Source organism: Nelumbo nucifera, chromosome 2, assembly GCF_055504915.1.
Source record: "Nelumbo nucifera cultivar China Antique chromosome 2, China Antique-T2T, whole genome shotgun sequence".
Taxonomy (NCBI): domain Eukaryota; kingdom Viridiplantae; phylum Streptophyta; class Magnoliopsida; order Proteales; family Nelumbonaceae; genus Nelumbo; species Nelumbo nucifera.
The window spans coordinates 97,539,779-97,603,721 of NC_142650.1; the positions used below are offsets into that span (position 1 = coordinate 97,539,779).

Below are 63,943 nucleotides of genomic sequence, written 5' to 3' on the forward strand. Positions count from 1 at the left end.
GAGGAATTAAGGAAGGATGAGCCGATAGCCATGCTTGTTGAAGCTGGAAAATCTGGCAAGACGAGGAAGGCAAAGAGAAAGCCTAAGAAGAAGACCACCAAATCTAAGAAACAAAAGAAAGACAAGGCATCCGATGCTTGTCACTTCTGCAAGCAGGCCGGCCACTGGAAGAGGAATTGTCCTGCCTACCTTGAATCTAAGAAAGGTATTTTTGAAACTTGTGTCATGGAAACTAATTTATTAGTAACTTTTGTGTCCTAGTGTGTAGACTCTGGGGCTTCAACTCATGTGTGTAATTCACTGCAGAGGTTCAAAGTAAGCAAAAGGCTGAGTGAAGGAGAGGTGACACTTTACTTGGGGACTTTTGCAAGTGTTGCAGCTACTGCGATAGGAACCGTAGAATTAAATTTTAGAGAAGGGATTCTTGTACTGAAAGACTGACTTTATGTACAAAATCTAAGAAGAAATTTGATTTTTGTTTCTAAACTGTGTGTGGATGGATATACTGTCTCTTTTAATAATATGATTACTATCAAAAGGAACAACAAATTCATCACATGCAGGGAACTGGAGAACGGTCTCTATGTTCTACATACTTCTCTAGAAACTAATCTAACCGAAACTACATCGGTCAAAATCCCCAAGAAAAGGACTCGTGACATGGTTAATCCCACGTGCCTGTGGCATTACCGACTTGGCCACATCGGTATTGACCGAATCACAAGATTGGTAAAGGATTATCCTTTGGGTTTTCTAACCGTAGAAAACCTTCCCACTTGTGAGCCTTGCCTTAGAGGTAAGATGAAAAAGTGACCATTTAACGGTATGCCTGAAAGATGTACAAGCACACTTGACCTTATACATAGTGATGTATGAGGTCCCTTGAGTATTTGGACCCGCAACCAATACGTGTATTTCATCACCTTTACCGATGATTTCTCACGATATGGTTACGTGTACCTAATGAGACAAAAATCTGAATCCTTTGAAAAGTTCAAGGAATTTAGATAAGAAGTTGAGAAACAATTAGGGAGAGAAATTAAGGCCCTTCGATCAGATCGAGGTGGCGAGTATCTCTCTAACGAATTCAGGGACTACTTGAAGGCCAATGGGATTATCTCACAGTTAGCTCCTCCTGCAACACCCTAGCTTAATGGTGTTTCAGAGAGGAGGAATAGGACATTGCTAGACATGGTCCAGTCACTTCTCACACGCTCAGAATTGCCCACATCCTTTTAGGGATATGCGTTAGAGACCGCAATGCACGTGCTGAATCGGGTTCCAACCAAATCGGTTCCGAAAACTCCATACAAACTATGGACCGGAAAGAAACTAAGTGTCTAACACTTGAAGATTTGGGGTTGTCCTGTGCACGTTAAAAGAATGAGTGCAGACAAGTTGGAATCCAAGACCAGCCATTGCCTATTTGCAGGCTACCCAAAGGATTCAGCGGCTTATCATTTCTATGATCCAAGTGAGCAGAAAGTGTTCTGCAGTCAAAATGCCATGTTCTTAGAGACGGATTATATCTTGGACCCTCATCGTCAGGAAATAGTTCTTGATGAAGGGAGCTCAGGATCAGTGGGAGATGCCCTGTAGGTTCCAGGTAGTGACCAACCTAGAAGATCCACCCAGGTATCCAGGTCACCAGTCCGTTATGGTTATAACTAGGATAGTTACCTGGTGAAAGCCTTGACTAGTGAGGAGGATCCCGTGACTTACATGGAAGCTATGTTGGACATAGATTCCCAGAAGTGGGTGGAGACCATGAGAGCTGAGATGGACTCGATGGAGGCCAATGGAGTTTGGACTCTACTAGATCCGCCCTCTGGGGTAAAAGCAATTGGTTGCAAATGGATTTATAATAGGAAGAAGAGCCCCAATGGCAGGATTAAGACCTGCAAAGCTCGTTTGGTGGCGAAAGGGTATACTCAAAAAGATGGTATCGACTATGAGGAAACCTTTTCGCCCGTGGCCATGCTTAAATCCATTAGAATCCTGCTAGCTGTAGCAGCATTCAATGACTACGAGATTTGAAAAATGGATGCCAAAACCGCGTTCCTGAATGGAGATCTTAGTGAATATATCTACATGCAGCAACCGCAAAGTTCCATATATGGACTTAAGCAGGCTTGTAGGAGTTGGAACATCCATTTTGACTCTGTCGTCAAATCGTTTGACTTTGAGCAGAATCTGGATGAGCCCTGTGTTTACAGGAACTCCAGTGGAGATAAGGTCACCTTTTTGGTGTTATATGTGGACGATATCCTTCTCAGTGGGAATGATGTAGGAATATTGACTTTGGTCAAGGTGTGGCTTTCACAGCAGTTCTCCAAGAAAGATCTTGGAGATGCTTCCTATATACTAGGACTTCGACTCTATAGAGATAGATCAAAGCGGATAATTGGATTATCCCAGGCTGCTTATATTGACAAAATTGTTAAAAGGTACAACATGGAGAACTCCAAGAAAGAAAACGTTCCTTTCAGGCACGGAGTCACTCTCTCCAAAAAGATGTCTCCCATGACTTCCGAGGAGATTGAAGGCATGAAAGACGTTCCCTATGCCTAAGCCGTAGGGAGCATCATGTATGCCATGCTATGCACTCGCCCTGACATTGCTCAGGCGGTGAGTGTCGTAAACAGGTTCCAGGCCAACTCAGGGCAGGAGCATTAGACTACTATGAAGAACATACTCAAATACCTTCGAAGGACAAAAGAGTTTTGTCTGGTATTCGATGGCAGTTCATTACAAATTCTGGGGTATACTGATGCCGATTTCCAGTCGGATCCAGATGATAGAAAGTCTACATCTGGGTATGATTTCATGATAGGATCGTGTGCTGTTTGTTGGAAAAGCAGCAAACAGGGGTCCATGGTAGACTCCACAACCGAAGCCGAGTACATTGCCGCAAGTGAAACTGCTATGGAAGCCGTGTGGATAAAGAAGTTCGTTTATAAATTAGGAGCAGTTCCGTCCAGCACATCACCCATCCCGTTGTTGTGTGACAACAATGGAGAGATCGCCTAGGCTAAGGAGCCTCAGGCCCACTCAAAGTCAAGGCACATCAAGAGAAAGTACCATGTATTGCGGGAGAACGTTGGTAGAGGGGACGTCCTGATTTAGAAGGTAGCATCAGTAGATAATGTGGCAGACCCATTAACTAAGCCTCTCACACAAAAGGTGTTTGAGAAACACGTGGAAAGTATGGGACTCCGGCTTGTGATAGATTGGACCTAAGTGCAAGTGGGAGTTGTTGGACAGTTTTTGTATGCCCTTAGCTTCAATCAGTTTTGATGTACTTTTGATATTAAATGAAAATAAATAAAGTACATGTTTTAGTCATGTTGTGTGGTATAATTCTGTGTGTAAGACCCTAAAACTGGACACTTAATGAGGCTTGTGTTGGTTTTAAATGTTCACAGTCGTTGGGTAAGTCTAGGCAGATTTATCCTACCAAGGTTGACGCTGGTATGCTGCCAACAATTGGGGTGGGTTGTCTCAGCCGCCAGGGTGAGACCCAAGGCACATGTAGTGTAGGATTACTTGAACCCTTGAACCGGACCCGATTTCCAATATTGCCCTGGACCTTGGAGATTGATGGGCAAAATTGGAAAGTTACACCTGACCCCTAGACCCGATTATCGTACTGCACTAGGTGTCGGATTGTTAAACAGTTTTGTATGCCCTTAGCTTCAATCAGAATGATGTACTTTATGAGTTTATTGTAAAGGAATAAAAGTGCATATTTGATTCATGTTCCCTTGGTATGTTTCTTTGTAATATCCTTAAACTAGACACTTAATGAGACTCGTGTTAGTTTAGAATGTTCACAGCCAGTGGATCAGTCTGCGGAGACCTATACTTACAAGGCTGACACTGTAGTGCCACGAAGTCGGTTGGGGTGGCCTGTCTCAGCTGCCAGGGTGGGACCCTAGGCACATACAATGTAGGAATCTATGAACTGGACCAGATTTCCAGTATTGCCCAGGAACTTGGAGATTGATGGGCAAAACTAGAAAGTTACACCCGACCCCTAGACTAGATTATGATACTGCACTAGGTGTCGGATTGGGCTATCTTTGATGTACCAATCAGTGAGATCCTTGGCGGGGGTCAAAACCTGGGTATGTTGGGACAGTCTAAGAATTCATCTGAGTGGGTGATCATAATGACAGGATCAGCCCCTTTGTCGGACAAAGGTATTGATCGGGGATGCACTCTCACTGATGGAAACCAAGACTGCCGGCAACCGATTTCAACCGTTGAGATTTGTTTTGCAAAGTATATTTTATATGAGAGATAAGAGTATATATATTATGGTTTCTCAAATGTTCGCAAGAAGGTTTTAATTCCCAGGATCCATATAAACAGAGAGTGCAACACTGTTCCTTGCAGCAGAGGGAGAGGTCCTCTCTTGTCGGGCAGTGTATGATCATTATGGGCTGAGAGGTTAAGTGTAAGACCATTGAGGATAATACCTGATGGGCTAATCTTGCATCTGCCCACAGTCCTGGGTGTTAGAAGGTGGTTTGGCCCAGGGACCACTTAGGGTAAGTGTTGGGCCCATAGAGCCCATCTGATGGGTTTCAGGGGGTGCACTGTCCATAACAGTGTATTCGGCTAGGCCTTGTAACAATGGCTGGGCCGAACCCATGTGGCTGATGTATAGATCAATACTTGGGCGTGAATACCTTCGTTGGGAGATATTATTTCTCTATATTAGGTATAATCCTCCCCTACTCCTTTTGGTTCAGATCTGGTTCTGTTTAAGGTTCAAGAATGATCCTTGAAAATATGATTTTCTAAATAGGGAATGCAATTCCCAGTTGAAGGGAGAGAAAAATTTTTGAAATTCGCCCCTTATTCCGCAATCTTTGGGCATCCATGGGATGGATCTTTTATCCCTTCAGTTGTATCAGGGCAATGGTTCAAATCTTGAACCAATTTGTTTCAGATCTAAACCTGCGCAAATGGGTTGAAGGTGTTCTACCCGATTTGCGCAGATATGGGTTTTGGGAAATTTGTTCCCAAAATTAATGGGCGAATAATCTGAAATTATTTTTACATAAATGTGATTATTATTTAGAATTGTTCTTTATGATTTTCTTGATTTATGGGTTGTTCGTACAAGAGGAGATCGAATTCTTGGTTTGCGCAGGGAACCTACAATTTTGCAGTTCTTGAATTATTTTTGGTCTATAAATAATTTTTTTTTTCTAGACTCAATGTATAGGTATTCGATCTGATGTAATTATTAATAGAAATAGGATTTCTATTTATTTATTTTGGATCGAAGTTGGTGGCACAGAAAAGGAGATTTCGCAGAGAAGGATTGTGCGAACAGCCCTGATTGACTGATTCTTGATTTTCTTTTATTAGTATTTAATTTCAGATTATTTTCTTGAATTAAAGATTTAATTAAAGATCAAACCCTAGACCCATTCAAACCAAGATTGGTTCAAATAGTTTGGAGCGAATCTAGGGTTTAATCAAGGTTGAAAGTCAACCCTAATTTTCCCACTAATGGGCCTAAGGATTGATGTTTAATTAAATGGTTAATTCGGCCCAACCTGTAAAGGCCCAGTTTTAAAAGGTTAAAACTACTAAAAGCCCACTTAACATTTAAAGCTATATGGGCTGAACCATTCGACCCATGTACCTAGATAATATTAATGGTTAATATTATGGATTTAAAATGGGCTTCAAATGGGCCTTACAGATGATTAATTGATTGGATCAATTTATCCCTGCATGTGATGTATGGATGTGAGATGTGCTACGTACATGAGCCATAAGTACTTGGCCCATGCTCAATCGACAGTGGCTCTTGCGCACACCATGGCTTAATGCACATCATTGCCATGGTGTCCTTTTTGGTCATTGGATGACCTCTCTCAGTGGTGGGACCACACATCATTGAGAGGTTACGTGTGGAACCCTAGCCGTTTTAGGCCCACTGAAATCTGACTTTATGAAAGTCAGTGGGAGCCACTTTGGTTTGACCTAAAATTAGAACTAGGGCGTGATCAACTGTTTCCTCCAGCTAATATGAGTGCATGTGATAAGGAGATTTATATGATAAACTCTCTAAAGGCCTTCCATCATTAGCATGAGGATGGGCCCTTCAGTAATGAGGAAACGCACCAGAAAATAGGCTATCCATTTACTGTTGGGCCTGTATAAGTGTTTCATATGATGATAGGGGCGTCATAGACCGATGTCGGAGGGGCTTCACCAGAAAATGGGAACTCTCTCACGGTACCTTAGCGTTCACGAATATGATGGGTAAGCACTCACTGGACAGAAAGGTTTACCTGAAAATGGCTATGAACCATGTCTGACAGAGTTCAAAGGGAAAACTCATATGATGAGTGGATATAATCCTTCATAGAAAGGTGGTGGGGTTATGCAGCTGAAACAATTGGTTCCGTACACCCTATGTGATTTCCCTCATTTCCAGAGACGACTCGTAGTCTCCGTCACTGAGAAAGGAGGGAAATCTCAGAGATGAATAAATGGAAATGGAACGTAGATTAAAATCCATATCTATGAAATAAACATGAATCAAATTAGGTTGTGGACTGATGTTTGCTCTTTTATCAGAAAATGGCAAACGAATCATTTGCAAAACTGCTTGATGACAACAAGTTGAAGGGCCCAAACTATGCCGACTGGTACAGAAACCTTATGCTGGTCCTAGCTTCTGAAAAGCTAGACAAAGTGGCAAAGAATCCTACCCCGGAGCATCCGGGTGATAGGGCTTCTGAGGCCCGAAGGAGAGACTATCAGGAATGGGAGGAGAAAAACTCCCTTGCCCGGTGTTACATCATTGCCTCCTTGAACAACCCAATACAGAGACTTACCAAGGACATATTGGACAGTCTCAAGACAATGTATGAAGAGCATAATCGTTCTACTCGACAAAAGGTCTTGAAACAGTTCATGACCGCACAAATGTCCAAGGGCCAACAAGTTCACGACCATTGTCTTCGGATGATGGGATACATCAACGAACTAGAGGCTCTTGGATCCGGGTTGGACCTTGCAACCCAGATAGATGCTATCCTTAATTCTTTGCCTCCTTCCTTTAATCCGTTCATTATGAACTATAACATGAACAAGCTGAATGTCATCTTGCAAGAGCTCAGCAATATGTTGCAAAGAGCTGAAGAACTGATTAGAAAGGATGAGCCTGTAGCCATGCCTGTTGAAACTGGCAAGACAGGCAAGAGAAAGAGGAAGGCAAAGAAGCTTCAGAAAAAAGCCACTAAGGGCAAGAAGCAGAAGAAAGACAAAGCATCGGATGCCTGTCACTTCTGCAAGAAGACCGACCACTGGAAAAGGAATTGTCCTGCCTACCTGGAATCCAAGAAAGGTAACTTTGAAACTTGTGTTATAGAAACCAATTTATTGGTAGCTTCTGCGTCCTGGTGTATTGACTCTGGGGCTTCAACTCATGCGTATAACTCACTACAGTGTTTCAAGGTAAGTAGTAGGCTAAGTGAAGGAATAGTCACACTCTACTTGGGGACTAATGCAACTGTTGCAGCCACGGCCATAGGAACCGTGGAGTTATTTTTTAGAGAAGGAACAATTGTACTGAAAGATTGTCTTTATGTACAAAATTTAAGGAGAAATTTCATTTCTGTTTCAAAACTGTGTGCAGATGGTTATTCTGTCTTCTTTAGTAATACGATTACTATTAAAAGAAATAACTGATTCATCGCATATGGGGAACTGGAGAATGGTTTCTATGTTCTACATCCTTCTCTAGAAACTAACATAACCGAAACTATGTCGGCTGAAATCCCCAAGAAGAGAGCCCCTGATATAGTCAATCCCACGTGTCTGAGGCATTACCGACTTGGCCACATCGGTGTTGACCGAATCACAAGGTTGGTAAAGGATGGTCCTTTGGATTTTCTAACTGTAGAAGATCTTCCCACCTGTGAGCCTTGCCTACAAGGTAAGATGATGAAACGGCTATTTAACGGTAAGCCTGAAAGATGTACAGGCACACTTGACCTAATACATACTGATGTATGTAGTCCCCTGAGTGTTAGGACACGGATCCAACACGTGTATTTCATCACCTTCACAGATGATTTTTCACGATATGGTTATGTGTACCTAATGAGACACAAGTCTGAATCTTTTGAAAAGTTCAAGGAGTTTAGACAAGAGGTCGAGAAAAAGTTAGGGAGAGAAATTAAAGCCCTTCGATCAGATCGAGGTGGCGAGTATCTCTCTAACGAATTTAGGGACTACTTAAAGGACAATGGGATAGTATCACAATTAGCTCCTCCTACTACACCACAACTTAATGGTGTTTCAGAGAGGAGGAGTAGGACCTTATTGGATATGGTCCGGTCGCCTTTGATACACTCAGAGTTACCCACATCCTTTTGGGGTTATGCATTAGAGACTGCGATCTACGTGCTGAATCGTGTACCAACCAAATCGGTTCTGAATACTCCATAAGAACTTTAGACCGAAAAGAAACCAAGTGTCAGACACTTGAAGATTTGGGGTTGTCCAGCACAAGTTAAAAGAATGAGTGCAGACAAGTTGGAATCCAAGACCAGTCGTTGCCTATTTGTAGTCTACCAAAAAGGATCTGTAGCCTATTTGTAGGCTACCCAATAGGATCGTGTGCTGTTTGTTGGAAAAGCAGCAAACAGGGGTCCACTGCAGACTCCACGACCGAGGCCGAGTACATTGCCGCAAGTGAGGCTGCCAAAGAAGCCATGTGGATGAAGAAGTTCGTTCACGAGTTGGGAGTAGTTCCGTCCAGCACATCACCCATCCCATTGTAGTGTGACAACAATGGAGCTATTGCTCACGCTAAGGAGCCCCGAGCCCACTCGAAGTCGAAGCACATCGAGAGGAAGTACCACGTACTGCGGGAGATTGTTGGTAGAAGGGACATCCTGATTCAGAAGGTAGCGTCAGCGGAAAATGTAGCAGACCCATTGATGAAGCCACTATCACAGAAAGTGGGAGCTGTTAGATAGTTTTGTATGCACTTAGCTTCAATCAGAATGATGTATTTTATGAGTTTATTGTAAATGAATAAAAGTGCATATTTGATTCTTGTTCCCTTGGTATGTTTTTGTTTAATACCCTTAAACTGGACACTAAATGAGACTCGTGTTAGTTTAGAATGTTCATAGCCAGTGGATCGGTCTGGGGAGACCTATCATGACAAGGCTGACACTGTAGTGCCACCAAGTCGGTTGGGGTGGCTTGTCTCAGCTGCCAGGGTGAGACCCTAGGCACATACAGTGTAGGGTTAATTGAATCTATGAACTGGACCAGATTTCCAGTATTGCCCTGGACTTTGGAGATTGATGGGCAAAACTGGAAAGTTACACCCGACCCCTAGACTCGATTATGATACTACACTAGGTGTCGGATTGGGTTGACTTTGATGTACCAATCAGTGAGATCCTTAACGGGGGTCAAAACCTGGGTATATTGGGACAGTCCGAGAATTCATCTGAGTGGGTGATCATAGTGACAGGATCAGCCCCTTTGTCGGACAAAGGTAATGATTGGGGCTGCACTCTCACTGATGAAAACCAAGACTGCCGGCAGCCGAATTCAACCGTTGAGATTTGTTTTACAAAGTATATTTTATATGAGGTATAAAAGTATATATTATGGTTTCTAAAATGTTTGCAAAAAGGTTTTAATTCCCGAGATCCATATAAGTAGAGAGTGCAACACTGTTCCTTGCAACCGAGGGAGAGGTCCTCTCTTGTCGGGCACTGTATGATCATTATGGGCTGAGAGGTTAAGTGTAAGACCATTGAGGATAATACCTGATGGGCTAATCTTGCATCTGCCCACAGTCCCAGGGTGTTACAAGGTGGCTTGGCCCAGGGACCACTTAGGGTAAGTGTTGGGCCCATAGAGCCCATCTGATGGGTTTCAGGGGGTGCACTATCCATAACAGTGTATTCGGCCAGGCCTTGTAACAATGGCTGGGCCGAACCCATGTGGCTGATGTGTAGATCAATGCTTCGGTCCCACGCCATACAAGGAAACCCAACTGGGCAGCAGTTAGGAAGGTTAAGTGAGTACATAAGCTTAATGGGCCTAAAGCCCATTTTGAACTGGGCTAATTATTTAGTTAATAATGGGGCAAATTCTGAGATGGATTAGTAGATAGGATTGGGTCTTGACCCTATCCACTCAGAGAGTCCAGATCTGAATGTGATTCAAATCTAGAAACCTCCTAATGGGATTAGGAGAAAGCTAATCTAATCTGCAGATAAAATAAGGGTTTGTCCTTATCACCTGAAGAGAGGGCTGATCCAAATATGATTTGGATAAGCAGCTCCTAATGGGATTAGGAGCTGATCTTTTAGGTTAACAAAAGAAGAAGGGGGTGGCAGCCTTAAGAGGACACATATCAGATTTCCTTCAGTGCTGAAAGCACAAGAAGAGGGAATTCTGCACCCTGCGAATACTCTCTTGCTGCCTCCCTGTTCTTGCCGCCCTCTTAGCCAGTTCGATCTCCAGTTGTGGGAGAAGTCAAGATTCGATCTTGACATCAGTTCTTTGAGAAATGATTGAAAGGAAGCTATGCTCACGTACCATCCGGCTGATTTTTGTGAAGGACAAAGTTCTTGAAGAAGAACACTGCTGATTCTGCTCCATCTTGCACTGCGCCATCTTCAGTGGGAGCAGTCTTTGGAACCTTCCATAGGTGTGAATACCTTCGTTGGGAGATATTATTTCTCTGTATTAGGTATAATCCTCCCCTACTCCTTTTGGTTCAGATCTAGTTCTGTTTAAGGTTCAAGAATGATCCTTGAAAATATGATTTTCTAAATAGGGAATGCGATTCCCAGTTGAAGGGAGAGAAAAATTTTTGAAATTCGCCCCTTATTCCGCAATCTTTGGGCATCCATGGGATGGATCTCTCATCCCTTCAAAAACCTGGGTATGTTGGGACAGTTTGAGAATTCATCTGAGTGGGTGATCATAGTGACGCAATCAACCCCTTTGTCGGACAAAGGTAATGATCGGGGATGCACTCTCTCTGATGGAAACCAAACTACCAGCAGTTGATTTCAATCATTGGAATTTTGTTTTGCAAAATCTGTATATATGATATATATCTAAGTATGGTTTCAAAATATTTGCAAATGGTTTTAATTCCCGGGATCCATTTAAGTAGAGAGTGCAGCACTGTTCCTTACAGCCGAGGGAGAGGTCCTCTCTTGTCGGGTAGTGCTTGATCATTATGGGCTGAGAGGTTAAGTGTAAGGCCATTTGAGATGATACCTGATGGGCTAATCATGCACCTGCCAATAGTCCCTGGGCTTTTATAAGATGGCTTCGCCCAGGGACCACTTAGTGTAAGTGTTGGGCCCATTGGGTCCATGTGATGGGCTCAGGGGGTTCACTGGGCTCACCAGTGAATTCGGCTAGGCCTTGTAATAGAGGCTAGGCCGAACCCATATGGCTGGTGTGTAGATCAATGCTTGGGTCCCACGCCATACAAAGAAGCCCAACTAGGTAGCAGTTTGGAAGACATTTGAGCACATAACCTTATTGGGCCTAAAGCCCATTTCGAGCTGAGCTGATTTGATCAGTCATTATTATGGGGCGAATCTGAGATTAGGATGAGCCCAAAAGCTGTTTTAATTTGCAGATAAGATTAAGAAGAGTTCTAATCCAAATACAGATTTGCATAAGGGCAACTCCTGATATGATCGGGAGATTTTTCTTAATCATTAAGCAACTAGAGGAAATCCTACTCGAATTATAAGAATTTGAGCCCTAGGGTTTTACAGAAAAAAAACACCCTGCAAATTGTGAGATAGGATCTCAGAAACCCTAGAGAAGAAAAGCAGTTCGCCACCTTCTTGATATCAGTCTTTACTGAAAGGCTGATTCAGTTTGGTGCTCATTGTCTTCTAAGGGATTCTTGTGAAGGATACAGTGTGTAGGACGCACTCTGCTGGTTCTGTTCCACAGTTGCTGTGTCATCTTCAGTAGGAGCAGATCTTGGTGTCTTCTTTGGGCGTGAACACCAACTTTGGGAGATATTATTTCTCTGGATCAGGTATAATCACTCCCTTCTCTTTTGGTTCAGATCTGGTTCGTTTCTGGTTCAAGTAGGATCCTTGAATCTTGATTCTAAAACAGGGAATGAGATTCCCAGTTGGAAGGTAGGTAGAAAATTTTTGAAATTCGCCCACCCATTCGGCAACCTTTTTGGCGTCCATACGATGGATTCAACCATCCCTTTCAGTGTTCGCCCATGCCGAAGAGACAACTGGATCTTATGTGGTGTCGAGGTCTTTTATCAACTCAGCACTTTAGTCCTTGGACTTCTGGGAGTGACTCGCAGTCCCCTCTCCAGTTCAGCAATCATAGGTAGTATCGCCTTATGTTGCTGATGTTCCACACTCGAGGTACCTATTTTCCTTCTAGGGTTTTAAGCTCGTACGTACCTTCCTCGAGTACCCGCCTTACTCGGTACGGACCTTCGGGCCGTATTACGATCTGTAGGGAGGATCCCATGAAGCAGATAGCTCGTGAGTGGGTCAATCTAGCTCGGCTCTGCTTGTACTACAGAAGAGACCACTTCTGCCCCCTAGTGGGTGCCAAACCCAACCAAAGATAAATAGTCTTGCTCTGGGTTAATAATTTGCAGATAGTGATGAGTAAGGTCGTTCTCCACAGGGGGTGGTTTTATTTCCAAGTAGATGGATTAAGGGGGTTTGAAAATCTAAGGAAAACAAGTAAATAGCGGAAAATAACAGAAAACAAAAGATCAAATCGATGGGAGAAAGCTTCCAGTTGAAGGGACAAGTTCAGCTTTGATTCGTAGCATTGATCCTTGATGCAAAGATAAATTCATATGTTTTTGAATAAATTGGTTATAGCTATTAACAAGCTCTAACAGCCAGCCTCTACTCTTATTATTCGACAACCAAAACAAGCTCTTTGATTGCTTCCCTTATTAATAGGCAGTCCTAAACAAACTCTTACGATTTAACCTATTAATAGCATTAAGAGGGGAGAGACCCAATTCTGGTCAGCGATCTCACAAGCTCAGACCATTTAAACCAGATCATACATTTTCCTAACATAGATTGAAAACTTTTTTGCAATCAATTTATATTAGTTGCCACCATGATCAAACCTACCAATCATATACGAAACTAGAGGTTCAATCGGCCATGGATTATTTCCATTGAATGAGCAAGGGGCCCTTCTTGCTTAATCAACAAAAATAATCCTCACAGTTAATTCACAAAAAATATATGAATACCCATAAACAATGAACTGAAATAAAAGTCATTTAGATCTCACAATGCTTACAGAATCAAGGCTTCCCTAACCCTTCAACTAGAAATAAAAACTTACAGACACTTCATGATGAAATCGCAGCTTCCAGATGAGAAAGGGGGGCGAACTCTTGCTTCTTCCTCCTTGGTTGCTGATTTCTCTCTCTGAGGATTGAAGCTCTCTTCGAGGAAATTGATGCCTTGGGTGCTGGTCCGCCCCCCCTTTATATAGATTTGGGGAGAGGGCTTATCTCCAACTCCCTTAAGGAGATTATCCTCAAACTGGAAAGTCCAAGTCTAATTTGAACTTATCCTACCTAACTCTTATCTCTTATTTTTTAGGATTACAATTTGAGAATTTAAATCTGATAAAACTCTTTTATTGAGATTACATTCAACTTCTATTCTAATGGGACTCTTGGATCTTGAATTCGATCTGGGCTTCGTTAACAATTCGGGCTTGCTTCAAGACTCTTCTGCGAAATAGGCTTTAGCTTGTGAAATGGGCCTTGCTGCGAAATTGCTCTGACTTTGGTCCCGTATTCATCTTCAATGTGGACCAATTCTGCCAAAATATAAAACATAAAAGATGTGGGACTTTTTCTTATCTTTCCAGTGCTTCTTGAATTGTCCAAATCGGAGTCTGGAATTGAGAATTATGCCCAGATCACGGATCAGTGCCGAAACTATGCAAAATCATCCGATTAGCCTTGTTTTCTTCCAATCGCCTTCTTGCTTGCCCTAAATCGAAATAGAAGAGTAATGAGTCCAATTAGGTACCATTTAAGTGTAAAATACTGAATATTGATTGATAAAAATATGACAAATTTTATTCTCATCAAATCCCCTCACACTTAAACCTTGCCCGTCCTCGGGCAAGTCAAAATTCAAGTAAAAAAAAGAGAACAATAATAAAGTAGCTATCCTACCAATTTTTAAACTCAACTCTCATTCGTCTTTCTCTACAAATATTCTAGGTTAATTATTGCGAACCGTTAAATCAACACAACCAAGTCATACATGACTCATTCATCAGTCAATCCAATTTTTGCTACTACAAACCAGGTAGTAAATCAGGAAAAACCTTTTTTATCTTCTCTCTCTTTTTATTTTCTTTTTCTCTCCTCTGAAGAAGTGAGTGCATTTTATGCTCCATCTCACTTTTGGATTACTTGGTCAGTAGGTGCATTTTATGCTCCATCCTACTGTTTGAATTACTTGGTCAGTAGGTGCATTTTATGCTCCATCCTACTGTTTGAAATGCTAGCTAGTAGGTGCATTTTATGCTCCGTCCTACTATCAGATGACTTGGCTAGTGGTGCATTTTATGCTCCATCCTACCATTTGTAGCAATGGTAAAGTATTTGCCCTGTTCACTTAAACCTGAATTTAGGACTAGCTAAAAAGGGAATGGCTTCAGAAAGATCATGTACTCAATTGTGCCTCATACTGGGTCCACAAGAATTTTCCTAAAATATTGTTTCAATTGATTTCAAAAGAGTTGAGTGTTTTTTTTTTTTTTTGAAATGAAACGGTTAAAGCCTGTACCCCCCCCCCCCATACTTAAAACTTAATAAAAGGTGGAAACTAAAAGGAAAACAAGTAGAGAGGAAAAAAAAAGAAAAGGAACAAACTTCCCTGATGCGGTGGAAGGTGGGTGGGGAGACAGAGTTTCATGCCCTACTCTGCATAGGTCGGATTTTCGAGGGGTACCTCTTCCACATTGTATACCTGAAATCCTTCATAGAAGGGTTTTAGACGGTGCCCATTTACCTTGAACCTCTTGTCTGTGGTCGGACTTTGAATCTCAACTGCTCCATAAGGTAAGACGTTAGTAACAGTGAAAGGTCCAACCCACCGAGATCGCAACTTACCAGGGAAGAGTTTAAGCCTAGAATGGAAAAGAAGAACTTTCTGGCCAACTGCAAAATCTTTCCTTGAGATCGTCTTGTCATGGAAGGCTTTTGTCTTTTCCTTGTAGATTCGAGAGCTCTCATAAGCGTCATTGCGGATCTCTTCTAGTTCCTGTAGCTGCAACTTCCTCTGTTCTCCTGCCTCATCCATGTGCATGTTGCATTATTTGACCGCCCAGTATGATTTATGTTCCAGTTCCACAGGGAGATGACATGGCTTGCCGAATACCAAACGGTAGGGAGACATACCTATAGGAGTTTTGTAGGTTGTGTGGTAGGCCCGTATTGCATCATTGAATCTCAGACTCCAATTCTTCCTTCTAGGGTCAACCATTTACTCAAGTATGGATTTTATCTCCCTGTTGGACACTTCAGCTTGTCTGCTTGTTTGTGGGTGGTATGCAGTGGAAATTCGATGGGTGATATTGTATTTCTTGAATAGAGCTTCCACCACTCAGTTGCAGAAGGGAGTACCTCGGTCACTTATTATCGCCCTGGGCATTCCCAACCTGGAGAAAATGTGGGACTTGACAAAATCTACAACAACCTTGGCATGATCAGTCCGAGTAGCTTTAGCATATACCCATTTCGAAACAGAGTCTACAGCTAGTAGGATGTAAACATTACTGAAAGAGGAAGGGAATGGGCCCATGAAATCTATACCCCATACATCAAATATTTCACATATCAGTATAGGGGTAAGTGGCATTTGGTCTTTATGGCTTAAATTACCTGTCTTTTGGCATTGTTTACAGGCCTTGCAGAACATATAAGCATCACGAAATAGGGTAGGCCAAAATAATCCGCACTCCAGTATCTTACGTGTTGTCCTCTTTGAGCCAAAATGGCCCCCACAGGCATATGAATGGCAGAAGTGAAGAATGGAGGGGATTTCGGGGTCGGGCACGCACCTTCGAAGGACCTGATCAGAACATTGCTTCCACAAATATGGGTCATCCCAGATGTAGTACTTGGCATCGCTTCTTACCTTATCCCTTTGAGCTCTTGTTAATTCTCCTGGTATGGTTCTAGTAACCAAATAATTAACTATATCTGCATACCATGGAGTTCCTTCTTGAATCGCAAAATGGTGCTCATCTGGGAACTCGTCTTTCAAGGGTGTTGCCTCTTCACTTGTAGTCGGCCTACTAAGATGGTCTGCAACCAAATTTTCTGCACCCTTCTTGTCGCGGATTTCGAGGTTAAATTCTTGTAGCAGGAGAATCCAGCAGATAAGCCTCGGCTTTGCTTCTTTCTTGGCGAGAAAATCTTTTAGGGCTGCATGATCAGAATAAACAATCACCTTAGTACCCAATATATATGAACGGAATTTTTCTAAAGCAAAAACTACAACCAAGAGTTCCTTCTCTGTTGTTGAATAATTGCATTGGGCAGCATCAAGGGTCCTCGAAGCATAATATATTGCATGAGTGGCTCTTCCAACCCTCTGTCCCAAAACAACACCAATGGCATAATTGCTTGCATCACACATAATCTCAAAGGGAAGATCCCAATTCGGTGGCTGGATGACTGGGCTGAAGTCAACAATTCTTTCAGCTTATCAAAGGCTGCCCTGCACCCTTCATCAAAATCAAACATCACATCCTTCTGGAGTAAATTACATAAGGGGCAAATTATCTTGGAGAAATCCTTGATGAATCTCCGATAGAATCCTGCATGTCCAAGGAAAGAGCGAACTTCCCGAATGTTCATGGGATAGGGCAGGGATTTAATAACATCTACTTTTGCTTTATCAACTTCGATTCCCTTAGAAGAGACTACATGCCCTAGAATGATGCCCTGGTCGACCATGAAATGGCATTTTTCATAATTCAGCACGAGGTTCTTTTCTATACTCCTTTCAAGTACCTTTGTAAGGTTAGATAAGCATGAATCAAAAGAATCCCCATACACTATGAAGTCGTCCATAAATACCTCTATAATGCTTTCCACATAATCTGAAAATATACTAACCATACATCTTTGGAATGTGGCGGGAGCATTGCAGAGACCGAATGGCATGCGCCAATAAGCAAAGGTACCGAAGGGGCAGGTGAAGGTAGTCTTTTCTTGGTCCTCAGGTGCAACTGGAATTTGATGAAACCCTGAATAACCATCAAGACAATTATAATGAGATTTGCCAGCTAGTCTTTCAAGCATTTGATCGATAAAAGGGAGCGGGAAGTGGTTTTTTCGGGTTAATGAATTCAGCTTTCGGTAATCTATACACACCGGCCACCCATTTTGAATTCGGGTAGGCACTAGCTCACCGTCTTGATTTTCGACCACCGTCATACCTGTTTTCTTTGGGACTACTTGTATCGGACTTACCAACTTACTATTTGAAATGGGATAGATTATTCTGGCATCTAGAAGTTTTAAAACTTCTTTCTTCACTACCTCCATCAGCGGTGGGTTTAATCAGCATTGGGCTCCAATTGCAGGTTTGTTGTCTTCTTCCAAGAGTATTTTGTGCATGCAGGTAGATGGGCTTATCCCCTTGATATCAGCTACAGTCCATCCTATCGCTTCCTTGCATTCCTTAAGTGCTTGAATTAGTTTCCTTTCTTCCAGTGCGTCGAGTTTGGAGGAAACTATCACAGGTAGTGTCTCCCCCTTGCCTAGGAACATGTACTTTAGGTGCTTTCGTAATGATTTTAGCTCTAGCTAGGGTGCCTGCACAATAGATGGAAGGAGCCTTGTGCGAGATAGGGGCAAACTAAGGAAAGAAGAATTACGAGCAAATTCAAAAGAGTTCAGTTCAGAAGTCAAACTTTGCAGTTCCGAATTCAGCATAAACTTATGCTTTGCTCGTTGCAGTTGATCAGACCCATTGTTAAGTGCAACTCTTAGTGTGTCTTCATTTTCTAGCTCAAAAGTCTGTTGCACTAAGGAGTCAAAAACATCTATAGAGAAAATAGAATGCACATCATTAGGGTATCTCATGGCATCATAGATATTAAAATTAATGTTCTCACCATCGAATTCCATGGTAAGCGTCCCCTTATGCACATCGACTTTTGTTCTGGACGTCCTAAGAAAGGGTCTTCCTAGCAAAATTGGGGTCGAGTTGGAAGAGTTATCTTCTTCTGTGTTGATCACATAAAAATCGGCGAGAATGACCAAATTATTAACTTGGACTAGGACGTCCTCTAAGACTCCCTTCGGGTATGTAGCAGACCGATCAACAAGTTGTAAGATCTCGCCCGTTTCTTTTAATGGTCCGAGATTCATGGTTGTATAAATAGAATGGGGCATGACATTTATTGAAGCTCCTAGGTCTAGCATAGATTTTTCGATCTAGACATTTCCTATCTTATAGGGAATGGTAAACATACCTGGATTCTTGCATTTAGGGGGTAGTCTTTTCTGGAGAATGGCTGAAACATTTTCTCCTATATGGACCTTCTCATCGCCTTTCAGCCTTCTCTTAGTAGTGCACAGCTCCTTGAGAAATTTGGCATGGCGGGGTACTTGCTTAATTGCATCAAGGAGGGGGATGTTTACCTCAACTTTGCAGAAGGTCTCGAGAATGTCTTTGTCTTGCTCCTCCTTCTTGGATTTTGTAAATCGGCTAGGGAAAGGTGGAGCGATGACTATGGATTGGGGTGGCTTTCCGCTTGAATCCATTTGGGATGGTGTTTCCTCTCTAGTTGTATCTTTGGATGCTTCTTGATAGGGTTCATTCAGTTCCATTCAGTTCCTTCCCGCTTCTCAACGTGATAGCGCTAGCATTTTGTTTCGGGTTGGTCGTGGTCTAAGAAGGTAGCCTCCCTGATGATTGAGATTCCATTCGACTCATAGTTGTCACTAGCTGGCTGACCTGATTCTCCAGGTTTCAGATACTTGTCCTCGTCTCCTGTTGAAATTGTTGAGTATTAGTTGCAAGGGCTTTCACAATTTCATCGAGAGACATACCTGAGTTGGGAGAGGCTGAATATGGTGGAGCCGACGGCCTGGTTTGACAGACAAGAGAGTTCAGACTTGCAATTTTCTATTTAGGGAGGGGATGTTTACCTCATTAGCATGAGTTGTTGGAGGGTTGAGCCTATAGCTGAACTGTTGAGATGGAACCGGAGGGTAGGTAGTACAGCCAATCCTTAGCCTTACCAGCTAGTGATAAAGGAAAGGCATGCAGTTTGATCTGTTCCTTGGTAACACCTTGAGGCTTCATGCTTGAGCATACTACGTGGAATTCTTTTAGGTGCTTGTGAGGGTCTTCGCCTGTAAGTCCACGAAAAGTAGGGAGTAAGTGTATAAGACCTGATTTAAGTTCAAAGGGTACCGCTAGATCTGCATATTCGATGCAGAGAGGTTGTTGGTGCAGATCCAGTGCAGCTAGCTCTCTAAGGCTTCTTTCTTCGTTGTTGGCCATGACTTCTTCTTCAGAATTGTTGGATGGCTCAACGATTTCTGCAGCAGACTTCACTCCAGAAGTGGGGAGTGATGCTGATTGGTTGCGGCGTTGCTTGGCTTCTTTCCTCAAGCGGCGAACTGTGTTCTCGATCTCAAGGTCGTAGTGGAGTTCACCTATACGAGAAGAGCGAGGCATAAACCAAACAAAAGGAAATTAACCTACTTAGGACACCAATCCCTGGCAACGGTGCCAAAATTTGGTGGGTGCAGAACCCAACCAAAGATAAATAGTCTTGCCCTAGGTTAATAATTTGCAGATAGTGATGAGCAAGGTCGTTCTCCACAGGGATTGGGTGCATTTATTTCCAAGTAGATGGATTAAGGGGGGTTTGTAAAGCTAAGGAAAACAAGTAAATAGCGGAAAATAATAGAAAACAAAAGATGAAATCGATGGGAGAAAGCTTCCGGTTGAAGGGACAAGTTCAGCTTTGATTCGTAGCATTGATCCTTGATTCAAAGACAAATTCATATGTTTTTGAATAAATTGGTTATAGCTATTAACAAGCTCTAACAGCTAGCCTCTATTCTTATTATTCGACAACCAAAACAAGCTCTTTGATTGCTTCCCTTATTAATAGGCAGTCCTAAACAAATTCTTAGGATTTAACCTATTAATAGCATTAAGAGGGGAGAGACCCAATTCTGGTCAGCGATCTCACAAGCTCGGACCGTTTAAACCAAATCATACATTTTCCTAACATAGATTGAAAACTTTTTTGCAATCAATTTATGTTAGTTGTCACCATGACCGAACCTACCAATCATATATGAAACTGGAGGTTCAATCGGCCATGGATTATTTCCATTGAATGAGCAAGGGGCCCTTCTTGCTTAATCAACAAAAATAATCCTCACAGTTAATTCGCAAAAAATATACGAATACCCATAAACAATGAACTGAAATAAAAATCAATTAGATCTCACAATGCTTACAGAATCAAGGCTTCCCTAACCCTTCAACAAGAAATAAAAACTTATAGACACTTCATGATGAAATCGCAGCTTCCAGATGAGAAAGGGGGGCGAACTCTTGCTTCTTCCACCTTGGTTGCTGATTTCTCTCTCTGAAGACTGAAGCTCTCTTCGAGGAAATTGATGCCTTGGGTGCTGGTCCGCCCCCCCTTTATATAGATTTGGGGAGAGGGATTATCTCCAACTCCCTTAAGGAGATTATCCTCAAACTGGAAAGTCCAAGTCTAATTTGAACTTATCCTACATAACTCTTATCTCTTATCTTTTTAGGATTACAATTTGAGAATTTAAATCTGATAAAACTCTTTTATTGAGATTACATTCAACTTCTATTTTAATGGGACTCTTGGATCTTGAATTCAAACTGGGCTTCTTTAACAATTCGGGCTTGCTTCAAGACTCTTCTGCAAAATGGGCTTCAGCTTGTGAAATCGGCCTTGGTGCGAAATTGCTCCGACGTTGGTCCCGAATTCGTCTTCAATGCGAACCGATTCTGCCAAAACCTAAAACATAAAAGATGTGGGCATTTTTCTTATCTTTCCATTGCTTCTTGAATTATCCAAATCGGAGTCTGGAATTGAGAGTTATGCCCAGATCCCTGATCGGTGCCGAAACTATGCAAAATCATCCGATTAGCCTTGTTTTCTTCCAATCGCCTTCTTGCTTGCCCTAAATCGAAATACAAGAGTAATGAGTCCAATTAGGTACCATTTAAGTGTAAAATACTGAATATTGGGGGATAAAAATATGACAAATTTTATTTTTATCAAACCCCAAGATTGCTAGGCCAAGGCAGGTCCTCTATGTACACGGTCCTCATTGTGTTTCTATTTGTGTTGGGTAAGCAGGACAGGGCGTCGGCCTCAGCGTTCTCGAACCTTGGGATCACCCTGACAAAGTAGGATAAGAAGCTCGCAAAACTTCTCTAACCTTGGCTAAATAGGCAGTCATGGTGGGGTTGCGGGCTTCATACTCGCCGTTGATCTGATTGACCACGAGCTGGAAGTCGCTGCAGATGATGAGGTGTTTTGCTTTTACTTCTTTGGCTAAGGTGAGCCCAACTATCAATGCCTCATACTTTGCTTTATTGTTGGATGTTGCAAATCTGAACTAGAGCGCGTATTCCACTTTCACCCCACTTGGTTCGTACAGAATTATGCCCGCTCCGCTTCCTTGTTGATTAGACAAGTCGTCGAGGTGGAGGATCCAGGGCTCCTCGTCCCAGGTCAGTCTTGCTCGAACCAGGACTTGTGCCGTGCTGGTTGAAGCTTCCTCCGCATGCCTGAGCTTGGGTACTTTGGGGGTCATGGTGCTGAACGTGCATTCTGCCACGAAGTCAGCTAAGGCATGGGCCTTAATCATCATCCGAGGTTCCTACCGTATGTCATACTCACTGAGTTCGATGGCCCACTTCGTCAGCCTGCCAGATACCTCGGGCTTGAGTAGGATTTGCCTCCAAGGCTTGTTGGTGAAGACGGTGATGGTGTGGGCTTGGAAGTAGGGACGAAGCTTCCGAGCTGCTGTGACTAGCGCATACACCAGCTTTTTGATCTCCGGATACCTTCTTTTAGCATCCTGCAAAACCTTGCTAACATAATAGATGGGTCATTGGACTCGATCTACCTCTTTTATTAGTACCGAGCTGACTACCTCATCGCTCGCGGAGAGGTACAGCTTTAAAACATCTCCCTCCTCGGGTCAGGTCAAAACCGGGATCCTAACTAGGTATTTTTTTGCTCGTCGAAGGCAAGCTCACATTCTGTGGCCTTGCCTTGAAGAAAGGCAAGCAGAGATCTTCCAATTTGAACATAAACGGCTCAAAGTGGCTATCCTGCCATTTAGTCTCTGAACCTCTTTTACCTTACGAGGTGGTCTCATGTCTAAGATGGCCCTTATTTTTTCGGGATTGGCTTTGATGCCACGTCGATTGACTATGTAGCCCAGGAATTTACCCAAGGTGACACCGAAGACGCATTAGTTGGGATTTAGTTTCATGTTATATTTACGCAAGATTTCAAAAACACTTTGCAAGTCATTCAACAAAGATTTTGAAAACCGGGTTTTTATAACCATATCATCTACATAACATTCAATATAATTACCGATCAACGGCTCAAAAATCCTATTTACAAGTCTTTGAAAGGTCGCCCAGCATTTTTTAATCCGAAGGGCATGACCTTATAACAATACAGGTTGAGCTTAGTAATGAAGGCCGTTTTTTCTTCATCGGTAGGGTCCATCTTAATCTGGTTGTATCCTGAGTATGCGTCCAGAAAGCTCAGCAAATCGTGCCCTAAGGTCGCGTCCACTAGACGGTCGATCTTGGGTAGTGGGAAACAGTCATTCAGGCAAAATTGATTCAGATCGCTATAATCGACGCACATGCGCCATTTACCGTTGGCCCTTTTTACCAAAACTGGGTTAGCTACACAGCTCGGGTAATGGACCTCCCTAATGAAATCGGCTGCAAGAAGCTTCTCGACCTCCTTGTTGACTATCCTTCAACGTTCCGGGGTGAGGTTGCGTTTTTTCTGTCTAACGGGCCTAACTAAAGGATAAGTGTTTAACTTGTGAGTTATAATTTTTAAATCTATGTCGGGCATCTCTGCCGCAAACCATGCAAATACATCTAAATTTTTAATTAAAAAAGCTTACCAGTTGAGAATGGAGTGGTTCCTCGATCGATGTACCGATCTGGAGAGTTTTGGTTGGATCTTCTACTGAGAACGGAATGTGGATCGTCTCTTCTGTTGATGTGGCTCGCTCCTCGGTGTACTCCGTTGGTCGATCGAGTTCAATGTCAGCTGCTAATTTGGCTTTCCCCATGAGGGTGGTGACATAGCATTTGCGAGACTCGAGCTGGTCGCCTCGCACTACCCATACTCCATAGTCCGTAGGGAACTTCATGGCCAAATAGTAGGTGGAAACCACTCCGCGAAGTGTGTGGGTAATGGACCGACCTACTAAGGCGTTGTACGGGGAGGGAGTCGAAACCACCAAGAAAGTGTGATCGAACCTCGCAATGTTAGGCCACGTGTCAACCTCTACAGGTACTGTGGCTTCTTCTCCGATGAAGCCTACTAGAGGAAAATTTGTGGGCTTGAGATCGCCTTCTTGGACCTGGAGCTTGTCGAAGGCGTCCTTGAACAAGATGTCAGCTGAACTACCCAAATCTACCAGGACGCACTTTACTTCAAAGTCATTTATTCTCAACTTTATGACCAGTGCATTGTCGTGGGGGTACTGAATCCTGTGCTCATCACATTCCAGTTCATGAACCGATGTTTTCCTCGCTGCTGAGGTGCAGCCCGTGTGGATGAACCCACCAGTAATCATGTTGCTTTATCTACGGATTGGTCTTTCTTCTGGTAACTATCTCTACGGCTGCTCACTATGCCTGCTGCTGGACTCGGGAACATTTCTCCTTTGCTCCCCTTGTCGATCTGTCTAGCGATCTGTCGAGTTTCTATTTTCTTTTTGTACAAAATTTTATAAATATCCACGACGAATGATCTCTTCGGTCTCGTCACAGAGATTTCTATAGTTTTCGGTACTATCACCGTGGTCTTTATGAAAATGACAGTATACATTTTTATTTCTAGTGGCAGGATCTCCCCTCAACCGAGGTGGCCACTTCACATAGGAGGCGTCTTTGATTGCCATAAGAATCTCTCCCCGCTTCGCATTGAGGGGCGTGTAGCTTGTCCTTTCCACCGGCAGAGTTCGGGAATGCCGACCTGACTTATGGGATTGTGAAGGAGATCAGCTCCCAGACTTGTTTCCTCCCCTAGTCGAGGACTTGCTTTTTCTTCATTTATTGCCACTGTTATTCGAGTTGTCACCTTCTCTTTTACTTTTCTTCGTTGGATTTTCGCTCTTCTGGTTCATCTCCTCTTCTATCCCGATGAACTGGTCGGCGAGCTTAAGGAATTCAGTGATGTCCTTGGGCTTGTTGGCCACCACGTGCCACTTGAATTCCCTCTGAGTAATTCCTCTCCTTGATGTCGTGAGTCTTATAGCGGGATCCTTGTTGGGGATGTGTAAACAGGTGTCATTGAAGCGTTTTATGTAGCTTCGGATTGACTTCCTTTCTCTTTGGACTATGCTGAGGAGGCTTTCTTGAGACCTCGGGCACTTCTTACTGGTGATGAAGTGCAAGGTGAACATCTGCACGAACTGCACCCGGCTTTTGATCGTCCTTGGTGTGATGTTCCTGTACCATGTGCAAGCTACCCCTTTGAATGTGGTGGAGAAGGCAACGCATATGCAGGACTCGTCAGCCCCAGCTAGATGCATCTGGGACTAGAATGAGTCCACGTGGTCATTTGGATCGAACGATCCATCATACTTGTCCAGCGGAGGCAGTTTGAATTCCTTCGGCATTGGGGTTGCCAGAAACTCAAAGGACAAAGGGGATGACATGGAGAGGTAGGGAGCGGTCTTTGTGGCTTTTGGGCTCGCCTCCTCTTTACCTTTTAGATGCTCAGGTTGACTAGGACCGGCGAGCTGGCTTGGAACTGCAGTTCAGCATGCCTTAAGATGCCTTCTTTGCTGCTTCTTGACTGGCTCCGCATAGGTGTTGCTGACCTCTATGTGGTCGGGTATCGTCCTGGCACGGAGTGGCTCGGACTATTGATGCTGGCTGCCGTGAATGGAAGGGCCTCACCTGGAGTCCGTGACCAGAACCCCGAACCGGTTCCCTGCAAGCGAACCTTCATGATGCGAGGGCCGGGGTGAAATGGCTTTGGCGGGTTGAGTGTCTCCCGATCTGTTCACGTTCCGCGAGGTGGGAAGAGTGACTTGTTTGTCCCTCTTGCTGCGGGACGAGACCTAGCTCCCCAGAGGATGTGGATGTTAGACAGTTTTGTATGCCCTTAGCTTCAATCAGAATGATGTACTTTATGAGTTTATTGTAAATGAATAAAGATGCATATTTGATTCATGTTCCCTTGGTATGTTTCTGTGTAATACCCTTAAACTGGACACTTAATGAGACTCGTGTTAGTTTAGAATGTTCACAGCCGGTGGGTCGGTCTGGGGAGACCTATCCTGACAAGGCTGACACTGTAGTGCCACCAAGTCGGTTGGGGTGGCTTGTCTCAGCTGCCAGGGTGAGACCCTAGGCACATACAGTGTAGGATTAATTGAATCTTTGAACTGGACCAGATTTCCAGTATTGCCCTGGACCTTGGAGATTGATGGGCAAAACTGGAAAGTTACACCCGACCCCTAGACTCGATTATGATACTACACTAGGTGTCGGATTGGGCTGTCTTTGATGTACCAATCAGTGAGATCCTTAGCGGGGGTCAAAACCTAGGTATGTTGGGACAGTCCGAGAATTCATCTGAGTGGGTGATCAGAGTGACAGGATCAGCCCCTTTGTCGGACAAAGGTAATGATCGGGGATGCACTCTCACTGATGGAAACCAAGACTGCCGGCAGCCGATTTCAACCGTTGAGATTTGTTTTGCAAAATATATTTTATATAAGATATAAAAGTATATATGTATGGTTTCTAAATTGTTTGCAAGAAGGTTTTAATTCCCGGGATCCATAAAAGTGGAGAGTGCAACACTGTTCCTTGCAGCCGAGGGAGAGGTCCTCTCTTGTCGGGCAGTGTATGATCATTATGGGCTGAGAGGTTAAGTGTAAGACCATTGAGGATAATGCCTGATGGGCTAATCTTGCATCTGCCCACAGTCCCTGGGTGTTACAAGGTGGCTTGGCCCAGGGACCACTTAGTGTAAGTGTTGGGCCCATAGAGCTCATTTGATGGGTTTCAGGGGGTACACTGTCTTCAGCAGTGCATTCGGCTAGGCCTTGTAACAAAGGCTGGGCTGAACCCATGTGGCTGATGTGTAGATCAATGCTTGGGTCCCACGCCATACAAGGAAGCCCAACTGGGCAGCAATTTGGAAGGTTTTTGAGTACATAACCTTAATGGGCCTTAAGCCCATTTCGAACTGGGCTGATTTGATCAGTCATTTAAAGGGGGCGAATTCTGAAGTGGGTCAGCTAAAAGGATTGGGCTTAGACCCTATCCACTCAGAGAGTCCAAGATCTAAATAAGATTTAGATCTGGAAACCTCCTAATTAGATTAGGAGACAGCTGATCTGATTTGCAGATAAGATAAGGATTATCCCTTATCACTAAGGGACTTCTAACCCAAATATGATTTGGATTAGCAACTCCTAATCTGATTAGGTGCTGATCCCTTTGAGATTATAAAAGGGGAAGGGGGCGGCAGCCTTTTACATCATCAACATCATTCTTCTCTTAAAGAAAGAGAGATTGAGAGATTTCCTACATACTGTGAATTCTCTCCTGCCGCCACCTTCCTGCCATTGCCATTCCTTCAGTTCGATCTCCAGTTCTTGGGAGCAATCAAGATTGGATCTTGATTTCAATCTTTTGGGAAAAGATTGATTGGAGCTGTACTCACAAGCCGTCTAGTTGATTCTTGCGAAGGGTCAAGTTCTTTTGAAGAACATTGCTGATTCTGCTCCATCATTCACTGCGCCATCTTCAGTGGGAGCAGATTTTGGATCCTTCCTTGGGCGTGAACACCTCCATTGGGAGATAGTATTTCTCCGTATCAGGTATAATCCTCTCCCACTCCTTTTGGTTCAGATCTGGTTCAGTTTATGGTTCAAGATTGATCCTTGAAAATATGATTTTCTAAATGGGAGAGATAAAATTTTTGAAATTCGCCCCTTATTCCGCAATCTTTGGGCGTCCATAGGATGGATCTCTCATCCCTTCAGTGGAACCTGGGATGCCTCTCCCCAGCGAGGAGGGTGAGTGTTCTGACGATGGGGCTGATTCTGTTGCGTTACCGGGTGCCGAGGCGGAACCGGCTGCTGATTTTGCTGCAGCGGAGAGAACTGCTACTGGTACTGTTGCTGATAGAACTGATGAAATACATGCTGCTGGTATAGTTGATACTACCAGACCTACTGCATTTTGACCTGAATGGCCCAAACACAGTGTACCACAGACAGTTTAGTGAACGTCGCGTCGACTACAGGAGGGAGTGGCGCATTCACTTGTGTGGTCGCTTGGGGCGCGGTCAATGTTGGAACCCCAATTGTGGTAAGCGGGATGGTGAACTGATCGATGCAGACAAAAGGGAACTGAGGCTGCCCCCCGGAGACGTTCATCTCGTTGTTTTGTCCGGTGTTGTTGGAGGATACCATGGATCAGAGTCTGTGATTGTTTGTGGAAAGAGGCTTTTTGTAGCGAGTTCCCACAGATGACGCCAAATGATGAAGCGCGATCTGACTGCTCACTGCTGGAGGTGATCTGGCTTCCAATAAATGGCAGACTTGGTCGATCTGCAAAGGAAGAATCAGAGAACCTGGGGTTGTTTGCCAGGTGAGGTCACTCCGATACTTAAGTCAGTATACTTGGTTGCGAGCTGAAAAGCTTTAGAGTGTAGAGAGCTAGAGAGCAGAGAAATCACACGTACCTTGGACCTCCGGGGATAGAGCCTTTATATAGTGGAGTCCTCGCAGGTTTCGCGGAGCGGTTCCGAGATCCTCGTCACGATGAGATCCGTTTCCACGTTAATGGAAGATAACTGATAGGGCTTATCAATTCTGCCCGAACTGGGCGGGGTGGTATGGAAGTAGTGCTCCCTACAGAAATTGAAGTACTTTCTTTAAGAATCTTGCTAGAAGCAGAAATCCTAGAAGGTTCGCCCACATGATGAAGCTCGATTGACAGCCTTGACACATCTATAGGTCTACAAAACGTCAAAGACACACGCTTTTAACAAGTAGGTTCACCCGCGTGATCTCCATCCTGTTGATCTTCCTTCCCTGAGCAAAGTTGTAGGCATGTTGGAAGATGATATTGAACTTCTACAAATGCCACCCAGACCCTTTCTATCTCCACCAGAGCTGCCCATTGATGATACTTCTTTTGATACAAGTCATCTACTACCCTTATTAAAGTAAAAGAAAGCTAAGCATAATGTTATAGACCTTAATTATCCAATATTATTATAACTGCATGTATTCTTTTTAGCTTAACTTCATTGACAGGCCAACAGATCAAATGGTTGATCTTGTTTGTTACAGTATACAATCTATTCATCTTGGTGATTCAAGTGATGTCCCAACAAAACCCACGGATCAGGGCTGCTCAAGTATTTGTATCAATAACAAATTAATATTGATTTAAGTCAACTAAGTGGTGCATCAAATTTAACATAACTGTCAGGGAGTTCAAAATCCAAATGGCATGCATAGTTTCTTTTGTAGGCTTGTGATTTCATGTGTATTCACCATAGTTTTGCCATGTTAAAATAAGATAAAACAAGTACTGTTGAACCTAAAGTAAAACAAACAGAGGAAGAAAGTACATTTATGCTGAAACAGAGTAGATTTGCTCTTTTGTGGTAGCCAGTCTTTTTAGGGATTCAAAAAACCAATTTTTTTCTTCTTTTTTTCTTCCTGAAATCTATGCTTTAATTCATAGTTCTTTACATCTTCTATTCAATAGGCAAGATATAAGAAATCCTTATAATTAATTAATATATGAAGTATATCGAAGCTCCATCTAAACTCACTTCCAGCACAAAACTCATCCCAATGGCCGATACTGGCTTTGATACTTTTAACCTTCAAAGCAGGCGGGCCCTATCTCAGCCCCACTGATTATTTCAATTTGGTTCCTGCTAGTTCAAAGAAAGGTAATTTGTTGAATGAGTACAAATACAAATGCCCTTGTATCTCATTGGATGTTTGAAACTGTGGCCGTTTTTTAAAAAATGGGGTAACATTGGATCCACATAGGTATTGCAATAAATGTCCATGTATCTCATTGTTTGATTCAGCTGATTATTAAAAAATCAGGCATGCCTCAAAAATCAGGACCCCACTGGTGCATCGGTGAATCGTTTTCCCCAACGGTTGACTGATGTATATCTTATATGGTGCTTACCTGTCAATACATACATAAAAAATAGTGATAAAAATCACCTTACCAAGCAGCATAGTGTTACTCACCGTTAACGTTGCAGAAGCGTTTTTTTTGTAAAAAACAGGTTTTGGAATCATGGGCGTTTTTTCTTGAATATCAATCCCAAAAAGCGCCCATGCTTCCAAACACCATGATATACAGTGCATACAAGGTTTTGCATTCGACATAAAGAGGCAGAAAAGGCTGTGGGGTGTTTCTATAGTTTCTCTGCTCAAGTCAAGTCAATCGTTGGTACAAAAAAAAGAAAAAAGAAAAACAAATGAAGTGACAAAAAAGTCAGGTCAATCGGTTGCATCTCCTTGCCTATTGGACGGGCTGACGGGGACCTCCAAAGACTTTCATATATATAGTGATCCAGTCAAGTCATCTCCTGAATGCAAGTCAATAAAGACAATTCCTAATCCCAGTGATTCCAATGGCATGGAGGAACAATCTGACTCTTACCCGCCAAGCGTGGAAAGTGGAAATTTTCTCATTTATGCTCTCATAAGGAAAGTGGAAACACATTGAACAATAATTTGAAGATGGACAGGATGCGAATGAACAAACGCGCTAGAATGCAGAATGAAAGTTCATCCGTGATTTAACTGATCTCGGTTTTCTTGAACGCCTTGACAGAGGACTCTGCTCCACCTCTTGGCTTGAAAATTTCCCTCACACTCATGTAAAGCACCTGAGAAGAAACGATTATCCGCTCGTTGCAATCTATACCTCTTATTTCAAGAAATCCAATAGAAAAAAATTTAGATTTGAAGCAGCCTGGACTAAGATATCTGATTTCAATACTAATGAAGCGCGATCTGACTGCTCCCTACTGGAGGTGATCTAACTTCTAATTAACGGCGGACTAGGCCGATCTACAAAAGAAGAATCAGAGAACCTGGGGTTATTTGGCTGGCGAGATCGCTCCGATGTTTAAGTTAGTATACTTGGTTAAGGGCTGAAAAGGTTTAGAGTGTAGAGGGCTAGAGAGCAGAGAAATCACGCGTACCTTGGGCTCCGGGGGTAGAGCCTTTATATAGTGGAGTCCTCGTGGGTTTCGCGGAGCGGTTCTAGGATTCTCGTCACGATGAGATTCGTTTCCGCGTTAATGGGGGATAACTGATAGGGCTTATCAATTCCATCTGAACCGGGTGGGGAGGAGATAAGGCTTACCGTTACGAGGCATGATCCTGTGAGGCTCGGGATCTGATGGCTAGATCTTCGGGGTTGCCATGTAATGGTCTGCTAGTATTACCCGAGCTACTACTCTTTAGATCTGACCTAGGGTGAATGCCGAAGTGCCTTGGGACTGTGGTGGTCTTGATGCGACCTTACACCGAGGTGAACTCGTCCTAAGGTGGTTTGATTATCCCAGCTCAACCTGTTGCGGACTTGGCATGTTGGGCTGAGCTGTCATCTTACTAGTTAGGTCGTGTCCACATTTCCCCGCTTTACTACGACTGGCCAAATCACCCTTCATCAATTGCCCCCCACTCCCCGAGCCAGGGGTCCCGACCCAGTGCGGGGAGTTCATGATGAGCCAAGTCGATTTGGCCCGAGGTCCAGGCAGCTTGTCGGACGAATCGCTGGTCGGACCTGTTCGGCCACCTGGGTCAACTAGGAACAACCCAGGTCGCGTCTGGTCTACGCGCGAACGTCACGCGATCTACAAACTCCGCAGATGTCAAAAAACGCGCTAAATTGATTTCAACCTCAGGGTCGCGTAGCCGGTTTTCCTAGGAGCCATTGGATTGTTTTGATCTCGATAGTTGATTTTCGGACATAGCAGGTATAAGTAGGGGGCCCGAGACTCATTACTTCGCCACAAATTCGCAAGTCTTCGTTCTGAGGTCGCGTTGGAGTCTTTTAGCTCGCTACTTCCTTCTTTGTATTCCGAGGTCGTTTTACTCTTGTTGAGTTCATGTTTTCCTTAGTTTGTTCTCCTATGTTTTTTAATCATGTCTATCTCTAGTATAGATAGGCTCTTAGGTGACTCTAGTGAGGTCAAGAGTGCCGAGGTACAGTCAGCGGCCCCTGCTGGGGAGGTCAGCTCATCGCTGGGCAAGTCTTAGGTGTTAGGGAGTTCAAAATCCAAATGTCATGCATATTTTCTTTTGTAGGCTTGTGATTTCATGTGTATTCACCATAGTTTTGCCATGTAAAAATAAGATAAAACAAGTACTGTTGAACCTAAAGTAAAAGAAAGAGGAAGAAAGTACATTTATCCTGAAACAGAGTAGATTTGCTCTTTTGTGGTAGCCATAGAGTGTTTTTAGGGATTCACAAAACCAATTTTTTTTTCTTCCTGAAATCTATGCTTTAATTAATAGTTATTTACATCTTCTATTCAATAGGCAAGATATAAGAAATCCTTATAATTAATTAATTAATTAATATATGAAGTATATCGAAGCTCCATCTAAACTCACTTCCAGCACAAAACTCATCCCAATGGCTAATACTGGCTTTGATACTTTGAACCTTCAAGGCAGGCGGGCCCTATCTCAGCCCCACTTCATTGCTCCACTAGTCTAGGCTTAATATCGCAGAAATCATAGCTTGGTTTAGCATTATGCCATTTTTAAGGCAGGGTCCGGTTAGACTATGGGACATTGCCAAATGTTTAATATCGTTCTAATTAATATATAGAGTTATAAACAGTAATTTAAATACTTGATGTATTTGTTACCTCAACTAACTTATAAATAGAATGTAATGCTTCGATTATTTCAATTTGGTTCCTGCTAGTTCAAAGAAAGGTAATTTGTTGAATGAGTACAAATACAAATATATGCAGAGTGCAAATATAGGGGATGTTTGAAACTGTGGCCGTTTTTTAAACAATGGTGCAATATTGAATCCACATAGGCATGTTAACAAATGCCCATGTATCTCCTTATTTGATTCAGCTGATTATTAAAAAATTGGGCATGCCTCGAAAATCGGGACCCCACTGGTGCATCGGTGAACCGTTCTCCCCAATAGTTGACTGATGTGTATCTTATAAGTTGCTTACCTGTCAGCACGTACATGAAAAACAGTGATAAAAATCACTTTACCAAATAACACAGTGTTGCTCACTGCCTACGTGGCAGACGCGTTTTTTTATAAAAAACAGGTTTTGGAAGCATGGATGTTTTTTCTTGAAAATCAGTTCCAAAAAGCGCGCACGCTTCCAAACACCATGATATTATTAGAAAATTTATTATAATAATAATAACACTCAATAATTAAATACTGATTATTAATAAGAATATAAGAAGATAATCATCACCATTATAAATTAAAAACAATATTAATCTTTAATTAAATAATTAAGTAAATATTACATTTTGATTCATCTTTAAATTTTTACTGTAAAAATTTTGATTATAATAATTATTTCGAAAATAAAATCAGAAATTAAATACTTAATAATAACAAGAATAATTAATTAATTAAATATCATAATACAAATAATCTTTAAAAAATAAAGAAATAATAATAAAAAGTTAGATAGCTTTTGCTTAAACAAAATAAAAATTATCAAAAAATACTAACCCTGTACTTCTCTAGTAAAAGGCATTAAAGACTGCAGTGGCAAGCCTTAAATTGCAACCATAGCATCCATGATCCTTCTGACATACCAGTGGGGTGACACTTCGACTGTTCAAGACAACTTTTGAATCATTGTTGATCCAAACGGTCGGATCAATCGGCCCGGAAACCATCGTGGGCAATCAGTTTGTTTCATCTCTGACCACTATGGCTGATGTAATAAGACGACATGATAGATTTGCTACAAAAATCCCAACAAAGCTCATAACCCTTATAACCTTTAGGGTCTGTTCATTTTTTGGTCAATGGGATTTTGGTCCCCATCGACCAAGGATTCCGGCTTCAGTCAGGGCAAAGCCTGTTCCACCAACATTTACAGCCTTGTGTTGGGAATATCTCCATAGTTACGTGATTTATTTCATGGGAGATATTCTCAATGTAAGGTTGCATGGGGCTGTTTGAACGGTGCAAGCACCAACTTGCCCTGATAGAACCCGAACTCTTGACCAAGAAGCCTATGTTCATTTTTCAGATTTATGCGGGGATGGGGGAAAAATTTAGTTTCTTGAGTATATGCCCATCTCATAGGTGAGTAAATAACTTTCCCACTTGAGGAAAAGTTGCCAACACTTGGATGGGACAAAAAAGCGCCCCTTTTATATAATAATTGATTTTTATGGCTAAAATGGTCACTGTCTTATTTACCTAGGAAATAAAAGAACATAGAAAACACACACTTGAATAAGTGCATTTACCCGGATAAGTGCAATTCAACACTATGGAGAACACTCACACTAATAATATCTGGTCCGAATGAATTGGATACAAAATCATGGACACGGCAATCGAGAATCTCGTCTGAGGTCGATCAATCAAAAAAAAGGCCGTGGTGGCAAGCTTTAAAATTTAATCATAAATGTCAAATTGGAGTCATTGTTGATTGGACGATTAAACAAGAGAATTTTGAGTTAAAATTTTGTCTATGGACATGGACTGAGATGAAGAGTCAAGTGAATGTTGTTCAAATCTGAGAAAGAATTTATTGATCTTGGTTGTCTAATTCTATTTATCCAAGGCCATTAGAAACGGAGTCTTAGCATTTTTATGATTAATTGTTGTAGATTCATGGTGGGATTTTGGGGTTTGATTGTATGTTAATATCCTTAAAGAAATTGATGTGTCAGATTTGATTTCAGGGAGTTAAGGTTTTTGAACATTGTGTTGATCGAGACCATTGGACGTGTAACTAAGTTATAGTTTCCTTTGTCTATGGATCATATTTGATTTAAAGCCTATGTTGTGCCATATGTTAAGGATCAACTATAAAGTTGAACAAGTAAAGATAGAAATTAAAATTATGGCTCAGATTGGGAAGAGTGCAAATACAAGGTTTAGAAATATCGTATACAAGATTTTGCACAAACATATTTGCATTTACAATCTTCCCAAATTAAGTCTAATCACTCCTTTTTAGTGCCTTTCAACACACCAATATATGGAATCATTTGTATCGATGGTACAGAATAGTATGGTTATCATCTAATTAAAGTTAGTTAAAATTATTATCTAAAACTCAAGTTCACTTTTCTATCATTCTTTAAGTTAACCTAACTTTCTGATACCCCAAAGTAGACCTGGCAATTTGCTTCTAATCAGGTCAAGATACTTTCGGGTCCGTTTCAGGTCGACTTGGGTTAACAAATGTTTAAATGTTCAAGGTAAGGTTGACCCATGGGTTAATTTCAAAAACTAAAGAACACAAATACATGGAAAATGCTAAAATTAAAGGAATTAATCTTAAAATTCCAAATTAAAAAAAAAACCTTGAAAATTCAAAAAAAAAGATCAAAGAATTATCAATAAAAAATAAAGACTAAAGAGTCAAAACTTATAACAACACATAAATAGTCCCTGTTAGACCTGACAATCAGGTTAGCAGGTTGACCCATGACCCAACCTGACTTACCAATCAACCAGTATGATATACATGTTAACTAATCAGGTGATATTTATCAAAATTTACAGGGGTTTGATACTTTGAATGATCAAAGACCTTCTGGTGTGGTGTCTTTCTGTCAGCATAAATTTTTCCTTATTTATAATATATATACATTCTGTTAAGTCAACGTTATTTAGCATAATAGAATTGATGCACATGTGCCATTTTTATTTTTTAATGACGAAACTAACCTTAACCAACCAGTCTAATCTATTAACAAATTTTTATGCCACAATAAAAATACCTCTGACTTATTTCTATCCCTTATTTCATTGCATATAATCAGAAAAATTGAATACAATTTCAGATAATAACCCGAATTAACCACAGTCCACAGACATGCGATTGTTTAGGGAATAATATTATTTAATCAGAGTTTTTATTGTCCTTGTGGAAGGATACAAGCATGCGAGGAAATAAACTTCATTCAACAAGATGAAAAATGCGTAACATGTACAGCAGGACCGACCTCTTAAGAAAGGCTGATGTGATACTTGGGCAGTTTGTTTGGAAAGAAAAGCCCAAAATGTTTCTCCCTCTCATCTTCACCCTTCTGGTTCTCATCAAACATTGCAAACAAGTAAGTTTCAATAGTCTTTCCAGGCCTTTTGGGAGTACCCTTTCCTGAGTTCACATGTTGAATCAGGTTGGAGTAGTACTTCTGTGCATTTTCTGTGGTTGATATGGAGTCACCTGCGTTTGGCCAACCAGTTTCAGATACAACAATCTCCAAAGAGGACCCTCCCTCCTTCTCAAGAGCATAATAGAAACCATCAAGCATGGCATCGAAAAGGTTCTGGTATCCGATTTCATTCACTGTTGGGGATGTAAAGAAGACGTATTCAGACGGAATCTGAGCTTGATTGCTCAGATAAGCGAAGAAGGGATACACATTAGCAAGCAGTGGTGCTTGTTTCTCGAGCAAGAAGGCAACGATTTCCCGCATGAATGGCCGAATTTGAGAATTGAACACGGAATTCCGAGGAGGGTAGGTTGCAGAAATGTGCCCAGAGAAAACTGCAGTTGACACCTTGATTTGGTCTTGTAAACCAGCGGTTTCAAGCGCCCTGTAAATGTTCTTCATTGCAGGCAGGACATACTCCCACTCGGCCATGGTCACTTCATTGCCAACTGCAATATACCTGAATCTGATATCATTTCTGCTGGCATTCACATATTTATAGACCCAGGAAAAGGATGGTGTAGGGTCGTTTGATGCGATGTTTTTAAGTTCCCCATTTGGGATGCCAAGCATGACAGCTGTAATGTCATGTAGGTAGATGTGGGTAGGATTCTTGTGTATAGGAGATCTGAATTCTGTTATCGATACACCGATCGGCAGCGCACTGCGGCACAGTTATAGGCAGTAGCACGCACAGCAGGCCGCACAGCAGCAGGCACCGCCGCACAGCAGCACGCGCCGCCCGATAGCACGCAACATGCACCGCCTGGCAGCACGCAGCACGCACCGCACGGCAGCAGCACGCACTGCACGGCAGCAGCACGCAACGCACGGCAGCAGTAGTAGGGCGGGGCCCACATGACAGCTCATCAAGGGGGGTCCACACTTATCTTACCACAGCAGCTCTGCCCGCCAACTCGCCGTCAGCTACACCATTCCTTATCCCTTATCCCTTATCCTTATTTTATTTTATCTTCTTAAGTAAGAGTTGTGTTACCATTAGGAGTAGGTAATTAGGAGTTTTAGTTTGAGTTGGATTACCCTAGCCTAGCCAAATCCAACAAGGAAGTTCCTTCTGTAAATCTCCAATTTAAGGAGCTACGAATTGAAGTAAAGTCGTTCAGTTTTCCAGTCAAGAAAAGAGTGAGGAGTGTTCGGGTGGTCTCTTGGACAAATCACCCATTCGAAGAGTTCGGATGGTCTCTTGGACAAATCACCCATTCGGTTCCCACAATAGGGTCTGCATGCAAGGGAAGGCGCAAGGGAAAGCAGGGCTTTCTCCCCGTGGACCGAACCATGACGAGATCCTACGCGCGGGACCATAACACTCTGGTATCAGAGCCAAACGTCATGGGCGATATGGAGCAGCTATCATTCAAGGTCAACGAACTGGAACATAGGCTAGCAGAAACCAGCATGGAGGTTTGTGAAGTCAAGGAAGATGTCCGGGAGCTGCGACGCCTGCTGGAAGCATTACTCTCCAACAAAGAAAGGAGTTCTGAGGGAATCGCCAACACAAACAATCGCCGTCCGGACTGGGCGGAGGCATCCAGCGAACAACAGATCGCTGCCCCGATAGCCGCAGTTATTTCTGATGTAGCACAATCCGGTCACTCCTAGCTGGCGCTCGCGTGGCTCCTGAGGTGTACCTGAAACGAGAGAAGGAGGAAGAACTCCCGGGGGGTTTCCCGGTGGGAACGCTCCGATGCTTAAGTTAGTACTGTGTGCAAGAAGTTGAAAGAGAGTAAACACTAAGAGTGCAGGTTGTGCTAGCAATTCCAGATACCTTGTTCCTTGAGGATAAGTTCCTTTTAGCTGAATTTCGTTGCTCTGGGCCCTCTGACTTCTGACAGGGCAGGTATAACCACCACTGTCAGTCTGCCACTGCCGTTAAAGGCAGGGCTGAGGTGGCACGCGTGGGGCCGTCGTGCAGGGTACGTGTCTGTCAAGTGTGGGACGCCTTCCTAAAGGTGGCAGGCGTGGCGAGGGGACATGCCTGCAATTCGCAAGTTTGTCAGGTATGGCGGTCGGGCAGGAAGCCCCCCTACGGTATACCGAGCTATTCTCCTGCTAATTGCCCTGAGCTGGGTCGTCCCTTGAGTGACGAGCTACCTGCAGCCGGTTATGCCGAGCTAGCCGACCCGAGGTCTTTGTGCCTCGGGGCGTCCGAAGAAGACTCGGTGCGTTCTTGCTTGGGAGTGGCCCGAGGTCCATTGGGAGGAGCTTGGGTCTCAAAAGGGGTCAAGGTGCCCCAAACTCGGGACCCCCCGAAGTCCCTTAACCCCAGGGAGGAGGTGCGGGCGAGACGGCTTTCGGCGAGTAGTTTACCTGCCGAGTTACCGTGCTGAACTCGGTGGGACTTCCCCACCGACTTGTGCTCTCGTCCGTTGTGCTGTCATGCTGAGTCACTGTTTGAGCTAGGTCACACCTACGTGTACCTGAGCTACGAGGTCGGGCCAAATCACCCTCCATCAATTGCCCCCAACTCCCTGCGCTGGCGGCGGTGACCCAGTGCGGGGAGGTCATGACGCGCCGGGTGGATTAGGCGTCGGTGTTTGTCCTACGTTGTAGCGCGTTCCGTCCAGCTGTACCGGTCTAGCACCTAGCTCGACCGAAAAGAGATTCGAGTCGCGTCCGGGTTACGCGCGGACTTCACGTGACTTGGACTTCACGGACGTAAAAAACGCGCTAAATTCATTTTCACCTCGAAGAACCCGCGGTTGCGGCTATAAATAGGGGGTCCATTGGCCATTTTCTTCGCCACAAAGCTTTCATCATTAGCATTTGAGCTCGCGCCAGGGGTTTCTTAGCTCGGGTCCTCTAGTTCATTTTGTTCTTCCAGTCCGGTTGCGTTTCTTTGGTGAGTCCTCCCGAGCTTCCTTTTCCCTTCTAGTTCACTTCTTTCTGTTAGTCCGGTATGTAGTCTAGTGTAGACAGTCTCATCGATGAGCCTGAGGTAGGTACCTCGGCTCGGGATGTCCCTTCTGCTACCCAGCCATCCGATGTACGGGTGGCTTCGGGTCATCAGGCGTCTACCTCCCACCGAGGTCGGGAACTAGATCAATTCGGGCCTTCCATAATGACCTCGTAGAGGCTTCAGAATCTCATACAGAGGTTCGGCCTCCCTAACGAGTACTCATATAGTCTTCCCACCGGCAACTTCCCATGGGAGCACGGTCCCAACGAGATCGTGATCTTCAGGGAGCAACTGATAGTCGGGCTCAGACTTCCACTTCACCCTTTAATTGTTGAGGTGTTGGTGCACTTTAACATTACCCTGGACCAACTCCACCCGAACTCCATACGGAATGTGGTGGGGTCCATTTCTCTTTGTTTTGACCGTTCCCTTTCCATAGATTTAGATGTTCTTAGTACGATCTTGGCTATAAAGAAGAGCGCTTCGGGCACTCTCCCCGGGCATAGGCGGTCTTACTACCTGTCCCCCCGCCCGGGTTTTAAACTCATGCACAAGCTCCCGAGCAAAGTCCCAGCTTGGAAGCGGGACTACTTTGTAGTCCGGAGCAGCACGGGGTGGCCCTTCCCCACCGATTGGAGGATAGCCGTTCAAGAAGGAGCTCCAGTCACTGGCTAAGCTCGGGTTGCATTATAAAGACTTCACTTCTGAGGAGAAGCTCGTCCGAGCGGGCTTGAGTCCGGGTAGGTTTTTCCCACTTCGGCTTTTACGCTTATATATTTGCTTCGGGTTACTGATGTCGTATTTCACTGCAGGTCCCATGGAGGCAGAAAAGATAGACAACCAGAAACTCTTCCACCAGATGAAGAGGAAGAAACGCGTGGCAAAGAAGGCGCGCGTTGGGTCCCCACCAGCTCCAGCCGAGCCTTGACTCCCGTAGACCTCTGCCTCGGGGCCCGAGGTGGCAGCCGTGCCCGTCATAGACTTGGAAGAGGGGGTTGTGCCTAAGGGGCCCGAGGTGATGGCGGAACCTGCTGTTAAGCCCGTCGAGCCCGTTGCTAAGCCTACCCGACTTGCCAGGGAAAGCGTCACCGAGGCTAACGCCGCTACTGTCGGGGCTCATCCTGCTGAAGCTGCCGCCGAGACCTCCGAGAGCTCCACTCACGATGTGGAGATGACGGCTTCCAGCTCGGAGGGTCAGGGGAGCCAATCCGTCCTGAATCCCAAGTGCAGCCTAAAGAAGAGTACGCTTGCTGCATACCCGGGGGAGGTCAGTGAGTGAGCCGAATTCACTCTTGGTCAGCTCGGCGCCCAAGCTGCCACTCATACTATGGTGGTGAGTCTCTCTTCTTTTTCTCTTTTTCCTCCTTTTTTTTTTTGACTGGTTTCCCCTTCGCAGGTGAACACCGCCATTCATGCCTTGACCCTCCAATCAGATCGGCACCTGAGGCGGGCTCTGGAGGCTGAGAAGTCGTCTCGCGCAAGGAGGTGAAGAGGAAGCTAGAGCATGAAGTGGGGTACCTCCAGGAGGACATAAGGGAGAAGACTGCAATTTTCGAAGGTGCTCTTGAGCAGGCCAAGACCCAAGCCGTCATTGACTATGTCAACTCTTCGAGATTCGACGATGTGATGACGGAGGCCTACCGTAAGGGCTTCAAGCTTAGTCGGTGGCTGATTAGGCACCTCTACCCCGAGCTGGACACAAGCGCCATCACTACTTCGCAGATTACTGACGACATCGTGCGTCAGTCAAAAGACGACCCCGATTCCGAGGATGAAGGTCCCGAAGATGGAGCAGAGGACGCCAGTCCAGACACTGTCCCCGAGGGGGTCCCTGATAGAGGCGGCGAGCCCCCGAAGTAGTTTGCTCTTTATATTTGTAACTTAATCTTTTCCCTTTTTGAACTGTGAATGTACTATCCTGAGCCTTCGAGCTCAGGTAAAAACTCTTGTACCTGAACTCTCTTTTTAATGAAATATAGTTTCTTTCGAGTATCTCTGAGTGCAAAAATACTTCTAAGTGTGAGTGGACTCCAAGCTGGTCAATTTAATGTATAGGTTACCCGAGCTGTCAAGCCACTGAGCTGGCGGTAAGAGTAACTAAGTGAAGTTGTGTTACTTTGGGTTGCACGGGTTACCGAGCTGAGCGAGAATAGCAAAGGTATAGGCACCGTAGGGTTCATGCCCGAACTGTCTGTCCCTTAAGGGTTAGAGATAACCAGGTTTTTGTTAGTTTGCCATGCCGAAGTGGCAGTTGGGGCTTTCTTGTGACCCTTAGGCTTTCGAAGGGACCCGTAGTCTGTTCTTGGATTTCACCCAGGCCAAAGTGGTGACTGGGGTCTTCTTGCGGCCCTTGGGCTTAGGGAGGGACCCGTAGTCCGCTCCTGGATTTTACCCAGGCTGAGGTGGCAACTGGGGTCTTCTTGTGGCCCTTAGGCTCTGGGAGCGACTCGTAGTCCACTCTTCTTACCCTTACTTTCGCCCGTGCCGAAGAGACGATTGAGTCTTATGTGCCGAGGTCATGTTAGCTCGGTATTCTGGCTCTTAGGCTTAGGGAGTGGCTCGTGGCCTACTCGATTCTTTACAGATAATATTGTCTTAGGTTGACAATATTCCATGCCCGAGGTATTTGTTTACCTTCGAGGGTCTCGAGCTCGTATGTTCCTTCCCCGAGCACTCGTTTCACTCGGTAAGGACCTTCCTAGTTGGACCCGAGCTTGCTAGCACCGGGCTTAGGCACCATTACTTTATGAAGGGCCAGGTCGCCAACGCGAAGGTTTCGCCTCTTGACCCTGACGTTTTAGTACCGAGCTACTCTCTCCTGGTAGGCTGCGGTCCTAATGTACGCGAGGTCTCTTACTTCGTCGAGTAGGTCGAGGTTGGTACGTAGCTCATCTTCGTTTCTTTGATCACTGTATGTTTCCAGGCGCAACGTAGGTATTTCAATTTCTGCGGGGATCACTGCTTCGATGCCAAAGGTGAGATTGAAGGGTGTTTCTCCTGTGGCGGTCTTCTCCGTGGTCCGGTAGGCCCATAGAACACTGGGTAATTCATCTGCACACAATCCTTTAGCTCGGTCCAGCCATGCCTTTAGTCCGCGGAGGATGGCTCTGTTCGTGACTTCTGCCTAACCGTTTGCTTGAGGGTGCGCGACTGAAGTAAAATTCTATTGGATCCCCATGTCTCGGCACCAGCCTTGAAATTTGATGTCCTCGAACTACTTGCCGCTGTGATCGTCACGAGGGTCTCGGCTTCTACCCACTTGGTAAAATAGTCCATTGCCACTAGTAAGAACTTTCTTCCACCCGTTGCTGGCGGGAATGGCCCGAGTAGATCGATGCCCCACTGCGCAAAGGGCCACGGGCTGGTGAGATACTTGAGGTCGGTAGTGGGTTGGTGGTGAATATTGGCATGTCTTTGGCATTTGTCACATTTTCTGACGAGCTCAATAGCGTCTGCCTTCATTGTTGGCCAATAATACCCTTGTTGGAGTGCCTTTTGGGCGAGGGCCCTGACCCCCTAGTGCCCACCGCATAGACACTCATGGGTGTCGCGGAGTACGAGCTTGGATTCAGTGGGTCGCAAGCAACGTAAGTAGGGGAATGTGTAAGATCTCCGGTATAGTTGTTCGTCTATCATGACATATTTGGTTGCCTGGCGCTGCACCCTTAAAGCTGCATTGCGGTCTGCAGGGAGGGTCCCGTGTAGCAAGAAGCTCGCGAGTGGGTCAATCCAGCTCGGCTTTGCTTGAACGACGAGAGCGACCTCCTCTACCCCCCTGAGAATGCTAGGCCGAGGCAGGTCCTCTATGTACACGGTTCTCATGGTGATGTCGCTGGTGCTGGCTAACCTGGACAAGGCGTCGGCCTTGGCATTCTCAGACCTAGGGGTTTGTCTGATAAAGTGTGACTGGAAGTTGAGCAGGGCCTCTCTGACTTTGGCTAAGTAGGCCATCAAGGTTGGCTCGCGGGCTTCGTACTCGCCTGTAACCTGGTTGACCATGAGCTGGGAGTTGCTGCAGATAACGATGTGCTTGGCTTTTACTTCTCTGGCTAGAGCTAGTCTAGCTATCAATGCCTCGTACTCCACTTCATTGTTAGATGCCGCGAACTCGAAGCGTAGCGCGTACTCCAATTTTGTGCCACTTGGGTCGTGTAGAACTATTCCGGCTCCGCTGCCCTGTTGGTTTGAGGAGCCATCTACGTGAAGGATCCAGGGCTCCTCATCCCAGCTCGGGCTTGGCTGAACTAGGAGAGATGCCACACTGGTTACTACCTCACGGGGCTCGGACTCGACCGGCCTGGGAGCTTCGGGCTCTCCTGAATTGGGAGCCTCGTGCTCAACCGGACTGGGGGCTTCAGAGCTGAATGTGCACTCGGCGATGAAATCTGCCAATGCTTAGGCCTTAATGGCAGTTCGTGGCTTGTACTGGAGATCGTACTCGCTGAGCTCAATGGCCCACTTCGTTAACCGACCAGAGACCTCGGGCTTAAGCAAGACTTGCCTCAGGGGTTTGTCAGTGAGAATGATAACAGTGTGAGCCTGAAACTACGGGCGGAGCTTCCGAGCTGCAATTACCAGTGCGTACGCTAGCTTTTCTATCTCTAGGTATCTTGTCTCTGCTCCCTGCAATACTTTACTAACATAATAGATGGGTCGTTGGACCCGATCTGCTTCCTTTATTAGTACCAAACTGACCACTTCGTCGCTCGTCGAGAGGTATAGATCTAAAACGTCGCCCTCCTCGGGCCAGGTTAAGATCGGCGCACTAGCGAGGTATTTCTTAAGCTCGTCAAACGCGAGCTGATAGTCTCGGGTCCACTCGAACCCTTTGCTCTTGATTGCCTTTAAGAGCGGTAGACAGTGGTCTGCCGATTTGGACATGAAGCAGCTCAGGGCGGCTATGCGGCCATTCAACCTCTGAACCTCCTTCAACTTACGGGGTGGTCTCGTGTCTAAGATGGCCTTATCCTTATCCGGGTTGGCTTCAATGCCGCGCCGGTTAACGATGTATCCTAGGAATTTACCCGAGGTCACACCGAACACACACTTGTTTGGATTCAATCTCATGTTAAACTTACGCAAAATTTCAAAAACAGAATGCAAGTCTTGTATTAATTCATGTGAGAATTGAGTTTTGACGACCATGTCTTCTACATAGCATTCTACTTTTCTGCCGATTAACGGCGCAAACAATTTATTTACAAGCCTTTGAAAGGTTGCCCCTGCGTTTTTCAACCCGAAGGGCATAACCTAGTAATAGTATAGGCCGAACTCCGTGATGAAGGCAGTTTTTTCTTCGTCCGCCAAGTCCATCTTGATCTGGTTATAGCTCAAATAGGCGTCCAAGAAGCTTAGCAACTCATGCCCTAAGGTCGCGTCCACCAAATGGTCGATTCTGGGGAGCGGGAAGCAGTCTTTCGGGCAAGCCCGGTTCAGGTCGGTGTAGTCGACGCACATGCGCCACTTGCCGTTGGCCTTTTTTACCAGGACGGGGTTGGCTACCTAGCTCGGGTATTGGACTTCTCTTATGAAGTCCGCTGCGAGGAGCTTCTCGACTTCCTCGTTGACCGCTTTCCACCGTTCTGGGGCTAGGTTGCGTTTCTTCTGTCTAACGGGCCTAACTACAGGATTAGTGTTCAGCTTGTGAGTTATGAGTTCGGGGTCTATACCGGGCATTTCTGCCGCGGACAATGCAAAAATATCTAAATTTTGAAGTAAAAAACTTACCAGTTCGGATCGTACGGGCTCCTGGACGGAAGTGCCGATCTGAAGCGTCCGAGCTGGGTCTGCTGTTGAGGTCGGGACCGCGACTTTTTCTTCCGTGGGCACAACTCGCTCTTCGCCTTGCTCCGTGGGTCGTTCCAGTTCGAGGTCATCGGCCACCTTGGTTTTCCCTTTTAGGGCGGAAACGTAGCACTTGCAGGACTCGAGCTGGTCGCCCCGCGCTACTCCCACACCGAAGTCTGTTGGGAACTTCATAGCCAAGTGGTAAGTGGAGACCACCGCCCGTAGGACATGGGTGATTGGTCGACCTATTATGGCATTGTAGGGAGAGGGGGTCGCTACCACCAGGAAGTTGTGTTCGAATCTGACCACACAAGGCCATGTGCCGATCTCTATAGGTACTGTTATTTTCCCAAGGGGGTGGACTTCCTCTCCGCTGAAGCCCACTAAAGGGGTGTCCGTAGGCCTCAGATCGCTTCTCTACAACTGAAGCTGGTCAAACGCAGCTTTGAAGAGGATGTCGGCCGAGTTGCCTGAGTCCACGAGTACGCGCCTGACCTCGAGGTCATTGATTCTTAGCATTATTACGAGTGCGTCATCATGGGGATAGTGGACCCCTCGCGCATCGTCTTCTGTGAAGAAAATTGGATCTCCCGTCTTCGGCCGCTTTGGGGAGTTCTGCTCTTCCCGGGTGGCCTCCCGAACTGACGTCCGAGCTGCTGCTGAGGTGCAACCCACAACGACCAAACCTCACACTATCATGTGGATGGTTCCCCGAACTGGCCTCTCCTCTGGAGGCTGCCTCTGCGGTTGTTCGGCCGGCCTACTGCTGGACTCGGGAGCATCTTTGTTGTGCTCCCTTTGCCGACCTGTTCTATTACTATTGTTATTATTATTATTTTGTACAAAGTTTCTCAAATATCCGCGACGGATGAGCTCCTCTATCTCGTCGCGGAGGTTTTTACAACTCTCTTTACTGTGACCGTGGTCTTTGTGAAAACTGCAATAAAGACACTTATTCCTTTCATTGGGATTCCCCCTCAGACGGGGTGGCCACTTCATGTACAGGGCGTCCTTGATCGCCATCAGGATTTCGGCCCGCTTCGCGTTCAGTGGGGTGTAATCAGCTCGGTCTGGTGTGGGAGCTCGGAACAATTGACCCGGCTTTGCCCCCCGAACTGTCTCTTTTTTCCTTCGGGTGTCCCCTTGACTGGAAGGCTCTCCTTCTCTCTTTCTTTTTCGCGTGTGCCCTCGCCCTTCTGGTTGATCTCCTCTTTAGTAGCTATGAACTTATCTGCAAGCTTTAGAAATTCGGTTATGGTCCCGGATTGGTTGACGACCATGTGCCACTTGAACTCTTTGTGCATCATGCCCTTCTTGGCTGCAGCATGGCGTACGGCGGGGTCCAGGCGCGGTATCTACATACAAGCGTCGTTGAACCGCTTGATATAGCTCCGGATGGACTCTCCCTCTCTTTGTGCTACGTTGAAGATGCTTTCTTCGGTTCGTGGGCACCATTTGCTGGTGACAAAGTGGGAAGTGAAGGCTTGCGCGAACTGCGCCCAACTTCTTATTGACCCGGGTGCCAAGTTCCGGTACCACGTGCGGGCCGCTCCCCTGAAAGTAGTGGAGAAGGCCACGCACATGCACGACTCACTGGCTCACGCCAGGTGCATCTGCGACTGAAAGGCGTCTACATGATCATTCGGGTCGAACGACCTGTCATACTTATCAAGAGGGGGGAGCTTGAAATCCTTGGGCATCGGGACTGCTAGGAGTTCGGAAGACAGGAGGACGGAACTGAGAGGAGGGGAGCTTTGGCTTCGGCCGAGCCCACCTCCTCTTTGCCCATGAGCTCGGGCAAATCGCGGGTGACAGATCGGCGAGCTCGGCGGCGGCGTCTCTGATTCTTGATGGGCTCGGCGTTCGTGCTGCTCACCTCCGCGCTGTCCAGAATGGTTTGCGCAGGGAGTAGCCCGGTCTGCTGGTGGTGGCTATGGACAGAGGGGTCCTGCTTGGAGTCTGTTGCCAGGATCTCAAACCGGTTTTCAAGGATCCGGGTTCCAAACTTCGACTGTCACGGTGACGTAGACCTGCCGAGCCAGGGTCCTCCCGACCTGTCCGCCCGCGGCAAGATCGGGGTAGCCGGTCTCTCCCGTCTGCCGTGGGGGGAGGCCTGATTTTTTGGGAGATTTTGGGGGGCCTCTCCTCGGCGGGAGTGCTCGCTCTGGCGGCGAGACTTGGCTTGCTGCGAGGCTAGGCGCTAAGGCGAGAGCTGAGGCTGTTGAAGCTGAGGTTGGGGCAGCTGGGGGAACTGCTACTGATACTGATACTGGGAGACCTGGTGCAGTACATGTTGTTGATAGAGTTGAAGTTGTTGGAACTGTTGCATTTGAGCCTGCATGGCCCTCATGCACTGCACCAGGTCCTCCAGCTGGTTCGGGCTGGCCACTGGGGGCACGACCGAAGGTTCGGTGAATGTCGTTCCGACTGTAGCAGGGAGTGGGGCGATGACAGGTGCCATTGTGAGAGGCACGTTCAAGCTGGGGATTCCGTCCGCTGAGATGGTGATGGTGAACTGTCCGATACAGACAGTAGGAAGCTGGGGTTGTTCTCTGGAGTTATCCATTTCCGTGCTTCATCCAACATTGCTAGAAGAAGCCATGAGCATTGGATTGTTTCAAGGAAGAAGAATGAACTGATAGAGTTTGGAGGGAAAGGCTTTTTGAAGCGGATTCCCACAAACGGCGCCAAATGATGTAGCACAATTCGGTCACTCCTAGCTGGTGCTCGCGTGGCTCCTGAGATGTACCTGAAACAAGAAGAAGGAGGAAGAACTCCCGGGGGGTTTCCCAGCAAGAAGCTGAAAGAGAGTAAACACTAAGAGTGCAGGTTGCACTAGCTATTCCAGATACCTTGTTCCTTGAGGATAAGTTCCTTATAGCTGAATTCTGTTGCTCTAGGCCCTCTGACTTCTAACAGGGCAGGTATAACCGCCACTGTCAGTCTGCCACTGCCGTTACAGGTAGGGCTGAGGTGGCATGCACGGGGCCGTCGTGCAGGGTACGTGTCTGTCAGGTGTGAGACGCCTTCCTAAAGGTGGCAGGCACGGCGAGAGGACATGCCTGCAATTCGCAGGTTTGTCGGGTATGGCGGTCGGGCAGGAAGCCCTCCTACGGTATACCGAGCTATTCTCCTGCGAATCGCCCTAAGCTGGGCCATCCCTTGAGTGACGGGCTGCCTGCAGCCGGTTATGTCAAGCTAGCCGACCCGAGGTCTTTGTGCCTCGGGGCGTCCGAAGAAGAATCAATGCGTTCTTGCTTGGGAGTGGCCCGAGGTCCATTGGGAGGAGCTCGGGTCTCAAAAGGGGTCAAGGTGCCCCGAACTAGGGACCCCCCGAAGTCCCTTAACCCCGGGGAGGAGGTGCGGGCGAGGCGGCTTTCGACGAGTAGTTTACCTGCCGAGTTGCCATGCTGAACTCGGTGAGACTTCCCCACCGAGTTGTGCTCTCGTCCGTTGTGCTGTCATGCTGAGCTACGAGGTCGGGCCAAATCACCCTCCATCAATTTCCAAGGATAGCCATTTGGAGTCTTCCTCATACAGCGGCAGTGGCGACCCATTGGGATGGCTGTACCATTGCGAGCAATTCTGTCGTAATCAGTGCCCGGAGGATGAAAATGTAATGTCTCGTCCTTTGGTCGGGGATGGTAACTATGCAGAAGCCCAAGAAAAAGGAGTGCGCAAGGGATATAAGGTGGATGGGCCGGATAGGGAGGTAACTTTCTTTCAAGCTTATATTGATGGCATGGATTTGGTGTTCAGGGACAGCCCTATGTTCCGCAATATTGAGAAAAATATATATGGGGGAGGCCGAGGGGATATTTTAAAACGCTTGGTTCTCTTCGGTAAGGCTGCTCTTGAGGTTCTCTTCTATAAGTATACCCGGTGCGTTCCTGTGATCCACAACATAGCACACCGGGGTCATGGTCCAGTACGTGATTTTCGTTATGTGGATCTTCCACAAAACTACTTCAAACTATATGACCCAGGAGGTGGGGAACACTTCAATGTCCTTGCAGCTGGCCTGAAGGCAGCAGATCGTGTAGTCACTGTAAGCCATGGTTACGCCTGGGAGCTGAAAAATAAAGAAGGTGGCTGGGGTCTACATCAAATAATGAATGAGTGTGATTGGAAGCTGAAGGGCATCGTGAATGGGATTGATGCAAACGAAGGGAACTCACAGTTAGATGTTTACCTGGCATCGAAGGGCTACACCAAATACTCTGCGGAGACTCTTCAGACTGGCAAGCCTCAATGCAAAGCAGCTCTACAAAGGGAGCTTGGTCTTCCTCTTCGGGAGAATGTTCCTCTGATTGGGTTCATTGGCAGGCTTGACCATCAGAATGTTAGACAGTTTTGTATGCCCTTAGCTTCAATCAGAATGATGTACTTTATGAGTTTATTGTAAATGACTAAAAGTGCAAAATTGATTCATGTTCCCTTGGTATGTTTCTGTGTAATACCCTTAAACTGGACACTTAATAAGACTCGTGTTAGTTTAGAATGTTCACAGCCAGTGGGTCGGTCTGAGGAGACCTATCCTCCTGACAAGGCTGACACTGTGGTGCCACCAAATCGGTTGGGGTGGCCTGTCTCAGCTGCTAGGGTGAGACCCTAGGCACATACAATGTAGGATTAATTGAATCTGTGAACTGGACCAGATTTCCAGTATTGCCCTGGACCTTGGAGATTGATGGGAAAAACTGGAAAGTTACACCTGACCCCTAGACTCGATTATGATACTGCACTAGGTGTCGGATTGGGCTGTCTTTGATGCACCATTCAGTGAGATCCTTAGCGGCGGTCAAAACCTGGGTATGTTGGGACAGTCCGAGAATTCATCTGAGTGGGTGATCATAGTGATAGGATCAACCCCTTTGTCGGAAAAAGGTAATGATTGGGGATGCACTCTCACTGATGGAAACCAAGACTGTCGGCAACCGATTTCAATCGTTGAGATTTGTTTTGCAAAGTATAATTTATATAAGATATAAAAGTATATATATTATGGTTTCTAAAAGGTTTGCAAGAAGGTTTTAATTCCTGGGATCCATATAAGTAGAGAGTGCAACACTGTTCCTTGCAGCCGAGGGAGAGGTCCTTTCTTGTCGGGCAGTGTATGATCATTATGGACTGAGAGGTTATGTGTAAGACCATTGAGGGTAATACCTGATGGGCTAATCATGCATCTGCCCACAGTCCCTGGGTGTTACAAGGTGGCTTGGCCCAGGGACCACTTAGGGTAAGTGTTGGGCCCATAGAGCCCATTTGATGGGTTTCAAGGGGTGCACTGTCTATAACAGTGTATTCGGCCGGGCCTAGTAACAAAGGCTGGGCCGAACCCATGTGGCTGATGTGTAGATCAATGCTTGTGTCCCATGCCATACAAGGAAGCCCAACTGGGCAGCCGTTAGGAAGGTTAGGTGAGCACATAAGCTTAATGGGCCAAAAGCCCATTTCGAACTGGGTTATTTTATTAGTTAATAATGGGGCAAATTCTGAGATGGATTAGCAGATAGGATAGGGTCTTGACCCTATCCACTCATAGAGTCCAGATCTGAATGTGATTTAGATTTAGAAACCTCCTAATGAGAGTAGGAGAAAGCTAATCTAATCTACAGATAAGATAAGGGTTTATCCCTATCACCTAAAAGAGGTCTTATCCAAATATGAATTGGATAAGCAGCTCCTAATTGGATCAGGAGCTGATCTTTTAGGTTAACAAAAGAAGGAGGGGGCGGCAGCCTTTAAGAGAAAATACAATCAGATTTTCTTTAGTGCTAAAATCACAAGAGAGAATTCTGCACCCTGCAAATACTCTCTTGCCGCCTCCCTGTTCCTGCCGCCCTGTTTGCTAGTTCGATCTCCAATTGTGGGAGAAGTCAAGATTCGATCTTGACATCAGTTCTTTGAGAAAGAATTGATAGAAAACTGTGCTCACGTGCCATCCTACTGATTCTTGCGAAGGACACAGTTCTTGGAGAAGAACACTGCTGATTCTGCTCTATCCTGCACTGCGCCATCTTCAGTGGGAGCAGTCTTTGGATCCTTCCTTGGGCGTGAACACCTCCGTTGGGAGATACTATTTCTCCGTATCAAGTATAATCCTCTCCTACTCCTTTTGATTCAGATCTGGTTCAGTTTATGGTTCAAGAATGATCATTGAAAATATGATTTTCTAAAATAGGGAATGCGATTCCCAGTTGAAGGGAGAGAAAAATTTTTGAAATTCGCCCCCTTATTCCGCAATCTTTGGGCATCCATACGATGGATCTCTCATCCCTTCAATGGTATCAGAGCTATGGTTCAAATCTTGAACCAGTTTCTTTCAGATCTGAACCTGCGCAAATGGGCAGAAAGTGTTCTACCCGATTTGCGCAGATATGGGTTTTGGGAAATTTGTTCCCAAAATTAATGGGCGAATAATCTGAAATTAATTTTATATAAATCGGATTATTATTTAGAACTATTCTTTATGATTTTCTTGATTTATGGGCTGTTCGTACAAGAGGAGATCGAATTCTTGATTTGCGCAGGGAACCTGCAAGATTTGCAGTTTCTTGATTTATTCATTACATTTGGTCTGTAAATTTTTTTTTTTATTTTCTAGACTCAATGTATTAGGTATTCGATCTGATATAATCATTAATAGAAATAGGATTTCTATTTATTTTATTTTGGATCGAAGATGGCGGCACAGAAAAGGAGATTTCGCATATGGGAGAACTACAATCTGCGATTTGTAGTTTTTGAAACTGCATTCTGTGATCTAACTCTGTTTTGCATGATGGATTGTGCGAACAGCCCTGATTGACTGATTCTTGTTTTTCTTTTATCAGTATTTAATTTTAGATTATTTTCTTGAATTAAAGATTTAATTAAAGATCAAACCTTAGACCCATTCGAACCAAGATTGGTTCAAAATGTTTGGACCGAATCTGGGGTTTAATCAAGGCTGAAAGTCAGCCCTAATTTTCCCACTAATGGGCCTGAGGATTGATGTTTAATTAAATTGTTAATTCGGTCCAACTTGTAAAGGCCCAGTTTTAAAAGGTTAAAACTGCTAAAAGCCCACTTAACATTTAAAGCTATATGGGCTAAACCGTTCGGCCCATATACCTAGATAATATTAATGGTTAATATTATGGATTTAAAATGGGCTTCAAATGGGCCTTACAGATGATTAATTGATTGGATCAATTTATCCATGCATGTGATGTATGGATGTGTGATGTGCTACGTACATGGGCCATAAGTGCTTGGCCCATGCTCAATCGACAGTGGCTCTTGCACACACCATGGCTGAATGCACATTATTGCCATGGTGTCCCTTTTGGTCATTGGATGACCTCCCTGAGTGGTGGGCCCCACACCTCATCAAGAGGTTACGTGCGGAACCCTAGCCAATTTAGGCCCACCGAAATCTGGCTTCATGAAAGTCAGTGGGAGCCACTTTGGTTTGACCTAAAATAAGAACTAAGGCATAATTAACTGTTCCCTCCAACTAATATGAGTGCATGTGATAGGGAGATTCATATGATGAACTCTCTAAATGCCTTCCATCATTAGCATGAGGATGGGTCATTCAGTAATGAGGAAACGCACCAAAAAATGGGCTATCCATTTGCTGTTGGGCTTGTCTGAGTGTTTCATAAGATGATAGGGGCGTCATAGACCGATGTGGGAGGGGCTTCACCAGAAAATGGGAACTCTCTCACGGTACCTTGGCGTCCACAAATATGATGGGTAAGCACTCACTGGACAGAAAGGTTTACCTGAAAATGGCTCTGAACCTTGTCTGACAGAGGCCAAAGGGAAAGCTCATATGATGAGTGGATATGATCCTTCACAGAAATGTGGTGGGGTTATGCAGCTGAAATAGTTGGCTCCATGTACCCTATGTGATTTCCCACATTTCCAGAGACAACCCGTGGTCTCCGTCACTGAGAAAGGAGGGAAATCTTAGAGATGAATAAATGGAAATGGAACGTAGATTAAATTCCATATCAATGAAATGAATATGAATTAAATTAGGTTATGGACTGATGTTTGCTCTTTTATCAGAAAATGGCAAACGGATCATTTGCAAAATTCCTTGATGACAACAATTTGAAAGGCCCAAACTATGCTGACTGGTATAGGAACCTTATGCTAGTCCTAGCTTCTAAAAAGCTAGACAAAGTGGTAAAGAATCCTACCCTGGAGCGTCCGGGAGATAGGGCTTCTGAGGCCCAAATGAGAGACTATCAGGAATGGGAGGAGAAAAACTCCCTTGCCCGGTGTTACATCATTGCCTCCTTGGACAACCCAATACAGAGGCAGTTCGATCAGATCGAACTTGCCAAGGACATATTGGACAGTCTCAGGACGATGTATGAAGAGCATAATTGTTCTACTCGACAAAAGGTCTTGAAACAGTTCATGACCGCTCAAATGTCCAAGGGCCAATAAGTTCACGACCATTGTCTTCGGATGATGGGATACATCAACGAACTGGAGGCTCTTGGATCCGTGCTAGACCTTGCGACCCAGATAGATGCTATCCTTAATTCTTTGCCTCCTTCCTTCAATCCGTTCATCATGAACTATAACATGAACAAGCTAAATGTCAACTTGCAAGAGCTCAGCAATATGTTGCAAAGAGCTGAAGAACTGATTAGAAAGGATGAGCCTGTAGCTATGCTTGTTGAAGCTAGCAAGACAGACAAGAGAAAGATGAAGGCAAAGAAGCCTCAGAAGAAAGCCACTAAGGGCAAGAAGCAGAAGAAAGACAAAGCATCGGATGCCAGCCACTTCTGCAAGAAGACCTGGCACTTTTGCGTCCTGGTGTATTGACTCCGGGGCTTCAACTCATGCGTGTAACTCACTGTAGGGGTTCAAGGTAAGCAGAAGGCTGAGTGAAGGAGAAGTCACACTCTACTTGGGGACTACTACAACTGTTGCAGCCACGGCCAAAGGAACCATGGAGTTACTTTTTAGAGAAGGAATAATTATACTGAAAGATTTGTCTTTATGTACAAAATTTAAGGAGAAATTTGATTTTTGCCTCAAAACTGTGTGTGGATGGTTATTCTGTCTTCTTTAGTAATACGATTACTATTAAAAGAAACAACAGATTCATCGCATACGGGGAACTGGAGAACGGTCTCTATGTTCTACATTCTTCTCTAGAAACTAACATAACCGAAACTACGTCGGCTGAAATCCCCAAGAAGAGAGTCCGTGATATAGTTAATCCCACGTGTCTGTGACATTACCGACTTGGCCACATCGGTGTTGATCGAATCACAAGGTTGGTAAAGGATGGTCCTTTGGATTTTCTAACTGTAGAAGATCTTCCCACTTGTGAGCCTTGCCTACAAGGCAAGATGACGAAACGGCCATTTAACGGTAAGCCTGAAAGATGTACAGGCACACTTGACCTAATACATACTGATGTATGTGGTCCCCTGAGTGTTAGGACACGGAATCAACATGTGTATTTCATCACCTTCACAGATGATTTTTCACGATATGGTTACGTGTACCTAATGAGACACAAGTCTGAATCCTTTGAAAAGTTCAAAGAGTTTAGACAAGATGTCGAGAAACAGTTAGGGAGAGAAATTAAAGCCCTTCGATCAGATCGAGGTGGTGAGTATCTCTCTGACGAATTCAGGGACTACTTAAAGGACAATGGGATAGTATCACAATTAGCTCCTCCTGCTACACCACAACTTAACGGTGTTTCAGAGAGGAGGGATAGGACCTTATTGGATATGGTCCGGTCGCTTCTCATACACTCAGAGTTACCCACATCCTTTTGGGGTTACGCATTAGAGACTACGATTTACGTGCTGAATCGGGTTCCAACCAAATCGGTTCCGAATACTCCATATGAACTTTGGACCGGAAAGAAACCAAGTGTCAAACACTTGAAGATTTGGGGTTGTCCAACACACGTTAAAATAACGAGTGCAGACAAGTTGGAATCCAAGACCAGCCGTTGTCTATTTGTAGGCTACCCAAAAGGCTCTGTAGGTTACCTATTCTATGACCCAAGTGAGTAGAAAGTGTTCTACAGTTGAAATGCGCATTTCTTGGAAACCGATTACATCCTGGACACCCATCGTCAGGAAGTTATTCTTGATGAGGAGAGCTCAGGAGCAGTGGGAGATGTCCCACAAGTTCCAGGTAGTGACCAACCTAGAAGATCCACCCGGGTATCCAGGTCACCAGTCCGTTATGGTTATAACTAGGATAGTTACCTGGTGAAAGCCTTGACTAGTGAGGAGGATCCTGTGACTTACGTGGAAGCTATGTTGGACATAGATTCCCAAAAGTGGGTGGAGGCCATGAGAGCTGAGATGGACTCGATGGAGGCCAATGGAGTTTGGACTCTACTAGATCCGCTCTCCGGGGTAAAAGCAATTGGTTGCAAATGGATTTATAATAGGAAGAAGAGCCCCGATGGCAGGATTGAGACCTGCAAAGCTCGTTTGGTGGCGAAAGGGTATACTCAAAAAGATGGTATCGACTATGAGGAAACCTTTTCGCCCGTGGCCATGCTTAAATCCATTAGAATCCTGCTAGCTGTAGCAGCATTCAATGACTACGAGATTTGGCAGATGGATGTCAAAACTGCATTCCTGAATGGAGATCTTACTGAAGATATCTTTATGCAGCTGCCACAAGGCTTCATTGCTGCAAGTCAGGAAAACATGGTATGTAAACTTAATATATCCATTTATGGACTTAAGCAAGCTTCTAGAAGTTGGAACATCCGTTTTGACTCTGCTGTCAAATCGTTTGACTTTGAGCAGAATCCGGATGAACACTCTACAGGAAGTACAGTGGAGATAAGGTTACCTTCTTGGTTCTGTATGTAGATGACATTCTACTCATTGGGAATGATGTAGGAATGTTAACTATGGTAAAAGTATGGCTTTCACAGCAATTCTCCATTAAAGACCTCGGAGAAACCTCCTATATACTGGGTCTTCGACTCTATAGAGATAAATCGAAGCGGAGGGGGCAGCAGCCTTTAAGAGAAAATACAATCAGACTTTCTTTAGTGCTGAAATCATAAGAAGAGAGAATTCTGCACCATGCGAATCCTCTCTTGCTGCCTCCCTGTTCCTGCCGCCCTGTTTGCTAGTTCGATCTCCAATTGTGGGAGAAGTCAAGATTCGATCTTGACATCAGTTCTTTGAGAAAGAATTGATAGGAAGCTGTGCTCACGTGCCATCCTACTAATTCTTGCGAAGGACACAGTTCTTGGAGAAGAACACTGCTGATTCTGCTCCATCCTGCACTGGGCCATCTTCAGTGGGAGCAGTCTTTCGATCCTTCCTTGGGTGTGAACACCTCCGTTGGGAGATACTATTTCTCCGTATCAAGTATAATCCTCTCCTACTCCTTTTGATTCAGATCTGATTCAGTTTATGGTTCAAGAATGATCATTGAAAATATGATTTTCTAAAATAGGAATTGCGATTCCCAGTTGAAGGGAGAGAAAAATTTTTGAAATTCGCCCCCTTATTCCGCAATCTTTGGGCGTCCATACTATGGATCTCTCATCCCTTCACAGATAGGGTCTGCACGCAAGGAAATGTGCAAGGGAAAGCAAGGCTTTCTCCCGTGGACCGACCCGTGACAAGATCCTACGCGCAGGACCATAACAAATTCCTTCATGAAAGCCCTCCAAAACGATCATTGGGAGTATGGAATTAGAGCGTATTTGACATTGGGAACATAGAGCATTACATACCTATGAGTTCCAATGTACACTTCAGTATAATGAAAAGAATGAAATCAATGTACAAGGCTATCTAGCTAGACTCAAATGCTACGAAAACTATAATAGCACGTGATGAAATGATCTTTCTTTTATCATTTCATGCGTGAGAGTGAGAGAGAGAGAGAGACCTGTTATGTATGAAGTAGAAACAACATTAGAAGCCCAAGAAACAGCAGTGCAGTAGGCAAAGAAGGAATGTTAAACGTTGCTGCATAGCACGTAGCCATTAAGAGAAACTAGTAAAGAAAACCCAAAAATCGTTTGTTACAATGGGTCTTAAAAGATTCTGAGACAAAAAATAATAAAATCTAATGCAACTAGTCGTATAAAAATGGAAATTATGTGATGTACCCAACTTTGAAACTTTGAAACTTTCATTAGTTAACTTAAGCACTTAGTTAAATGTAATTAACCATGACAACTTAGTAAATTGTACTTCACAACATTAGTTAAGTAATTAAAAATAACAAAGTAAACAATAAAACTATTCAATAATTAATAAATAGAATAACTTTTAACCAATGGATTAAAAATTCAATTTCAAAATCCAATTAGATTAATTTAAAAATAACAAAAAAAACCATTGATTTTAAGAATAACATTTTAATTTAAAACCATCTGAAAATAATACAAATTTAAAAAAAAAAAAAAACTAAGAATGGGCTTTGTTTTGCTTGTCAAAGCCCATGTATTTCAAATAATGATTAATAAAAATTAAATTTTATTTAAATTTGTATTTAAAAAATAATAAAAATACTAAGAATTAATATAAATTTTTTCTAAAAATAATAAAATTGAATAAATAATAATAAAAATCAATACAAATTTATAAGACAATACATAAACCTAAAAATTATGCTCGAGGATGAATTCAGTTAATTGAGAATGTTATAAGACTCGTTCTTCCTAAATTTTTGCTTAACAAAACACGGATTCTTTTCTTTAACCCATTTTTTTTCTTTTTGATAAGCCATTTAAGAAGTTTATTTCCGGTGTCCACTTATTTAAAGGGAGTCTTCAGAAATGCCAAAGCTATTAGTCAATGAATATATTTTTGCAAAGATAATTATATTAATAAGAGAGAGAATCATTTAATGGATTGTGAGGTAGTGAGGGAACAGTTTGGCTTGCACAACCTTCTAAAAGCCGAATAACTTGCTTGGTGGATTAAGAAATTAAATTGTTAATAAATTATAGGGTTATTATCTAAAACTCACCTTCATTTTTTCTCATTTGACATAAACTCACCCTGGCTTTGGAAATCTATGGAGAAACCCATGGCAGAGATCTGCAGCCGTTAATAAATTGGATGATTTTTTGCAAAATTACCATTTTAACCCAAAAGACGACCCTTCTCACTTGCTCGACAGTGACATGAGGGAGTATTAGATAGACTGTCTGGGTGAGTTTAAGGCAATTGAAAGAAAGTGAAAGGGAGTATTAGACAATTTATGAGTAGCAGATCCCGAGTGGTACTAAACCATTATTCAAACCTATAGCTTCCCCTAGTGTAGGGGAGCGAAAGGGAATGGAAATGGGTAGGGGTGTAAATGAATTGAATTCGAATCGGATCAGGCAATACCTAAATTTGAATCCGATTAAATATTCGAATTATCCGAATTCAATTTGATTATGTCGAATATCGAATTCAAAATCAGATTTTCGAATACCGTTGACAATCCTAGGAATGGGTACAACGCATGCCAAGATGAAAGTATTGTGATGCTTAGTACAATCAAAGCAACAGCAGCATGTGATATCCCCAGGGATGTAAACAGATTGGGTACATTCCAATTTGATCTAATACTATCAACCATAGATTTAATTCGATCAAATATTACAAACATTGATTTTAACCTGAATTCGAATGTCGAATATCTGAATCTGATCTGAAATGATTTAATTTTTTAAAAAATATATATTAAAAAGAAAACAAAATTTAACAATTTATATAAAGAAAAACAAAAAATATAAATATTTTGTAATTGTTTCCATTATATATAAGTTTTTATAACAAAATAAATAATACAAAAAATTTTCAAAAATATAATAAAAATATATTTAAAAATAAATATATAACACACACACACAACATCCGATCTGATAAGCGTGATCCGAATTCAATCCAATTTTTAGTTAAATCCTATTATCCGATCTGATCCAAAAGTTTAAAAAGAGGATATCCGAATCCAACAAAATAGGATGAGATTTTGGATTGAGTCGAATCATAGTCCGATCCATTTGCACCCGTATTGATTCAGTCACAACATCAACATTTATGTTTACATGATCTCCATGAGGACGACACTATCTAGTCAACTGCATTGAGAACAAGGCTATAGGAGAGTTTTCCACTTCCAGACTTGAGTGAAACGAATGTTTTAAAAATCAAACCAGAATCAAAACCGCCCACCAACCTTTGCATTAATGGTTCGACCGTCTGGTTTTACAATTTTTAAAGATAAAATATTAAAAATTTAATTAAAATAAAAGCAGCCAAAACTATTGTCTCGATCAAAGGGATCGATGGTTTGACCATTCAGGTTAGGTGTAAAACACCATTGGTTGATTGGATGGTTTTTGGTCCAATTACGACTGTTACATTGATAATGAATAAATGTGTTGTGCTCATTTTGGTTCAGTCTAATTACGAATACATGTGTTGATTACAACCTAATTTTATATATTTAGTTTATTTAAATATTTTAAATATTTAAGTAATATTTATAAAATATTATAATATTTAATATTTAATAATTAATATATTAAAATAAATAAAATAGAAATGGATAATATGGAAAAATCATTATTTTATAATGTAATTAGTAGTAATTTATTATTTTTGTTGCTGTTAAGGTCCTCAAGTACACCCAGGGTAATGGAAACGAATTCATTGATGAAAACCTAGTTGATTTCTGTGCAGATGGGTTCAAACGAGCTCTTGTTTATGAGTTCCTCCCAAATGAATCCTTAGAAAAATTTATCTTCTCAAAGGATGTTAAACTGCTAATAACCCCTCCCTTGATTGGGAAAAACTTCAGAATATTGCAATTGGTATAGCCAACGGAATAGAAGAGCACACGTCAGAGGTCTCGGATGTTATCTCGAGGGATCAAGAAGATTCCGACGAGCAAGTTAGTCAGATGCTTAAACAGGGGTCGGACGACTAGGCTTGAGACGAGGATTCAGCGTTTAATCCTTAAGAGCTCAGACGAGATCTCTCAAGAGTAGGAATGTAAGAGAGCAAGAGTGAGCAAACAGGTCGGATTGACGAAAAAAATCTATTAAACCAACCCAACCTGACCCGTAAACAGCCCTATTGCAGGTAGATAAGGATATTGCAAGAGGTTGGGAGAGTGGGTATAATGAAAATGTGGAACAATATAACCTTAATTTTGGTTAGTCAACATAGACTTGTTTCCTTGCAAATAAACTTTGTATAAATCAAGCATTGCAATGCCATAGAGGCTTATCATTCTAATTTTTCGTATATTATATGTTAATTTATCAATTTATAATCTTTAATTAATTTTATTCTTAAGCTCTGAGGCTTAGGCGTTGCAATGCCTTGAGGGTTAGGTTTCACCTTTTTGGGTCATTACACTTAAACTATGCCTTTAGCCTTTTAAAACCCTAATTATGTTTTCTGATCAAGTAAAGGCTTTCATAGAAATAAATAAATAAATGGCAAATACAAACACATGATTTGATAGATCTAATTATATGGTTGCCGTTGATTTTGCTTTAGAAACATAGGACAAAATAACAATAGAAATATCAGAATTATTACAAAAAATTGATAATTTACTTCCAAAAATTATCAACATAATTATTTCCTTTAATTTTCTTTAAAAACATTAATTATTGTTTTCAATAATAACAACATTAATTAATATTATTTTAATCAATAATAATTATATAATTATCAACATAATTATTTTTAAATTTTAAAACTTTTAAAATTTTCAATAATTATTACGAAAATGTGAAAATTTTCAGTATAATTAACAATGATAATTTTCTCGTAAATATGAAAAAATAATAGCGATTATTATTTTTAATAATAACAATAATTGATGAGGGCCGATTTGGCCCTCCAATGACATCGTGACATATGGCATCTCGGAACAATTAGGTGACACTCAAAACCACTTAGGCAACAACTTGCCTTAGCCAAGATGATAGTGTCCCAGCTGGCGGCCGGCCCTTCGCGCCGACTTGGCAGCCTGCCCCTGGCGCCGACCTGGTGACCTGGCATTGTGGCCGACCTAGCGACCTCGACTACAATTCAAGTCGGCTAGAAGCACCTCGTCCAGGGCCGACCTACAGCACCTCGTCACTGGCCGAAGTGACCTCGATGCAAGGAGCGACCTCCCTCGAGGGTGTGCCAGCCTGACTGAGCTCCAGGTGTCGATCAGCGAGACGTGCTCGCTGACAAATTCGGCATGTATATCCCGACACTCCCACGATCCTTGGATGTTGGCCCATGTACCAAACGTTCTAGAAGATGGTCAACGTGCATGGCGGTTGCCTCTGAGGATCTTGGACCGGTTAGGCACGACCTCCTGGAAATCTCAGATGCGGTACGTAAGGCCCACGTCAAACAAGGCTTATATAAAGGCACCAACCTCAATGACGCAGGGGGGAGTAGGGGGCAAGTAAGCGCATTCTAGCTCTCATACTTTATGATTTTTTAGCTCGCGAGTTACTACGAGAGTATTAACTTAAGCATCGAAGCGTCCTTGTCGGGTTAGGCACCCTGGGTTCTCTGACATTGATTCCTTGCAAGTTTCTTTAAAGAGCTACGTAGCTCAACAATCAACCCAGCAAGCCACCAGTTAGTTCGGCACCTGATATGCCCCCAGCTCGGCCTGGTAAGTTCGACACCTGATCTGCCCCCAGCTCGGCCTGGTCAGTTTGGCACCTAATCTGCCCCTAGCTCGGCCTGGTCAGCTCGGCACCTGATCCACCCCCAGCTCGGCCTGGTTAGTTCGGCACCTGATCTGCTCCCAGCTCGGCCTGGTTAGTTCGGCACCAGATCTGCCCCCAGCTTGGCCTGGTCAACTCAATACCTGATTCGCCCCCAGCTCGGCCTAGTCAGCTCGGCATTTAGGTCCTCATCCAGCAGAAATTTTCTACTTCGGCCTCTGAGTCAAAAAATGATTCATCAATTGGCGCTATATGTGGGAATACGCTACAAAAAACTAAGTTCTCACCTCCTAAAAGGCTAACTTCTCTTCTTCTAGAAAGCTAAGATCTCACCTTTTAGAAACTAAAGATCTCACTTTCTAATTTCCATTTTTTTATGAACTCTAAAGGCACCTTTGAGCAGCATCAACACCCATAATGAATACCGATTATTAGGGGGCAAAAACATCAACACCCAGCTCGATGTATTCATGTCGATGCAGAACAGGTAGCAGCAAAATGACCTTGACAACTAGTAGTCCGGCGACAAGCACATCGGAGTAAGGCTGTCCTTGTAGGTTGAGCCAATCATGGTTCCCACAGGAAGTTGATGGCCAACAGACTAAGCAGCTCTGCTGACTTTATTTCAGCTCGGATAAGCCTGACCAGTCCTCTTCGCGAGGTACCCTCTACAAGATGAGCTCTTTGTGGCTTCCACGGGAGTTGGCGGCCAACAGACCCATCGACGCCCTTGCAGGTCGAGCCTTCCATGGCTCTCGTGCGAGCTGGTGACCTAAGGTAAGTAGTGTTGCCCCGTAGGTCGAGCTCTTAGTGGCTTCTCGTAGGAGTGGGTAACCGGCGTCACTAACGAGGCTAATGCAGTGCAACCATGTCCGGCGCTAGAAGGAGGGCATGGAAAAATCAAGAATAAGGAGAGTGGACTACGAGTCGCTCCCAGAGCCTAAGGGCTAAAGTGCCGAGCTGATAAAAGACCTCGGCACCACATAAGACCCAGTCGCCTCTTCGGCATGGGAAAAATCAAGGGTAAGGAGAGTGGACTGTTAGTCGCTCGTAGAGCCTAAGGGCTAAAGTGTCAAACTGATAAAAGACCTCGGCACCACATAAGACCCAGTCACCTCTTCGGCATGGGAAAAATCTAGAATAAGGAGAGTGGACTGCAAGTCGCTCCCAGAGCCTAAGGGCAAAAATGCCGAACTGATAAAAGACCTCGGCACCACATAAGACCCAGTCGCCTCTTCGGCATGGGCAAAATCAAGGGTAAGGAGAGTGGACTGTGAGTCGCTCCCAAAGCCTAAAGGTTAAAGTGTTGAGCTGACAAAAGACCTCTTTACCACATGAAGCCTAGTAGCCTCTTCAGCATGATCAAGGATAACAACAATGGACCATGAGTCACTCCTAGGCTCGGGAGTGGGGGGCAATTGATGAGAGCGGATTTGGCACTCCAATGACATCGTGACACATGGCATCTCGGAACAATTGGGTGACACCCAGAACCACTTAGGCAACAACTTGCCTTAGCCAAGATGATAGTGTCCCAGCTGGCGCCGACCTAGCACGGGTGCCGACCTGGCGGCTTGCCCCTAGCACCGACCTGGCGGCCTGCCCCTGGCGCCGACCTGGCGACCTGGCACTGTGGCTGACCTGGCGACCTCGACTACAATTCAGGTCGGCTAGAAGCATCTCATCCAGGGCCGACCTGCGGTACCTTGTCATTGGCCGAAGTGACTTCAATGCAAGGAGCGACCTACCTCGAGGGTGTGCCACCCGACTGAGCTCCAGGTGGCAACCTGCGAGACGTGCTCGTCGACAAATTCGGCATGCATATCTCGATACTCCCACAATCCTTAGAAGTTGGCCCACGTACCGAACGTTCCGGAAGATGGTCAATGTGCATGGCGGTTGCCTCTGAGGATCTCGGACCGGTTAGGCACGACCTCCTAGAAATCTCGGATGTGGTATGTGAGGCCCACGTCAAACAAGGCATATATAAAGGCACCAACCCCAATGACGCACGGGAGAGTAAGGGGGCAAGTAAGTGCGTTCTAGCTCTCATACTTTATGATTTTTTAGCTCGTGAGTTACTACGAGAGTACTAACTTAAGCATCAGAGCGACCTCGCCGGGTTAGGCACCCCGGGTCCTCTGACATTGATTCCTTGTAGGTTTCTCTAAAGAGCTACCTAGTAGAACAATCAACCCAGCTCACCACCAGTCAGCTCGGCACCTTATCTGCCCCCAGCTCGGCCTGGTCAGTTCGCCACCTGATCTACCCGTAGCTCGGCCTGGTTAGTTCGGCACCAGATCTGCCCCTAGTTTAGCCTGGTTAGCTCGGCACCTGATTGGCCCCCAGTTCGGCACCTGGTCCGCTCCCAGCTCGGCCTAGTCAGCTCGACATCCAGGTCCTCATCCAATAGAAATTCTCTACTTCGGCCTCTGAACCAAAAAATGATTCACCAATAATCATAATAATTTAGCAGTGTATATTAAAACAAAGATGGCCATGTCATTATTATTATTATGATCATTTAACAATAATAGCAATAATTTGCTCTTCTTATTATTCAAAATAATTGTTTTGAATAGTTTCTAATAATTAAATAATAATTGATAATAATAATATTTTGAATAATAATAATAATAACATTAATTATAATAGTAATTAAAGTAATACCCTTTATATGTAGACGGGTATTATGACCGAACGGGCAGGGGTTAGCCAACCATGAACCTGA

General features: G+C 44.2%; 3 pseudogenes; 1 reads left to right on the top strand and 2 right to left on the bottom strand.

The window, feature by feature from the left end:
• Positions 1 to 14,993: 14,993 nt before the first annotated feature.
• Positions 14,994 to 18,856, bottom strand: LOC104589801 (uncharacterized; annotated as a pseudogene).
• Positions 18,857 to 35,593: 16,737 nt separating this feature from the next.
• On the bottom strand, positions 35,594 to 36,376 carry LOC148802590 (glucan endo-1,3-beta-glucosidase, acidic pseudogene; annotated as a pseudogene).
• An 11,750-nt stretch (positions 36,377 to 48,126) lies between these two features.
• LOC148802591 (granule-bound starch synthase 2, chloroplastic/amyloplastic pseudogene) lies at positions 48,127 to 48,912 on the top strand (annotated as a pseudogene).
• Positions 48,913 to 63,943: the final 15,031 nt, after the last annotated feature.